General features: G+C 45.8%; 1 protein-coding gene across 3 annotated transcripts; it reads left to right on the top strand.

The window, feature by feature from the left end:
• The first annotated feature begins 11,952 nt into the window (after window positions 1-11,952).
• On the top strand, window positions 11,953-52,052 carry LOC132395747 (uncharacterized). 3 transcript variants are annotated; one of them, XM_059972722.1, is made up of 4 exons: window positions 11,953-12,215; window positions 30,217-31,416; window positions 41,810-42,535; window positions 51,310-52,052. In XM_059972722.1, exons 2-4 carry the CDS (start codon window positions 30,400-30,402, stop codon window positions 51,700-51,702), a joined length of 2,136 nt encoding a protein of 711 aa, XP_059828705.1. In that variant the 5' UTR covers window positions 11,953-12,215; window positions 30,217-30,399; the 3' UTR covers window positions 51,703-52,052. The 3 variants fall into 3 exon arrangements, with proteins under 3 accessions (XP_059828705.1, XP_059828706.1, XP_059828704.1); XM_059972723.1 differs by lacking the exon at window positions 11,953-12,215 and adding an exon at window positions 14,048-15,851; XM_059972721.1 differs by lacking the exon at window positions 11,953-12,215 and adding an exon at window positions 24,114-25,029.
• The last annotated feature ends 12,678 nt before the right edge of the window (window positions 52,053-64,730 follow it).

The following is a 64,730-nucleotide window of genomic DNA, read 5'->3' as shown; positions in this document are numbered from 1 at the left end:
TAACTCTTCATTCAACTTACACCCTACATCCAGACTGCTGTTTGGGGGCCTGTAGATAACTCCAATTAGGGTCTTTCTACCCTTAGAATTTCTCAGTTCTATCCATGCTGACTCTATATCCCCTGATTCTATGTCCCCCCTCGCAAGGGACTGAATATCATTCCTCACCAGCAGAGGCACCCCACCCGCTCTTCCAATCAGTCTGTCCTTTCGATAAGATGTATATCCTTGAATATTCATTTCCCAGGCCCTGTCCGCTTGAAGCCATGTCTCTGTTATTCCCACAACCTTGTACTTGCCAATTTCCAACTGAGCCTCAAGCTCATCTACTTTATTCCTTATACTTCGTGCATTCATATATAATACTTTTAATTCGTTACTCCCCTCTCCTTTCATATCAATTCCTATTTCACTTGGACATACTGTATGATCTCTTCTTGAGCTTTCTACTCCATTGATTCTGTTGTCCGTTTTAACTTTTCTTATTTTCACTTTTTCTTTAACTCCATCCTTATATTTCCACTTCATCCCCTCCCCCCACCCCCCACACTACTTAGTTTAAACACATCCGTGTTGCAGTGGCAAACCTGTCTGCCAGAATGCTGGTCCCCTGCCTATTAAGGTGCAACCCGTCCCTTTTGTACAATTCATCCCTACCCCAAAACAGATCCCAGTGGTCCAAGAATGTAAATCCTTGCTTCCTGAACCAGTTCCTCAGCCACACATTCAGATCCATTATCTCCCTGTTCCCGCCCTCTCCAGCACGAGGAACTGGAAGCAAACCAGAGATAACCACCCTGGAAGTCCTGCTTTTCAGCCTTCTTCCGAGTTCTCTGAAGTGCTGCCTTTAGAAGATGTCCTGGTTGCTGGGGAGGCTAGTGCCCGTCTTGGAGCTGACTGAGTTTCCAACTTTCCTCAGATTTTTCCGATCCTGAGCATTGGCCCCTCCGTTCCGCATGGAGTTTCAGCCAGTTTGAATGCTCTCCAAGCTACATCTCTGGATGTAAGAAGCTGAGAGGGGATCGGCGGAAGAACGGAAGAGCTGGAGAAGAAGGAATCTCATAGGAGGCCCTTCATCAGGATCGATAACCCCTGGCATTCTGTGTGTGTGTGTTGCTCAATCGTTCGGTGATCTGCAGAATCTGTTCTGTGCCTGATCAAGTGCCCCGTACTGCTCATTATTGCCCTGATACCTGGGATTGTCCATAAAGGTGCCTCCGCTCCTGAGTGCAGCTTCGGATAGAGGTTAAAATGGGTTCGGCGGTAGAGTTATTGGAAGGTGGGACTACCTGCAGACCTATATGTTTATGTATTGTTTGTTTGCTGAGATATAGCACGGAATAGGCCTTTCCGGCCCTTCGAGCCGCGCCGCCCTGCAACCCCCGAATTAACCCGAGCCCAATCACGGGACATTTTACAATCACTAATTATCCTACTTAACGCTAGGTCTTTTGGACTGGAAGAAACCGCAGCACCTGGAGAAAACCCGGGCATTATTCGGGGAAGGCATACTGAGGTTGTTAGGATTGAACTCCGAACGCCGACGCCCCAAGCTCTAAAAGTGCGCGTTAATCTCTACGCTACCGCGGCGGCCCAGTCTCATTCAAGGCGCCTTCAAAGACTCTATGAACTGAATAGGCACTTCCACTTTACCAACATAAGATGTAGTAGGTAGATGGTTTAATGCAAGGGACAGACAGCAGCGAAGGTTCATGTTTGAAAAGCTGTGTAATGGTCTACTTAAGAGTCCAGTGGATGCTCACGAGAATGATTCCGGACATGAAAGGATTAACCTCTGAGGATCGTTAGATGGCTGGTTCCCGACTCGCTGGAGTTTTAAAGAATAAGGTGGTGGCGGCGGGCCTAGAGAGAGGGTGGATGTTCAGATGATGTTTCCTATAGTGGAAGAGTCTAGGACCAGAGGGCACAGCCTCAGAACAGAATGGCGTCCCTTTAGAACAGAGATGAGGAGGAATTTCTTTAGACAGAGTGAAGGGAATCTGTAGAATTCGTTGCCTCAGTCGATTGTGGGGGCCAAATCATTCAGTATATTTAAAGCAGAGGTTGATTGGTTCTTGGTTAGTCAGGGCATTAAATGTTGCAGCGAAAAGGCAGAGGATGGGTGTGCGAGGGATAATGAATCAGCCATGACGGAATGGCGGTGGTCTAGATTGGCCGAATGGCCTAAATAACTCCTACGTCTTATGGTCTAAACGATTGACCGAGCAGCGATGTCCAGGAAGGTGATTAAATTAAACAAGTGGAGATATTGCGGAAAACGCGAGAGTCTGTCGATGCAAGAATTCTTGAGAAAACACACAAAATGCTGGAAGAATTCAGCAGGTCAGGCACCATCTATGGAGAGGAATAAACGTTCGGGCCGAGGCCCTTCATCACAACTGGAAAGGAAGAGGATTGAAGCCAGAATGATGGTGTGTGGGAGGGGTGGTGGAAATAGAACCAATAATGTCATGGATGATTGCATCCACCCTGCTGTTCGACTGTTCGTCCCACTCTCAGCAGGTTCGGGGCTACATATCATCTGCGCCAGGACTGAAAACAATTACTTCTTTCAAGCAGTAAGGCTGACCAACACCGCCACCCACTAACCACCCACACGCCCCACCAGAACTTTATCATTTCCTGTCAGATTCACCCTATGTACAGATACTCCTGTGCCTTCTGTCACTTTATGGGCATGCAGTTAATTTATGTATATAATCTATCACACATATTTATATTTATTGTTTTTAATACTATTGTTTCCTTTATTGTATTGTGTTTAATTTTTATGTTGCATCGGATCCGGAGAAACAAATGTCCCGTTCTCCTTTACACTTGTGCACAGGAAATGATATTAAATATTCTTGAATTTAAAAACGGGACTCGTCGGGCCCAATAGCTGGAATCAATTTCACAAAACACCCTTTCTGATGGAGAGCATAGCAGTTGGAATTTATTCCAGGCAATTTGTGTCGAGGACTTTTGTCGCAGTAAGTTGGCCCAACATTCTTTGAACAGATGGGAGAGCCAGTTCCTTAGGCCCGCCATTCGAATCCTCCTTGACTTTAGTGTCTACGCAGAGACTCGGGCTGGACCCAGCGCGGAGCCAAGCTGCTGTGTGCCGTTCATTCAGGATTGTTGAATGCCATTTCCTGTACACAAGCGTAAAGGAGAATGAAGTAATTGTTACTCCGGATCTGATGCAGAGCAAAAAAAAAACCGCCCAGAAAAGATAAAGATCACAATAAAGTATACGAATTGTATCGGAAGGTCAGGCTCTTTAAAAAAATGTAATCAAATCATTAGAAGGAGGTGACATAAGAAGTAACGTTGGAAATGAGGTGCAGAATCGTTGTGGGTAGAGCTAAGAAACAGTAAGGGTAAAATGACCCTGATGGGAGTTATATACAGACCTCCGAAGATTAACAGAGATGTGGTCTACAATTTTTATGGGGAAAAATGCGTGTTAAAAATACATTGTTACAGCAATGGTTGGAGGATTTCAATATGCAGACAGTTTGCAAAAATCACGTTGATGCTGGGTCCCAAAGGGGGAATTTGTAGAATGCCTATGAGATGGCTTTTAGAGCAGCCCTTGGTTGAGCCCACTAGGAGATCAGGTACTCTGGATTTGGTGTTGTGCAATGAACCGGAATTGATCAGAGAGCTTAAATTAAAGAAACCCTTAGTGAAGCCAGTGATCATAATATGATAGAATTCACCCTGCAATTTCAGAAGGAGAAGCTAAAATCAGATGTATCAGCATTACGGTAGAGTACAGAGGCATGAGAGAGGAGCTGGCCAGAACTGATTGGAAGGGAGCAGCAATGGCTAGAGTTTCTGGGGGTAATTTGGAAGGCGCAGGAAGAAGAAGTTTTCTAAAGCCCGCATGATACAGCTGTGGCTGACAAGAAAAGTCAAAGCCAAAATAAAAGCCGAAGAGCCAAATACAGTTCAGCGAAAATTAGTGGAAAGTTGGAGGATTGGGGTGTTTTTGAAAGCCAACAGAAGACAAGCTACAAAGGTCATAAGGAAAGAATCGGAGGATGTGTGCTTGAATTTTTATAAGACACGTGAAGTGAATTAGGCTATTCGGGCCATTGAATCTGTTCCACCATTCCATCATAGTTGATATGTTAACCCTCTCAACCCCATTCTCCTGCCTCCTTCCCGTAACCTTTGACGCCCTTTCTAATCAAGAACGTATCAACCTCTGTTTTAAATACACCCAACGATCTGACCTCCGAAGCCGTCTGCAGCAATTAATTCCATTGATTCACTTCACCACCCTCTTGCTGAAGATGTCCCCTCTCATCTCCATTCTAAATGGACTCTCTTCTACTCTGAGGCTGTGCCTTCTGATCCTAGACACCCCTACATCCTCTGCTCATCCACTCTATCGATGATAAGTTTCTATGAGATTCCCCTCCCCACCTCATTCTCTTATCTCCAATGAGTACAGATTCCAGATCCATCAAACGCTCCCCACGCGTTAACCCTTTCATTTTTGAGGAGCATTCACGTAACGTCCGTTGAACCCGCTCCAATGCCAGCAAATTCTTCCATGAATGAAGGGCCCAACGGTGGCGTAGCGGTTTTCCTGGCGCTGTTACTGCATCGCGGAGTAAGTGAATAACATTCACTCACAATATTCCAAGTGCGGTCTGACCAATGCCTTATAAAAGCTTCAGCGTTACATCTTTGTTCTTATATTGTAAATAACTGAATGTTAATATTGCACTTGCCTTCCTTACTACCGATTCTGAGTGGCGGGGCTGAGATATGTCTCTACCTTCCCTCCGCTAGCCTGCAGGTCACTCTTGGCCAAGGTGTAGCATCTATTTAGCCCCCTTCTACCCGATCAGGATTACGTGAAAACATGGAAGCTGGTCGTTTGAGCAGCGGCTGCATATCACAAGCCCTGGTTATGTGACTCCTGACGCCGGCAGACAGTCTCTGAAGAGAATTGTTAATAATAGCTAGGATCACGCTTCTTGTAAAGACGCTGGCCATAAGAAGGCAATGGCAAAAACAGTTCTGTCGAAAAATCTGCATGACCATGATGTTCAAAGAGCGCGATCGCCCACGCCGTACGACAGGGCACATAGTGACTCTTCGTGTTAGTGCGGCTTTCGGGGTCGCATGGGAGGCGCGGGATCGGATGTGCTCGACCCGGCTCATTTTATTATCGATGTTGATTATATCGATGTATAACAAATAATATTATCGATATTATTGTCACACGTAGCAAGATACGGACAATGGCATTTCATTTCAGTTTGCGTGCCATCTGGACCGGCCATAGACGGCGGTGGACCAGCAGGGCGCTCACAAGGATGCGCGGACTATAGGAACGCAGTCTAGTTACGACATACTGTATCCCCAAGTCGTACACCTTCTATACGGGATATACAATCAATGGGCCCTTTTGTAAGGCACACTTGTTTGTTGATGAGAATATCTAAACAGCCAGGCACGTGTCATCAATTCAATGCATTTCATCCAGCAACTTGTCAAACTGGCTGTGCTGATAAGTCAGGAGTTTAGTCTTACTTAGCATTTTTAAAAGCCAAACTGAGATTGAAAGATATATATCCAATGGCCACTTTATTAGGTAAATCTGTGCCCCTGCTTGTTAATACAAATATTTAATAAGCTAATCGTGTGGCAGCAACTCAATGCAGAAAAGCATGCAGACAAGTTCAAGAGGTTCAGTTGTTCAGACGAAACTTCAGAATTGAGAAGAAATTTGATTGAAGTGATTTTGACTGAGGAATGATTTTTTTTTAAATTCCAAACGGGGTGGTTTGAATATCTTATAAAGAGCTGGTTTCCTGGGATCTTCATATACTGCACTCTCTAGAAAAACAATAAAACGTCCGGTGAGCGGCAGCTCTGTGGGTGAAAACACCTTGTTAATGAGAGCGTTCAGAGGAGAATGGCCAGACTGGTTCAACCTGATGGGAAGGCGACAGTAACTCAAATAACTGTGTGTTACAATAGTGCTGTGCAGGAAAGCACCTCGGAACGCACAGCACGTCGAACCCTGATGTGGATAGGGTACAGCAGATGAAGACCACGAACATACCCTCAGTGGTCACTGTATTAGGTGTAGGGGGTACGGAGTAAAGTGGCCTCTGAGCGGAGTCTCAGCGAACACAAAAGAGAAACTTACCGAACGTACTCCTGGCTTCTGCAATGCACCAATCGATTCAAGATTCTTTATCGTCATTTGTCAGTACGCAAGTGATTGTTACTCCCGATCGGCAGTATAACAAAATACAATAACCAATAAGAAGATGATATCACAATAAAGCGGAAAAGCACGATCTCCAGGGTAGTCATTTCTGGATTCCTGCCCGTGACACGTGCCAGTGAGGGCAAGAATAAGATGATTTGGCAGATGAATGCGTGGCCGAAGAACTGGTGCCGGGCCAGGGGTTCATACTTCTGGATCACTAGGATCTCTTCTGGGGGAAGGTACGGCCTGTGCAACAGGGACAGATTACACCCAACTCCAATGGCTGCCAATATTGTTGCGGCCAAGTTTGCTTTTCGGGAGCTATTCGGGAGGGTTTAAATTAGTTTGCCAGCGAGCGATAGGAACTGGAGTGAGACTGCTGAGGATGAGACAGCAAGGACAGGATGGTGATGGGACAAATTCCAGATAACGGAATGAATGCTGCAATGCAAACGAGGGGACGAAATCGAAAGGGTAGATGATTACAGGACTGAAGGTGTCATATTTGAATGCGCGCAGTATACCGAACAGCGTAGATAAACTTGAAGCACAGTCACAGTTTGGCTTGTATGATGTGTGAATCTCACTGAATCGTAGCTGAAAGAAGATGGCAATGGGGCGGGGGGGGGGGGCTTAATATCCAAGGATACACAATCTATCGAGGGGGCTGGGTGGCTCTGTTGGTTAAAAAAAGAAATGAAATCATTAGAAAGAGATGGCAGAGCATCGGCAGGTGTGGAATTGTTTTGGGGTCGAGCTGAGAAACTGCAAGGGTGAAAAGACTTTGTTATATATAGGCCTACGACCAGCAGCAAAGATGTGGTCTACAAATTACAACGGGAGGTAGAACATCCATGTCAAAAGGGCAATGCTACGATAGTCATGGGGAGGGGGGGGGGGATTTCAATACGCAGGTAGACTGGGAAAAGGTTACCAATAAGGAGAATTTCTAGAATGCCTACGAGATGGCTTTTTAGAGCAGCTCGTGGTTGAACCAACGAGGGGAATAGCTATTCTGGATTGGGTGTTGCGCAATAAACAACGGTTGATTAGAAAACTTATGGTAAAGGAGTTCTTAAGGGCCAGTGATCAAAATATGATATAATTCACCTTGAAATTTGAGAAGATGAAGCTAAAGTCAAATGTATCAGTATTACAGTGGAGTAAAGGGAACTACAGAGGCATTAGAGTGGCCAAAATCGATTGGAAGGGCGAGACGAACAGGGATGACGGCAGAGATGCAATGGCTGGAGTTTCTGGGAGCAAGTCAGAAGGCACCGGGCAGATATATCCCGAAGAAGAAGAAGCAGTCTAAAGGCATGATGATGCAACTGTGGCTAACAAGAAAAGTCAAAGCCAACATAAAAACCAAAGAGAGGGCATATAATAGAGCAACATTAGTGGAAAGTTAGAGGACTGGGGACCTTTCCAAACAACAGACGGCAGCATTGAAGTTATAAAGGAAAGAAAGATAGAATGCGAAGATAAGATAGCCAATAATATTAAAGAGGATAACAAAAGTTACTTCAAATATATAAAGACTAGTAAGTATTAGACCACTGGAGAAGTATTGATGGGAGACAAGGAAATAGCGGACGAATTGAGGACATATTTTGCATCAGTCTTCACTGTGAAATATACTAGCAGTATGCTAGAATTTCGAGAGCGTCAGGGTGCAGAAATGCACGAAGTTGACAATACTGGGGAGAAGGTGCTCGGGAAACTGGAAGGACTGAAAGTAGGTAGTCACCTGACCAGATGGGCTACACTCCAGGGTTCTAAATGAGGTGGGTGAAAAGACTATGGAGGCATTAGCAATAAACTTTCAAGAATCAATAGACTCTGGCATGTTTCCAAAGGACTAGTAAAATGCAATTGTTACTGCAAGAAGGCAGAGAGGCAGAAGAAAGGTTATAATAGGCCAGTTAGTTTGACCTCAGTAGTTGGGAAGATGTTGGAGTTGATTGTTAAGAATGTCGTTTCGTGATTCTTGGAGGCACATGATAAAATAGCCCGTAGTCAGCATGGTTTCCTTAAGGGGAAATCTTCCCTATAGATTCTGTTGGAATTCTTTGAAGAAATAACAGATAAAAGAGAATCGGTGCATGTTGTCCACTTGGAATTTCAGAGGCCTTTGACAAGGTGCCACACATGAGGCTGTTAACAGTTTAAGAACCCATTGTATTACACGAAAGATACTAGTATGCATAAGGCATTGGCTACTTGGCAGGAGGCAAGGAATGGGAATAAAGGGAGCCCTTTCTGGTTGTCTGCCAGTGAGTAGTGGTATTCCACAGGGGTCTGTGCTGGAACCGATTCTTTTTACGTTTTATGTCAATGAGTTGAACGAAGGAATTGATAGCTTCGTAGCCAGATTTGCAGACAATATGAAGATAGGTGGAGGGGCAGGTAGGGTTGAGGAAGCAGAGAGGCTACTGAAGGACTTGGAGAGATCAGGATATTCAGCAAAGAACTGACAAGTGGAATCCAGTGTCTAAAAATGTGTGGTTATGCATTTTGGTAGAAGAAATAAAAGCATAGATTATTTTCTAAATGGAAAGGAATTGCTAAAATCTGAGATGCAAAGGGACTTGGGAGTCCTTGTGTACGACTCCTTAAAGGTTAATTTGGCAGGTTGGGTCAATGGCGAGGAAGGCAAATGCAATGTTGGCATTTATTTCGACAGGACTAGAATATAAAAACAAAGATATAGTGTTGAGGCTCTATAAGGCACGGGTGAGGCCTCATTTGGAGAATTGTGAAGAGTTTTTGGGCCCCTTATCAAAGAAATGATGCGCTGGTATCGGACGGGATTCAAAAGAGTTTCATGAAAATAATTCCAGGATTGACAGATTTTTCATAGGAAGAGCGTTTGATGGCTCGGGCCTGTATTCACTGGAATTAGGAAGAACAAGGTGGGGGTCACTTCACTGAAACCTATCGAATGTTGAAAGGCCTCGGTAGACTGGATGTGGAGAAGAAATTTCTTAAGGTGGAAAACTTAAGGTCAGAGAACACAGCCTCTATTGAGGAGGGCGATCATTTAGAACCGAGGTGAGGAGGAATTTCTTTAGCCAGACAGTGATGAATCTATGGATTTCGTTGCCACGGGCGGCTGTGGAGGCCAAGTAATCTGGCTTATTGAAGGCGGAGGTTGACAGTCTGTTGATTAGTCAGGGCATGAAGGGATGCAGGGAGGCGGCAGGAGACTGGGGCCGAGATGGGAAAGGATCAGTCATGGGGAAACTGCGGAGCAAACTCGATGGGCCAAGTGGCCTAATTCTGTTCCTATGGCCTTATGCTCTAAAGAAATATAAACACATATGATTGTAAATTGATTTAATGTTCATAAAGTGACGCTAGGCACTGGAGTGTCTGAACATAAGGTGTTTCTGATTGGAAATGATAAAGTAGTGGGGGTGTGGGGGTCTGATTGGAAATGATAAAGTAGGGGGGGCGATTTAGCGGGTGGAGGTAACGATCAGCTTTGCAGCTTTCGGAATGTAACTGTCTTTGAGCCTAGTGGTTCTAGCGTGGATGCGGTGTAACCTCATCCCTGTTGGGAGTGGGACGAACAAAGTGTGTGGAATCCTTTGTAACTTTAGTGGCCTTCTTCTGGCACCTTCTGTATACAGGTATATTGTATATCCTTAATGGATAAGAGAGGGTGCCCAATGAAAAAGGGTTGAGCGAGCTAAGTTTTTTTTTCTTTGGAGAGAAGGAATGTGAGAAATGACCTGATAGAAGTGTACAATATAATAAGAGACGTAGGTAGGCTGGTGACGTCGATGGGTTTGGCAGTTCTAACTACCCGTGTAGAGCCCTCCTTTCCGCCGCAGTAGAGTTTTCACATCAGTCCCTCTCCAGAATGACGCTGTACCTTAGGTCAATGCAATTTCACGCGACAAGTTATGAACAAGCGCGCATTGGCGTGCATCTTCTTGGATGTGTGTGTGTGTGTGTGTGTGTGTGTGTGTCTGTGTGTGTGTGTGAGTGTGTGTGTGTGTGTGTGTGTGTGTGTGTGTGTGTGTGTGTGTGTGTGTGTGTGTGTGTCTGTGTGTGTGTGTGAGTGTGTGTGTGTGTGTGTGTGTGTGTGTGTGTGTGTGTGTGTGTGTGTGTGTGTGTGGTATGTGTGTGTGTGTGTGTGGCTGTGTGTGTGTGTGTGTGTATGTGTGTGTGTGTGGTATGTGTGTGTGTGTGTGTGTGTGTGTGTGTGTGTGTGTGTGTGTGTGTGTGTGTGAGTGTGTGAGTGTGTGTGTGTGTGTGTGTGTGTGTGTATGTGTGTGTGTGTGTGTGTGTGTGTGTGTGTGTGTGTGTGTGTGTGTGTGTGTATGGGGGGGGGGGGTTGAACCAGTAACCATTTCTGGGTGAAATCACGCCCACTGGAAATTGGCCCTTTGATTTTAGTGCGGTGGACATTTAGAGTGATCTGCGGTTCGTTCGGTAATGCGGCAGGCCGTACGCAGCGTGTTTCTCTCATTGGCCACGTCAGTTAGTGTCGCTGACGTTGACCCACCATCTCCGTGTGTCGGCCACTGATCACCTAGGAATTACCGGCATTAACAGTGGGCCAGGTAAAAGGATAAGATGCCTTCTACATGGCCTCACTCGGGCTGGATTGCGCCTGCTGTTTCACTGGTTACAAACTTTCATATGACATAGAGAAGTACAGGCCGGTAGGCCCACAATGTTATGCTGACCTTTAACCTACTCTAAGATCAATCCAATTCTTCACTCCCCACAGCCCTCCATTTTTCTTTCACCCATATACCAGAAGAGCTTAACAGGTCAGTCAGCATCTGTGGAGGGGTATAAACAGTCGACATTTCCGGCCGACACCCTTCATCATGAGGACTTCTGTTGAAGGGTCTTGGCCTGAAACTTTGTCTGTTTATTCCTCTCCATAGGTGCTTCCTGACCTGCTGAGTTCCGCCAGCGTTTTCTCTGTGTTGCTCAGGATTTCCAGCAAATGTAGAAACTTCTGCGTCTTTAACTACCCCCTACTGTATCTGTCTCTACTACCACAATGCCTGGATAATATGGAAATTGGCAAAGAGGCTATAGAACTTAGGACATGGCATCTCAGTACAGGCTTGCCGAGGTCCTCCAGCATTTTGTGTCTGTTGTTTTGGATTTCCAGCATCTATAGATTTTCTCGTGTTTATGACAGTGCAAAGCACTGTATTTGTCAGTGGACCTTTAAGGTGGTTCCAGCCACCCCCCCCCCCCCCAACTCTCCACATAGTTTCCTATCGTCCATGTACCTCTAAGGGTCTCTGACTTAGAGAGACACACTGAATCTCTGCTAGGCACGGAAACTGCACTGTAGCGATCAGGAAGGCTCTAGAACAGGTAGTCAACAATGTCCAACGCATCATTGGCACCGGTCTGCCCACTATCAAGGACATATATACAGCGAGGTGCTGCAAAAGGATTCCGCCCACCCTGCTCATGGACTTCTTGTCCCACTGCCATCAGGACATAATGGACATACAATCAATGCAAGTGTGGAGTACAGTTGCTGACTGAACGAAGCAATGCGCCCCCAGTAGGGGGTCTATTCCTACTGCAAGTGTCAGCCGTTTGGGGCCTCGCTGGTTTTTTAAACCACAGTGAATTCACAATTGGCTTTCAAAGGCCGGCGACGGCGGAACGCAAATCTCCAGGCAGCTTCAGACCACGTGGCTCCGTGACCTCGAAGTGGGCTGTTGCGCAGAAAGCTCGAAGAGGCGGCAGGAACAATAGCGTCTCCGGCTGCCGGCTGATTGACAGCTGCGCCCGGAACCCGGCGCCGTTAGACGGCGGAGGTTGAGAGACTGCATTGCATATCCTTCTCGTTCCGAGTCAGTCCAACTCGCCCGGTTTATCCGCATTCTGGTGCCCCCGCCCCCGCGATCAAACTGTATGTTGTAGAGTGAGGGAAAGCCCGCACCCGTGTTCTCAAGCAGTTAATTGACGCTTGTTCCGCCTGGTAAGAATTTAAACCATTTTCTTCTTAAATGCATTGCAGTAATTGTCTGGACAACAGTGCCCTCTGGTAGCCCGCTGTCAGAATAACTAGGACGGTGAAAGAATAGATATTTGTAAACGGGTGTCCCGTCTCCTATTTCTCCCTGTGCAGGTGTTTACTCAGATGTTACTGAATCCCCGAAGTCGCTCGGCCGGTATAATCGCCCTCGGCGCTGTTCTGTTTTTTGTTTGGTGTACAGTGGGGGGGGAGAGGGAGTGAGATCCGAAGGACCTACGTTTACGGCCGGGTGCTGTCGGAGTGCAGGCCTCAGTAAACGGGTGTCGTCTGCCCCCTCTCCGCATTCCGAGCAACTGCACTTGTTCGCGTCACCCGATTCTCAGCGATGTGTGTTTGCAAGCTGGAGAAGGCGCACTTTCCCGCTGCGCTCGGCATTGGCTGCGCGGCTCCGCGGTCTCTGCAATCGCCTTTAATCGCCTGTTAAATACTTCCCCTTTTTAAACCGACACTCTGCAAACCCTGAAACCAATGTCGCTTCCGCCTGCCCATAGGACCGTAAGGCATAGGATTAGAATTAGGCCGTTCGGCCCATCGAATCTGTACGGCCATTCCATCATGGCTGATTTATTAACCCTCTCAACCCCATTCCCTTACCTTCTATCCGTACGTTTTGACACCCGTACTAATCGAAAACCTATCAACCTCCACTTTAAATATACCCAATAATTTGGTCTCCACGGCTGCCTGTGGCAACGATTTCCACAGATTCACCACACTCTGGCTGAAGATATCCCTCCCCATCGCTGTTTTGAATCGACATCCGTCTATTCTGAGGCTGTGTCCTCCGGCCTTATGCTCCCCCACTATAGGAAGCATCTTCTCCACATCCACGCTGCCCAGACCTTTCAATATTTGATGGGTTTCAATGACATGCCCAGTCTTCTAAACTCCCGCGAGACAAGGCCCAGCGCCATTAAACGTGACTCATATGTTAACCCCTTCATTCCTGGGATAATTCTCGAGAACCTCTTCGGCCCTCTGTCGCTCCGCGCTGAGAGTCTCTGCTGTGTAAGACCCAGCCAGCACCACTCCTGCGACTCTTGGGTTCCATGGAGTTTCTGAAACCAGTAGGAAGATTGCTCACTGCTTCTCAGCAATAACTCTAGTTTCGTCGCTGCCCCGATCTGCTTAATGTTCACACTGCATACTTGCTTACATTATCCCGACCGGGGTATAGGCCGCCGACAGTAGTTCGCAGGAGTCCTTGGGGCTGGGCCAGCCTTTCACGTTGTTCCCAGGTGTAGTCCATCTTCGAAGATACATACAATGTGCGAGAGGAGCTCAGCAGGCCAGGCAGCCCGAAACATCAACTGTTTATTCCCATCCTTAGCTCCTAGCTATCCCGCCGAGCTCCTGCAGCCCACTGTGTGTACCACTGTAAATTTCCAGCATTTGCAATACCTCTTGTGTCCATCTCTGGAGATCCTTCCCCTCTCAGAGATGGCGTCTTCGGAGCTTCTGGTTCACATTTCTGTAGAGATGGACTCGTATGGGATGGGGTTGCTATCTTTTCACAGCCAGGCTTGGGACTGCCCATGGGCAAGTTCCACATTACCTGGCCTTGCAATGAATTTGCTCGTCCCTATCCCGCAAATTTCACCACATCCTGAAATTATCTTCCTAAAAAGAGAATCAGCCATTCGGTGCTCCCATGCTCTCTTCCATGTTCCCGTGCTCTGCATTAATTCTCAGGGATTGCCTCACCTGAATTTTGTTGTGGAATTTCCGTCCGGGTTGCATTTTTTCCCCACACGAATGTCAGTCTGAGGTTATCTTCCATGTGTCTGTTTTGCACCTGTAAGTTGCAGATTTTCATGCTGCCCAGAGTTACAGTTGAATAGCCCGTGACAGATGAGGGTATTCAGAGGTAATGCAGTAGCTAAGAAAATGTTTATTTACTTATTTAGAGATACAAGGTTGAACGGGCACCTCCGGCCCAGTGAGGTTGTGCCACCGAGCCACCCTCCAATTTAACACCAGCCTAATGACTGGACCTGTTCTTCTTCAAAAGTCCCATCACCCCTACTGGGGCTTAGTCCACTGACAGCTACTCACCAGAATCCAGTGTTCTGGGCCAGTCTTTCAGGTTGTCCCCGGGTGTAGCCATCTTTGAAGGTCTTTACTCTCCCATCTTTTCAGCTTCTGTTGGTGTTTCTGTAGCTTTGGGGTTCTACGGGATGGGGTGGCCAGCTCATGTCCATCCCTCCTCCCTTCACGACCGGACTTGGGATCGTTCTTGGAGGAGTCACAGGACAGTTTACAGTAACCAATTAACCTACTAACTGGTGCATCTCAGGACTGTGGGAAGAATCCATCACCACCCAGAGCAAACCGACAGTCATGGAGAGAATGAACAGACTCCTTACAGAATCACTGGAACTGGGTTCCAAACTCTGATGCCCAGAGCTGTAATAGCATCGCACTACCATCGAGCCCCACATGAGGAAATACCCTCATTTAGCCAGCACAGAGCACCGAGTCAGGAGTAAGTGGCCCCTACCCACCCCATCCAGCAAGCTCTCAAAGTCAAGCAGATGCGGAGGCATTTCTTCAGCAAGAAGGGTGGTGAATTCATTGCCAAGGTTGATAGGTTCTTGATGAGTATGGGCATCCAAAGCTATAGGGAGAAAGCAAGAAAATCAGACGATGGAATGGCGGAGAAGACTCGACGGCCCGAGTGGCCTAATTTTTCTCTTACGTACGCCCTCTAGGGGACTTCCTAAGCAGAAGTAACTAATCCATTTATAGTTTAGTCCCGAATGGGGTCTCGGCCCGAAACATCGGCTCTTTATTCATTTCTATTAATGCTGAAACGGCTGCTGACTTCCCCAGCAAGTTGTGTGTGTTGCTTCGGATTTCCAGCAACTGCAGAATCTCGTGTTTATAATCTAGTTTATCTTGTCAACGTAACCACAAAAGGCTGAAGGCTCTGAGATCTCGAACACGGCCTCGACTGTCACGAGTATGTAATCCTTCTGACAAAATAAAACTGATAGAATGAAATAGGGATTTTATTTGCCCATTAACTCGGAAGAGTCAGTGACAAGTACGGACGAAATTGCAGCCGAATGCGAGAATCGAGTTCGAAGTATTCGCAGAGTGGGACGGGAGTATTTACTAGCTCAGGAAGCTATCAAAGGCAAACTAGGTTCTAATTAAGGGTTTCGGCCGGAAACTGTTATTATCTCTTTCCATATTTGCTGCCTGGCCCGCTGAGTTCCTTCAGCATTTTGTGCGTGGGGAGAGGGACGCTCACTCAGAATTAAGAGAGGCTCTAAATTTAAAATCAGTCTGTGAGCCATTAAAGGGCGCAGGCAGAGGACAACGAGCACTGCGTGCTGCGGACACATGCAGGGTTGCTTGCATTGCCGCCCCCGCTGCAAGCTCCAGGCCAGCGCGCTTGTCGCCCCGGCAGGGTGGCTCCGTAGCTCGCGCTAATTGGCAGCTGAGCGTGTCAATCATTGGGATGATTGACGGGCGGGCGTAGCCCGGCGGGACCGGTGACCTTTTGGCGGGCGAAGCGAGGCTGGGCTGGGCTGGGCCGGGCCGGGCCGGGCCGGGCCGGGCCTCCGCCCTCAGGTAATCGCTTCACTCGTTTGGCGGCGGCCGGACGTGCGCTTCCCCCATCTCCACCGCTTGTGGCCGGGCAGAGCTGAGGTGGAGGCCGGGACCCTGCCGCCGACGTCATCTGGAACTGGATATACACGGCAGGGCGGAGGGAGGACCATGTGTAACGACCGGGGAGAGAAAGCGGCAGCGAGGAGGAGGAGGGAGGGGAGAAAGGAGGGGGTCGATGCGAGGGCGAAGGAGGGAGAGGGGAGGGTAGAGAAGGAGGAGGAGGAGCAAGCAGGAACGGGTGGGAGGAGGGGGAGGGATAGGGTAAGGGGGCAGGGAGAGGAGGTAGAAGGGGGATGGGGAGAGAAGGGCGGGTTAGAGGAGGGGAAGGGAGTAGAGAGGGGGAGATGGAAGGTGAAGGGGATGGATGAGGAGGAGAGTAGGCAAGAAGAATGGGATGGGGCAGGAGGAGGCAGTTGTAGAGGGAGAGGAGTGGAGGGGAGTGACATGGGAGGGATGAGAGTAGGAGGAAAGGGATGAGAAGCAGAGTGGGTGAGGTGGGAGGTGAGAGCAGTGGAGAAGGGGCAACCAGTAAGGATGGCGTGAGCATCTGGGTGACTGATGAATGATGGGTGGAGGGGAAAATAGAGGGGGAGTGAAATGGGGCTGAAAAAGGTGGAACAGATTGGAAAGTGAACAGATTAGAAAAGGGGAGAGGAGGAATGGCAGGAGGGGGAGGGAGAGTGGAGGGGAAAGGGGAGTGAATGGAGAACAGAAGAGATGGAATTGGGAAGGGGATGGTAGGGAGAAAGAAGAGGTGGAAGGAAAGAATTCTTATAGCAGTTTGTGTGGTGTGTTGGGCAGAGGGAATGTAGGCAGGCTGAGTCCTGGTTTTATGAAGGGGAGTGTCAGGTGATGGAGGGAAGGTGTGAGGCAGGGGGGGGGGAATAGGAGGATGAGTGGAAGAGGCATGGAGGAAGGAGGAGTTGAGCAGTGGAGGCTTAAGAGGGTAGTACAGGGTGAGAGAAGGGACATGAAGTTGTAAAAGATAGTTGTGGGGCAGGGGCATTGAGGATGAAGAGTTCAAGAGATGGGAGGGGATGAGGCAAAGATGCTGTAGGAGGGATGAGGGTTGAAGGTATTCATAAGTGGATTAAGGAGACAAAGGTTAAGAGAGGTGATGACTGAACTAGGTGGTGTAGTTGGGGGTGGGTTGCATTAAGGAGAGCAGAATCAAGAGGGGAGAGATCTTGAGGCTGAAAACAGCTCATGACTGTGGTGATTGAGGGGGTTGAGAGGAGAAAGGAGAGTATGACAGAGTTGTGAAGGAGCAAAGTTGAGGGGCGCTGAGCACTGAAGTGGTTGTCAATGATTGGAGAACATGTCTTATGAGGAAAAGTTGAGTGAGCTGGGGCTTTCCCTTTGGAGTGAAGGAGGATGAGGGGTGACTTGACACAAGGTGTATCAGATGATAAGAAGCATAGATAGAGTTGACAGCCAGAGACATTTTCCCTAGGGCAGGAATCGCTTGTAAAAGGAGGGAATAATTTTAAGGTGATTGGAGGAAGGGGTAGGGACGGTATCAGAGACAGTGATGGGCGCCATTGCTGGTGGTAGGGGCAGACACTTTCAGGCCATTTAAGAAAAAGATGATGGTAGGATGGAGGGTATGTAGGAGGGAAGTGTTCGATTGATCTTGGAGTAGGTTACAAGGTCAGCATAGCATGGTGGGCCGATGGACCTGTTCCCAGTTTGAAGAAAGGGATGGTATTGAGGGATTGTGAGGGCATAAAATGGGGTGTCTTAGTGAAGTATCAAGTAAGGGGATAAAACGGGGTGTCTTGGTGAAGTATATTGAGTGAGGGGATAGAATGGGGTGTCTTGGTGAAGTGTATCAAGTGAGGGGATAGAATAGGGTGTCTTGGTGAAGGGTATGAAATGAGAAAAGTGTTGAAATGAGTTAAGGATTGAAGGTGGAGGAAGTGGTTTCATGAAACAAGTTTGGAACTGGATATTGTGCAGTGGGAGTAGCGTGAATCATGGTGAGGTGGTAGGTGAATAAAGAATGAGGTGAAATGATGGGGTACCAAGAGGTGGGGATAGGCTGGTTGAGGGAGGGGGCAGTGGTTGAGGATGGAGGGGAGGGGTCATTGAGGATGGAGGGGGGGAGTAGTTGAGAATGGAAGGAAGCAGTGGTTGAGGACGGAAGGGTCGGGTCGTTGAGGATGGAGGGGAGTATTGCTGAAGTTGGTGGGAAGCTGGCGATGCAGAGCAGAATAGGCCTTGCCAACCCTTCAAGCTGTGACTTACCAGCAATCCTGACTTAATCATGGGACAATTTGCAATGACCAGTTATTCCACCTGGTACGCCTTTGGACTTTGGGAGGAAACTGGAGGACCTGGGGAAAACCCACACATAGCACGGGGAGGATGTACAGAGACTCCTTACAGAAGATGCTGGAACTGAACTCTGACGTCCCGAGATGCAGTCGCGTCACAGTAACCACTACGCTGCTGTGGTGGTCTAATTGGATGTTAAGCACTTGGAGGGGGGGGGGGGGGTGGAGGTGGAGGAGCAGGAGAAGAGGAGGGCATTAACATAGAAGGACCGGAAAGTATGGGAGGCTGGGGGTACAGACTAGAGGGGACTGCAGAAGCTGCAAGGAATGTGGGCTGGGAATGAGGAAGAGGGAAGAGAATGGAGGAGTGGGAGGATGGGTCAGAGTGTAGCTGGAGGGTGAAATTAAGAACTATGAGACTGAGAGGGGTTTCCAAAGAAGAGAGGGATTGAGGGGGTTGGGTGTGGCTGTGGTTCTGAAATGAGGTGTTGAGGGTGGAGGTGAGGCACTTTGGGATTTGATGGGAAGGCAGTGTGTTGGATGTTAAAATGGCAGGTGAAATGGGGAACTAAAAGATGAGAGCAGGAAGCTGCAGACGAGGGCAAGGCTATGGAATGAGGAAGAGCGGCTGTAATGGAGGGTGAAATGTAGGAGATGAAGAGTGAGAAAGGTGGGTGCGACGTTGGGCTTTGGTGGTGGAGCACAGGTCCAGAGGGTGGCTCGGAGGTTTGTGGTGGAAATCTGCTTGGTGCAGAGCAGCAAGTGTATAGTGTGGATTTGTAAGAGGAGCGGAAAGTGGTATGGGGTTAGTGAAGGAAAGTGGTGTTTGCGGGCATAGAGAGCGGAGTGGGGAATGCGGGAAACATCAAGGGCAAAGAAGAGGAGCAGATGTTAAGACAGTAGAATTAGGTCATTTCAGAAGGGAAGATAGGGAGAAGGAGTGGGGAGTGGGGCAAGGAGGATGAGGCATGGTGTGAGGTAGAGGGAATGAAAGGTAAGGGTGGGAATTGGGAGAATGGGGAGAATTCAATGATGGGACCAGGATAGGGAAAGGTGGGAAGAGAGAAGGTGAAGGGAAGAGGAGGGAGGGAGAGGGTGGGGTAGGTGGGATGAGACGGGATAAGGCAGGGTGATGGTGCAAAGAGATTGGGGTGAGAGTAGAGAGGAAGAGGAGGGATGGCTGAGAATTGTAGATAGGGTGAGGGTGGTAGGTGGGATGGAAGTAATAGTGGATGTAGATGGGATGAGGGTGCAGATAGTTATGTGGAAGCAAATTGAAATGAAGATGGGCATAGTGGTAGGTGGGAAGGGGGAAGAGTTGCGGGAAGGTGGAGGCGACGTTAGAGTTAGAGGCAGGGGAAGGGAGGTCGAGACACATGAGAGGGACGGATAGGTGTGAGGGATTGGACGAGTTGATGAAGGGGGAGGGAGACCTGGTGCTAGAGGAGAAAGTAGGGGAGGCTCGGAGAAAGGGAATGAAGGAAAGATGGATCTGGTGAGATAGACTAGGGGGGAGAGAAGAGTGGAGACGGGGGGTGGAGTGGAGGGTTAAAGGGAAAGAAAAGTCTAGATAAGGGGATGTGGAGAGGAGGTTTTCTATTGTGGGGGAGTCGAGGTCCAGAAGGCACAACTCAGAATAGAAGGATATATATTTAGAACAGAGGTTAGGAATTCCTTTAACCAGAGAATGGTGACTGTGGAATTCATTAGAACAGGCGGCTGTGCAGGCAGGACGAGTCTTGTGTATTGTATATTTAAAGCGGAGGTTGACAGGTTCTTGATTAGTCAGGGCGTCAAAGGTCATGGGGAGAAGGCGGGAGAATGGGGTTTAGAGAACAATTTATCAGCCTTGATGACTCGATGGGCTAAATCGCCTAATTCTGCTCGTATGTCTTAAGGAGACTGTAGAGAGAAAGAGGTGGGGTGGAGACGAGACGAGAGAGGGGCGGGAAGAGGCGGAGCGAAAGAGCAGCAGAAGAGATTGAGTGGACAAACGCGTGAAGCGTTCGGAGGGAGAGAAGGGAAAAAGAGGGGACGAATGGCGGTGGGGTGGGGATAATTAATGAGAGGAACAAATGTTTTTTTTCCGTTGACAAAAGATAATTAACTGGGGGTTGTAAGGGAACCAATGAAGTCATCTCCGCCGTGCACTGACTTAGGCTCAGCGTGAGGCCAGCGAAACCGCCGCTGCGACCGCATTGGAGTCTCGTCCGTCCCGGTTTTAAAAATCCCGTGGGGTAGGTTAGGGTCACATATGAGAAGGGTGCAATCGGTGAGTGCATTGTTAATCTTTCGGAAAAGGCAGGCAAGTAAATTATCGGAACCCTCGACTGATTCTGTGCAGGACAGAAATAGCTGGAGGTGCTCTTTACGCCAGGCTGCACCGGCGGAAGGGAGAGGGAGAAGTGAGAGATACATAGAAAAAGAGAGAAATAAAGAGAGGGCGAAAGATAGAGGGAAAAAAGAAAGGGAGAAGGAGAAAAGCGAGAGAAGATGAGATAGAAAGAGTAGAGAGAGGAAAGATAGAGAAGAGACAGGGAGAAAGCGAGAAACAGGAGCGACGGTAAAAGAATCAGCATCGAGGGGAGAAAGAAAAAAGAGGGAAAGATAGAGACAGAAATAAAGAGGGCAAAATAGAGCGAGGAAGAAAGTGAGAAATTACTTTCACAGGAACGTGGAAAAGTTAGCACGGAAAAGCAGAGTTGTAGAGAAGGTGAGGATTGGGAAAACAAAACGCAGGTCCACTATTTCCCTCTTCATTGATGCTACTCGGCATCAAAGCCGGGCAATGACAGCACTCTGAGACGATATATGTTTTTGTTGAATATGTAAATACCGGGTTATCGTCAAGAACGGGAAATATAAGCGGATTGGGCCAGTGCGTCAAAAATCAATTTCGAAGTAATTATGGTAAAGATGCATCAGAGAATGAACGTAACTTATACGCGAAATAATCTTGGATCAGAAAGCCATTTATGTGCACACTTACTAGAGGCATATCTTTCTTGTTAAAGATGGAACGTGGGACAGCCAACAGCAAAGCCCTTCACTGGGAGGTGAAAACTGAGTCAAGCCAAGCACAAGTTGACTGGTTCTTACGTGTTTATTCAGCTGTGACAGCTGTGCGGCGTGTGGGCGTGCTTTTGTAGCCCTGTAGAACACAACAAATTCTGCAGATGGCGCCTCTCCTCCCTTTTTTTTTAACCACATCCACTCTCCTTTCCTATCAGGTTCCCCCTCTTTCAGCTCTTTACCCTTTCCACTTATCAGCTCCTTTCTTCTTAGTTACTCCCCTCCCCCCACGTGTTTTTTATATTCTGGTATCTTCCCTCTTCCTGTCCAGTTCAGGGTCTCGGCTCGAAACAGCGACTGTTGATTCAGTTTCACAATGGCTGCCTGACCTGCTCAGTTCATCCAGCATTTTGTCTTTGGAGCCCCATTTCGGAGCCCTTGTGTCTACCTGCACCATTCTCTCGCCCACTTGATCCCTTCAGATACAGGGACTGGACCACCCCCCTAACCGCACACACACACACACTCACCCCCCCCCCCGCTCAACTGACTGAGAACTTTTTTTCTGTCGACATTTTTTTTGCCTCCGAATTGTATCAATACTGGTTTCTAACTTCAAAACACAAGCGCAGAGTTGGTCGCCGTGGTTATTGTAACTTAGGAACGAAATTATACATTTATAGTCATGTTGATCATCAAGTTTTGGCAAGAGTTCAGGAACATTAGTACAAAATACATTGACGCAGACTGGAAGTAGTCGCTAGCGTTTCCCACTCCCTGTTCGTTGATCTATGGTATCCAGCCGCGCACTTGGTGTTTACTGATACCAACCTCCGGTTTTTCCAGTGCGTCAGTCATAGGTAACATTGAAAATGGATAAATTAAAAAAGTTGGCGTAATGTTGTTTGAAGTACTCTGAGAAGCTTAACTTTGTTAACGTAAGCAGTCAGTGGCCACTTCATTGTGTACACCTGTACACTCCGTTAATGCGAATATCTATGGAATGGTTGTTGTGCCAGGCGGGGTGGTTTGGGTGTCTCAGAAACTGCTGATCTCCTGTGGTTTTCACGTACAATATAGTCCCTAGATTTTTCAGAGAGTCGCGTGAAAAAACCAAAACAAAAAATCCAGTGAGCGATAGTTATGGGAACCAAAATGCCTAGCGACATTTGAGAGAGGCCGAACTGACTGTAACTCAAATAGCCACGTGGTACAACTGCATTTCTTAACACACAACACGTCGAACTTTGAAGTGGATGGGCTACAGCAGTAGAGGACTACAGTCAATGGCCACCGACAGTTGATCGATTTCCCCATCTATTACGAGGCTCTGAGATAAGAACGGAAAACGTATCGTACACTGGTCTACGGTGTAGCCACGTAGTATGTGGAATGGAAGCTTTTACTGGCGCGGCTACTTGTAGATTGGCCGCACGCACTGCGGTTTCGGACTTCCCTTCTGTCAGATGTCGGTGCCCAGTCACCAGGGAAGGCCGCCGCCAGGGCTAGCAACATGTCAGTACAGTGGAAGCCCTCCTTTGGTTGGGGTCGACCATGTATGTTGCATCCTAATTGTCTATGGAAGCCAGAGCAGTACAATATGGAGAGCAAGCTGCTGCCCCATATGACAGTCCTCCCCCTCCTCCACACAGTGTATAAATCCACAGGAACAGCAGAACCCTTTCCAGTTTAGTACGGGCGGCATCGCAAGAATTGCCAGGCAGCGTTGAACCCGACGTGGGATTGCCAGCTCCGGAGCTTTCCTCGGGATTTACTCACGAAGCCTTCCCCGTGAGTGGGTATAGGCAGCGGAGGTTTGACATCAGATTTCTCTTTCTCCTACCTAGATGAACCGCCAACCACGGCTGACGAGCTCCCTCTGCCCGAAGTGACTGGTTTTAAGATCCCAGAAACCCGCCTTTGCCCGTTCTCGCTGTCAGTGGAAACGGTTCTGCCGGGTTTAGTAGCTAAACCACATGTGGGGGCCAGGAGCTGTTCTTGGTTGTCAAAGGGTTACTTTAGATCAGAGATGGGGAAGAACTTCTTTGGTCAAATAAATTCATTACCACAGGCGGCTGTAGAGGCCAAGTCGTTGAGTATATTAAAGCGCAGGTTGTTAGGTTCTTGATTAATCAGGGCGTCATAGGTTATGGGGAGAATACAGGTAAATGGGGTTGAGAGGGATATTAAATCAGCCATGATGGAATCGGCGGGGTTGGCTCGATCGGCAACTGGTCTAATTCTGCTCCAATGTCTTTTCCAGTCTGATAGACTGAAGCCAGTTCAGAATGGACTGGCTTAATGGTTTAGACCATGAAACACCCGTTGTCCTGGGGACAGCGGATCGGCCCAGGTTGGAATGCCGATGGAATTCCACCAGTCCAGGGAACACCAGAGGAAATGCCAGCGCAAATTGAACAGGCTAGCCGGGGCGGGATTTGAACTCACATCTTAGCTTGGACAGCCGCAAATATTAACAGCAGGTTGCAATTTTAATGAATGGTTTGTGGCACAGTAGAGCACAGAGAGGGTTGAAGCGATTACGGGTTTTGAAATCCCGTCCCTTCACCTTATGAATTAGTTCTTTAATGCAGCCAAATCCTAATGAAGGGTCTCGGCCTGGAAATTCGACTGTTTACTCTTCTCCTTAGAGGTGACCTGACCAGCCTGAGTTCCTCCAGCATTTTGTGTGTTAGGCTTTAATGCAGCTGAAGCCCGTTATATGATTGAGCATTGGTGGAGGACTGGGCCGAGGCAAATGGCCAGCTTTGATCAGAGAACTTGAAGAACACTGCGCCCTGAGAGATTAGATTAGTAGGCTCTCTCCACTCAAACTTGATAGCCTTAGGAACTTGCTTCTCCCCCCCCCCCCCCCACACACACACACACCCCTTGTAAAATCAGAAATCAGAAGTAACAAGTCTGGGTGTCAACCCTGAATCAGATTTGAATTTTAAATTCCACATAAAGAAAGTGACCAGACCAGCATTTCTACACTTGAAGAATTATTGCAAAGGCACACCCGCTTCTGTCATATAATGATGCTGGAAAAACTAATTCACACCTTTATATCGAGTGGACTAGGTACTGCAATTCACTTTTACTGAACCTTCCAAAACAATCTAATGGCAAACTTCAGCTCATTCAGAACGTCGCTGCCGGACCTACCCAAAACCAGGATGAAGGAACACATCACACGTCTTAGCTAATTTGCGTTGGCTTCCTGCATCGTCTAGAATTGATTTTGAAGTTCTCACTCGTTTCTAAAGCTCTTAATGGTCTGGGTCCAGAGTACATCACAGAATTGCTTTCGTTTTATAATCCAGCTCTAGCTCTCAGGTCTTATTCCGTCCGTATCTTAAATTTAAACAATCTTTCTCAAAAGATAATTGGCAGGTCAGCTTGCTTTTTTTTGAAGTACGCTCCTAAATTGTGGAATTCAATACCTAAAGCTGGAAGGGGTGAAGACCCAGTTAACACGTTTAAACGTACTTATTTAACCTTGCTTTTAACTAACTTCCGTTTCTCTTTTATATTCGTATTTATTTTATGTTCATGTTTGTACGTTACCCCATTGTAAATCACTTTGAACTACATCGTTTTGTATAAAAAGTGCTGTATAAACAGTTATTAATATTACTCGTTCACGGTTTCTGCTTCGAGAAGCGTTCAGCGCTGTCCGCTCTGTGCAGAGAATGCTGGGGCCCTCTAGTCCCGTGAGCGGCTGGAGGTCGTGCCATATTAAGTGTCGCTTCCACGTTAACCCCGCCGCATTTGGCGACCTGTTAGCGACGAAGTGAGTGAAACCGACAAGTTCCGCAAAGATCACGGAGTTCTTCGGTCACCCATGGGTAAGGGGGTCTACCGTTGGCGAGATTAGTGCTCGCGATCTGAGCTTGGCGTTTGCGTGGCTTTGAGAGACGGTCTGCGAGTGGCAAAGTACGGGCCGGACCTGAACCGGAACACAGTGCGTGAAGGAGACGAAGCGAAGCAAAGTATCTCCCTAATGGAATCGTGGCGGGTTGCTTTTCGTTAAACCTGGCGCGCTACTCAGCCGGTTGTACCCAGCCAGCTTGTCCGCATTTGCTGAGTTCGCTGTGCAGTCTCGGCGTTCTTGCTGCCCGACCCTCTATGTCCTGCCGGGAATTTTAATCATTCGCTGCTGAAGAGGCGCTGTGTTGCCTTGTTTCGCTGCGGGAACAGCGGAGGTGGGGGAAGGGAGGTTTCACCGGTCTTCAATCTTGAGTTTAACGTCCAACTAGTAACAGGAAACCCATAGCGATGGCGCAATCACTTGAGCAATACTCCTGTAGGGAAGAGTTGGGTTGAGTGTACGCAAGTTTATATATATATATATGTATATCACACTGACACGCTATAAATCTTATCTTCTGGCCTGTAAGTTAAAACTTCCTCCGTGCCATCTGGTTGGGCCGACCTCATTGTGTGCAACCTCAAACACTTCCCCCGAAGTGCATTTTGTCAGTATTTTAAAGTTCCTCGGCAGAAAATTAGGAAGAAGGCACACGAGCCTCAGGACCCACACCACCAAGCTGGGGAACTGTTATTACCCCTCAATCATCAGGCCCTTGAACCAGAGAGGATACGTTCACTCAGGTTCACTCGCTCCAATATTGGAATGTTCCCACAACCTATGGACTCACTTTCAAGGACTCATGTTCTCAATATTTATTGCTTATTTATTTTTAATATTTCTTTTTACTTTCTACTTGTATTTACACAGTTGTCGTCTTTTGCACTTGGGTTGTTTGTCCTTTATGTTGGGTGTGGCCTTTCACTGATTCTATTGTGTTTCTGGTATTTACTGTGAATGCCTGTAAGGCAATGAATCTTAGGGTTGTATATGGTAATATACAAGTACTTTGATAATAAATTTACTTGGAACTTTGAGTTAGTTAGGCATTTAGCCATCTTAAAGCCAAGAGACATTTGGAAGTTGAATGGGGTGAGATGTGTTGATCCGTGAACAGGCTTCTCAAGTGCAGAAAGATATGCCCTCATTTATTCATATTCAGAATTAGGGTGACACGAGATTATTGACTTTGTTAATTGCTTTCTTTTAAAAAAAAGTTCAAAGGTGAGGGGGAGAGTCATAGCATAGTCATGAAAATTAGAATCTGGATGAGTTGGACTGGATGCCAGCCAAGAGAACTAAGGAGATGTAAGGGGAAAGTTTTTGACGCAGAGGTGCCTGGAATGGATAGGATGGTTAAGAAGGCTTACCTTTACTAGTTACAGGCACTGAGTTCAAAAGTCATGCTGCAGTTTCATGCAACTCCAGTTAGGCTGCATCTGTAGTATTGCACTGCATGTACTGTAGCTCTGGTTGCTGTTATATAGGAAGGATGTTGAGGCTCTGGAGAGGATGCAGAAAAAGGTTACCAGGGTGCTTGCTGCCTGGATTAGATTAGAGGACATGTGCTATCACGGAAGTTTGAACGAACTTGGGTTGTTTTCACCTTTTTTCTGGTGTCTTCCCCCTTTCTTTTCAGTCCTGGTGAAGGTGCTCATCCTGAAACTTCCACTATTTATTAATTTTCATTAATTCTGCCTGACCTACTGAGTTCACACACATGGCACGTGTCCCACACACACGGCACACATCCACCTCCCCCCCCCAATCGGGTTCCTGCCCCTATAATAATCCGTTTGTAATTCACGGGATGAAAGTCAGTTTGTTGTAGCAATAGAAGGAAGCCTGGTCTGACATGGCAGCCCTGATCATCACTGGTGGGCTTCCAGGGCTGGGGGTGTTGCATAACCTGTGACCAGGTCCATTGAGTAGGTGAGGGGAGAGAGGCCATGCCCTGGGCTGCCGTGGGATAAGGGGGTGAGGAAAGGGGTGGGGGTATCCAGAACTAGAGGACAGCCTCAAAATTGAGTGGTGACCTTTTAGAATGGAGGTAAGGAGGAATTTTTTTAGCCAGAGACTGGTGAATCTGTGGAATGCTCTGCTACAGATCGCAATGGAGGCCAAATCTGTGCGTATATTTAAAGCAGAATTTGATGGTTTCCTGATCGGTCAGGGCATCAGGAGATATGGCGAGAAGGCAGGTGTATGGGGTTGACTGGGATCTGGGATCAGCCATGATGGAATGGCAGAGCAGACTCGATGGGCTGAATGGCCTAATTCTGCTCCTATGTCTTATGGGTCACTGCTGGCTGTGGCCATTCCTCACATTCAGCTGTGATATTCCGCTGTCCAATCAGCATTAGTCTATTTTCATCCAGATCAGCTGATTTGAATGAGGGAGAGTGGTACGAGTGTAGAACTACAGATTACTGTTATGGAGCATGATCTTAACTCTTGGAAGTCTTTAAAGATTTCAGAAGGAGCCAGTGTTTAATTAAACCCATGTAATCTGAGTCTAAAACTAGAATCTAATTCCTGGATTTGTTTCTGTACAATCCATTTGATAAAGTGCAGTGAATTGTGGAGCTTGCTCGCAGCCCTCTAACTGTCTTCACTGCAGCTGAACTCTAAACTTAGAAGGCGACCACATTCAGTTTTAGTTATTTTCTCTCGGGACGTGAATGCTGGCAGGAAGGCCTTTAGTTGTTAAAGTTCATAGCTGGCAGCAAGATGTTCTGTTGAAACCGCTCGTTTGTGGTGAGGCTGCCTTATCATGCAGTTAGAGCAGGGGCGCAGTGTCATTATTTTGCTTAACAACCTATTCCCTTATTTTCGCCTCTTAATTATACAGTTATGATCACGGATTTTCAATTGGCGTAGAATGGAGGTAGTGTTTATATGTAAGTAGTTTTCAGGACAGGCTTCTGGTTGATAGATTTGTAGATTAGGTATGCATGCTTGTACATACATGCTTTTGTGTCTGCATGTGTGACTGATTATGAATATATCAGTAAATGACCAAGCATGTTCATTTGTGGTAAAGCAAAATTATTTTGTCCAGACAAATATTTTGACCATAAGATCCAGAAACAGGATTAGGCCATTTGAACCTTCGAGTCTGCTCCGCCATTCTGATTATTATCCCTGTCAACCCTAATCTGAGATTTATCCCTTTAATGTTTGATGCCCTGCTGAATCAAGGAGCTACCAACCTGTACTTTAAGTATACCCACAGCCGTCTGTGTCAAAGAATTCCACAGATTCACCACTGTCTGGCTGAAGAAATTCCTCCTCATCTCTGTTTTAAAGGATCGTTCTTCTATTCTGAGGCTGTGGCTTCTGATCCTAGACCCCCCACTATTGGAAACACTCCACTCTATCTAGGCCTTTAGGTTTCAATGAGATACCCCACCCCCTTTTTTTCTAAACTGCAAGTGCAGGCTCAGAGCCATCAAAGGCTCTTCATACATTAACACTTTCATTCCTGGGGTCATATGAAGGATTATGTAAATGACTATTACCGATGAAGTTAGTTGATGTATTATGAAAATAATAATTCTGTGAACTTGCTTCATAGTTTAACTCAGAGCGTCAGCTGCTTGGCATTCTGAACTGATGCTGACTTCCCGATGTGTGAACAGGAAATAACCCCATTTTGAAAAATGATTGGCTTTCTAATTTGGGGGTGCCCTGGTAGCTTAGCGGTTAGTGTGACACTATTACAACTTGGGGCATCAGAATTCGGAGTTCAATTCCGGTGCCGTCAGTAAGGAGTTTTCCATTTACCCTGTGGCTCTGTGGGTTTCTTCCAGGTGCTCCGGTTTCCTCCCACAGACCAAAGACTTTCTGTTTAGTAGGTTATTTGGTCATTATAAATTGTCCTGTGATTAGGCTAGTCTTAAATAGGTGGGTCACTGGATAGCACAGTTCACTGGGCCAGAAGGGCCTGTTCCATGCTGTATCAATAAATAAATGCAGCATTAAACAAACAATGTGACACTTAGATAGGTAAATAGCTTATTCCAATTGGTGTGGTGGAGGTGCTGTTTACTCTGTGATTTGCTTTACATGGGTGAAGCCAAACACTGTAGATCGCTGTACATATCACCTCTGTTCCCTTTGTCAAGATTGTGGAGTATGTTACAGGAGTCTGAGATTAAACCGGAAGCTGTGTTGTTATTTGAGAAAATGATATAAATGAGAGAAGCTCATTGTAGAGGGGATGAGGAAACTCTTCTGAGGCTGGACTACATTTGACCGCAGACATTCTTTATTAAGACCATAAGCCTGGAGCAGTATTGGGCCACTCACCCCATTCGAGTTTGCTCCACCATTCCATCATGGCTGATTTATTATCTCTCTCAACTCTATATTAACTCTATATTATAATTCTAGTTTTTTTTTAAGATGGAGGAAATATCAACAGGTTAACTCTCCAAACCTGCTCCTGTATTTGTAGAGGATCCAGTCTTAGCCTCAATGTTATTACTGTGCTCTCTTCCCATAACCCATGTTCACAGATTAACTGTCAATCTCTAGTTTACATATGTTCAATGTCCACTTCATTAGGTACACCTGTACACATACCCGTTAATGCAAATATCTAATCAGCCAATCATGTGGCAGCAGCAATGTATAAAAGCATGCAAACATGGCCAAGAGGTTCAGTTCTTGTTCAGACCAAACATCAGAATGGGGGAGGAAAGTGTTACAAGTGACTGTCTGTGGAATGATTGTTGGTGCCAGACAGGGTGGTTTGAGTATCTCAGAAACTGCTGATCTCCTGGGATTTTCTCACTCAGTAGTCTCTAGAGTTCACAGAGAAACGTCTAGTGAGCAGCAGGTCTGTGGGTGAAAACACCTTGTTAATGAGAGAGATCAGAGGAGAATGGCCAGACTGGTTTGAGCTGACAGGAGAGCGACTGTACTAAGAAGTTGTTTTAAATGTTTCACTGGACTTGGGCCCTACTGGCCTGAGTTAAATAGATCTGCGTTCCTCGTAGACCATATATATGAACCAGGGTTTTTTGTGGAGTTAATTGCAGTAAGATTTTATTATGATATTTGCTCTAATCTGGATTATTTTTGGTGTGAACTCAACAAATTGCACTCATTTAGAACTTAATCCAGGTAATAACATTACACCCTTTTCTTGTGCTTTCAGGACGTGGAGCTACTGGCTGTCCTCGGTTTGGTAACTGCCTCTCCTTTGGCTTTCAAATATCAGGAGGCATCCATCAGACTTCTGAGATTGTGTTGAACCCATCCCTTGCTTTGCCTTCTGCCACAAGCCAGCAATTAGTGTTCACTGGAGAGTCTCCTCCGAGAAATTTGACCCACAGGAGCTATGAACCCAAACCAGCTGAGTCCTGAGCCCCAGACGGCACTGAGCCCAAAGCCTTGCAGCAACCTCCCTAGCAGCTGTGGGCAGGTCCACTCCTCCATTGCCTCTCCAGCAAGCGGCTTGGCAGCCAGCCCCTTTCCCGCAGCAGGCTTAGGCATCATGCAGAACGTGACCAGCCCAGGAACCTATATTCAGATCCCCATCAACGCCGAGGTCCGCTGCATCTCCACGCTCTCCTTGCCCCCAGCGGTCCAGAGGAAGATCTACGGCGGAGCCTGCAACCCGCCAAAATGCAGTGACAGTAGCAAGCCCTCCATTGCCATCTACATCTACCCTGTCAACCCAATCAAGCTGTCCGAGGCCAAGCGCCTTCTTCCTCTGACACACAAGCCATCGTCGCCAGACTGTGGAGCTAAGGGTGTGACTGATTCAGAGGAGAAGCCCATTTCTCCACCAGCCCAAATGCCGAGTAAGAAAACATCATCAAGGAGACAAGACATCAAAATAAATCAGCCTGTAAAGGACGCTATTGTTACCCCAACACCTGTTTCTGTTAAATTTTGTAATAACCTGGCCTCTCAGGTTCTGAAAACATATGTAAAGCTGCAGGGGAAAGGGGGAAACATGGACGACTTGATGCAGACTTACTTCAACAATCCACTGGAGGTCAAGTCTGCCAATTCGTTCAAAGACAATGCCCTGCTCCTCTTCAATGGGCAGTTGTTTTTCCTTGCCCAGAAAGGTGCCGAAATACCTGCTGCGGCAATGAAAGGGAAGCGGTTGGCAAGGGAATCGGACACGCAGGAGCCAAACATGCTTCAAGGGGAGCCAGGTCGCTTCGAGCATAGGATTGATACTGGTCAGAACTCCACCAGCTCTTCAGCTGCAAGGCACGAGATTGATCCACAGGCGTTGAAGCGGGAACACGAGACCAATAGGAAAGAATGCGCTGCAAAGGGAGGTGATGGCTCAAATTGCCCTTCCAAAACTCGACAAAATGGATTGGAGATGGCACAGCAGGTGAAATGCTTTCATGACTACTGTCTAATGTTGATGGACCATGTAGTTAGCTTCTGTACAACTGGTTAGCTGATACTAATACTTCTCACAACCTGATCTCATTGTCTTATTCGGCAGTGATTTCTTGAGCAATGTCTATTTCATACTATAGGCAATCTGCAGGTTATGGCGGGGTTCTGTTCCTGAGAACTGTTCATTGCCCAAACTGTCTGTATTTGGAAATAAGCACCAGCTCTGTCTGCCACAAGCTGGATCTCCTGGTGGCCACCCATTTTAATTCCATTCCCCATTCCCATTCCTGTATGTCGGTCCATTGCCTCTTCTGCTGCCACGATGAGGCTAACCTCATGTTGGAGGAGGAACAGCTCATAATGTTGTTATAAGGGCTACCGGTAACCCTAGATAATTTCTAACGTAAGTACACGTTCGGCACAGCATTATGGGCTGAAGGGCCTGTATTGTGCTGTAGGTCTTTTATGTTTCTATGTTCCTTCTAGTTTCCAACTTGACAATGGCATGAACAGTTTCTCTAACTTCCACTAATTTCTTCCCCCCTTTTCTCTTTTTCCATTTCCCCACCTGGCTCTTCCCTTATCCTATCTCCTCTGCTCACCTGCCCAGCACCCACTTCTCTATCTTCCCTTTCTCAAATGATCCACTGTCCATTCCTATCAGATTCCTTCTTCAGCCCTTTACCTTGTCCACCTATGCCCTCCCAGCTTCTCAATTCATCTCCTCTCCTTCCTCACATGGCCTCACCAACACCTGCCAGCCTGTATTCCTTCCTCTTCCTCCACCTTCTCATTCTGGCAGCTTCCCCTCCCTTTCCAGTCCTGATGAAGGATTTGTCCAAAATGTCATCTGCTTATCCCTCTCCATAGATGCTACCTGATCTGCTGAGTTTCTCCAGCACTTTGTGTGTGAACTGTAGCAATGTTTGGCAGAGGAACACAGAAGGTGCTATGACAGTGAACGAGCAGGTTCAGATTCAGAAGTGGCTGGCGGGTGGCTCAGCTCCACTCCACTCAACCCAGCCTCTGATTTGTACAAAGAAAGGACTCTGCAGAAGCTGGAAATTCAGAGCAACACACGCATAATGCTGGAGAGACTCAGCAGGTCAGGCAGCATCTAGGGTGGATTATAAAGAGTTGACATTTTGGGCCAGGACTGGAAAGGAAGGAGGAAGAAACCAGAATAAGAACGTAGGGAGAGGGGAAGGAATGAAAGCTAATAGGTGATAGGTGAGGGGGATGGGGATGGGTGAAGGAAGGGGAGAATGAAGTGAGAAGCTGGGAGGGGATCGGTGAAAGGGGTGAAGGGCTAAAGAAGGAGGAGTCTGATTGAAGGAGAGAATGGACCATGGGGAGAAAGAGAATCAGAAACCGGTGATGGGTGGGTGAGGAGAAGAGGTAAGGGGGAGAAATTACTAGAAGTTCAATCAATTGATGTTCTTGCTGCCAGCTTGGAGGCTACCCAGATGGAATATGAGAGGTTGCTCCTCCAACCTGAGAGTGGACTCATTTTGGCTGTACAGGATCCCATGTCCTAACATATTGGAATGCCAATTGGAACTGGAATTAAAATGGTGGGACACTGGGAAAATGGGAAAACATCCCTGTTGTGGATGGAGCGGAAGTGTTCAACTGTGTGCCCCCCCGGCACCCTGGAATTTTAAGCTTTGTCGGGTTGTGGGGTGAGGAGAGAAGGCAAGCAGAAATGGCCACTCTCCACCCAGCAGAAGATGCCTGAAGCCTCACGCTATCTGACTCATCCATCCCCCTTCCCCTCCCCTTTTTTTTGAATGTAGAGGATGTCCATAAGTCTGATGTTTATAACCCAGCGAGGAGCTGTACGTGTAGCCATCCATAATAATTCAAAAGAACGGTAGCCTCCTGTGTCCTGATTGAAGGGTATTGGCCCGAAATGTCAACTGTTTATTTCCCCTTCATAGATGCTGCCTGACGTGCTGAGTTCCTCCAGCATTTAGTGTGTGTTCCTCTGGGTTCGCAGCTTCTGCAGAATCACTTGTGTTTTCAACTTTATAATACATTGTTTATGGCTAGGCTGGAATATGGTGTGTGGTTCTGGTTGCCACACTACTGGAGGGAGGTGATTGCAGTGCAGTAGGTCAGAGTAGATTCACCAGGATGTTGTCAGGAATGGACAGTTGCAACATGGAGGAGAAAATGAGTTGGCTTGGAGGAGGGATCTGATAGAAGTATTCAAAATCATGTGAGACACAGGGTAGAAAGGAAGAAGTTTCTCTTCTCCCCTACCCATCCAGCAGAGATGCCTAAGACCCAAGGGGATAGAATTCCAGAGGGTGTAGTTTGAAGGTGAGAAGTAAGGTGTGGGGCAAAACTTCCTTTTGCCTTGAGGGTGGTTGAAGTCTGGAATGTAGTGTCTCAGAAGGGTGATGGAGACAGGTACTCTCAAGACATTTAAGAAGCATGTGAATCACCAAGGTATGGTAGGCTGTGGCTCAATGGGATTAATTTCAAGTTCATTCAACTATTCATGAAAACCCATGAATATCGCCAAATGAAACAGTGTTACTGTGGAGCCGAAGTATAAAACACAACACCAACACTCATACAAAACACAAGGCACACACGTAGCAAATATAAACCAGCGGTAAAATACAGTCACGCAAAAGATGTAGTCCAAATCCGAGTGCGTGAATGTTGCGGCTATCTGCTGTGGAGCATAATGGAGCTTGTCTTTTGCTGAATGAACACTGGAGGGCAGAGCTGACTCCAGTATGGATGCTGCACCACACCGTCTCCAGCACCCTTGTGGAAAATACCAACTCCACCTCTCTCCTGGGCAGCTGCAAACAGGCAACAGCGCAGTTCAGGGTCTGGTCCTCACTCCAACTGAAGCCACGCAGCTCCCCTGCTGTCTGCACTGACGCTCGCCAATAAAACAGTGAATTGAACTTGTGGTATTCCTCATTGCTGATGTCCCATAAGGTCTTGCGATCACAAGAGAAGCACTAAGACAGTTACTCGTTGCTGGACTGCCAGTCAAGAAGCTTAGTATCCAGTTGCAGAGGGAGGTGTTCAGGCCCAGTAGGCTCAGCTTTCCAATCAGTTTCTGAGGGATGATTGTGTTGAATGCTGAACTAAAGTCTATGAACAACATCCGAACATACTTGTCTTTTTTGTCCAGGTGGAGTGTGATGGCAATGGCGTCGTCTGTTGAGGGGTTGGGATGGTACGTGAACTGCAGGGGGTCCAGTGAGGGGGGCAGCAGGGTCTTGATGTGCCTCATGACGAGCCTCTCGAAACACTTCATGATGATGGATGTGAATAGTCATTTAGGCAGGACACTGAAGACCTCTTCGGCACGGGGACGATGGTGGCGGCCTTGAAGCACTTTGGAATGATGGTGCTGCTCAGGGAGATGTTGAAGATGTCAGTGAGAACATCTGCTAGCTGGTCTGCACATCCTCTAAGCACTCGATCAGGAATATTGTCTGGTCCAGCAGCCTTTCGTGGGTTGACCCTGTACAGTCAGTCACGGTGAGACACAGCCCCTGTGTCATTTGTAGGAGGGGTGGACTTCCTTGCCGCTACGTCATTTTCCGCCTCAAAACAAGCGCATCTTATGCGTTATTCAGCGCATCTGGGAGGGAGGCATCACCTGCACAGTCAGGTGATGTTGTCCTGTAATTGGTGATGTCCTGGATGCCCTTCCACATGCGCCTCGTGTCGCCACTGTCCTGGAAGTAACTGTGGATTTGCTGGACGTGTGCACGCTTTGCCCCTCTGATGGCTCGGGACAGTTTGGTCCTTGCTGTTGTTAGGGCTGCCTTGTCGCTGGCTCTGAAGGCGGAGTCAGGGGTCCTCAACAGTGCACGCACCTCCGAGATCATCCATAGCTTCTGGTTAGCGCCTGTAGTGATACAGTGAGGACACAGTGATGTCATCAATGCACTTGCTGATGTAGCTGGTCAGTGATGCTGTGTACTCCTAAGTTGGTGGAGTTGCTATCGGTTGCAGCCTCCCTGAACATGTTCCAGTCAGTGTGCTCAAAGCAGTCATGAAGAGCAGAGATGGCTCCTACTGGCCAGGTTTTCTCCTGCTTCTGAATTGGTCTGGAGCGCTTGATTATGCTGTATGCTGGGATTAGCATAACAGAGATGTGGTCTGAGTAACTGAGGTGGGGGCGGAGCTCTGCCCGGTACACGTCAGGAATGTTTGTGTAAACAAAGTGTAAACAATGTTACCTTTAGTCCCCACCAGACATTCAGCTCACACCAGTGGCTCAAAGTAGCTGTTTCCATGTGACAGTGGCTGTACACTGCTTCAACAGGCAGGCTAAGCCAGGTGGAGGTAGCCAGTGAGCCTCGTACCCCGGTGAGATAGTGACATGCCTGTCCTAGCTTGCGAAGTCAGCTCTAGTGGACTGGGCAGATGTGATATAACGGCTAGGAAGGCAGTTTTGCAATGCTATGTGGAGATTATGACAAGGCACAGAAGAAGTCGTGGTCATCCACTTCTACCCAGGAGGACTCCAGTCTACTTGTACCATGAGACCCTAACTTCCAAGGTCGAGAAAGTTGAACTGACGCAGTGCATCAGATCTTCCACTTTAAAAAACTCTTTCGTACAGGTTTCACTGTCACTGTCAGACACGATGGACAACCACCAGTAATATGGTAGTGCTCTAATTTGACATACATAACTTGTTACTCAGTTAAATGATAGTTTGTCTTTTTTATACCTTTTAACTATTTCCATGAAACTTCAGCTAATTGGAGCAGCCACTTAATTGGGCCAATACATACTGGTCCTGATGTTTCAAATTAACCGGAATCCAGTGTATTTCTTATTGTAAGTTATAGTTTTTTTATATATATAAAAGATTACTACAAGTTACAGCATGAAATATACGGAAATACAGAGTAAAGTAGTGAGGTAGTGTTCATGGGTTTACTGCCCGTTCAGAAATCTGATGGCGGAGGGAAAGAAGCTGTTCCTGAAACATTGAGTGTGTGTTTTCAGATGACTGTAACTCCTCTGTAATAGTAATAATGAGAAGAGGGCATGTCCTAGATAGTAGGAGTCCTTAATGACAGATGCTGTCTTTTTGAGGCATCACCTTTTGAAGATGTCCTGGATACTGGGGAGGTTAGTGCCCATGGAGGTGGCTGAGTTTACAAATTTCCTGCAGTTCTTACTGACTCTGAGCAGTGACCTCTCCATACCAGACTGTGACACAATGTGCTCCACCATGCACCTGTGGACATTTGCAAGATTCTTTTTCAGAGTCAAATTTAGAGTACCTGCATGTCACCACATACAACCCTGAGATTCTTTTTGCTGCAGGCATACTTGACAAACCTATAGAACAGTAACTGTAAACAGGATCAATGAACAACAAACTGTGCAAATGCAGATATAAATAAATAACAATAATTAACAAGAGAATGAAATAATGAGATAGAGTGTTAAAGTGAGATGATCACTTGTGGGAGTGCCAGAAATAAAATGACTGTAGTTATGCTCTGTTGTTCAAGAGCCTGATGCTTAAGAGATTGTAACTGTTCTTGAACCTGGTTGTATGAAACCTAAGGCACTTGTATCTTCTACCTGATGGTAACAGTAAGAAAAGAACATGGCCTGAGTGGTGAGGGTCTTTGATGATGGATGTTGCTTATCTACGGCAACGTTTCATGTGCTTAGTGAATGGGAGGGCTAGACACATGGTGCGTTTGTCCGAATCCACTACCTTTTGCAGGAATTAAAGGCTTTGGTGCTCCCATACCAGGCCATAATGCAGCCAGTCACCACACTTTCCACCACACATCTGTAGGAGTTTAATAAGGTTTTTGATGTCATGCCAATTCTGTGCAGACTCCTGAGGAAGTTCAGGGGCTGTCTTGCTTTGCAATAATATTTATATGATGTGTCCAGGACAGGTCATCTGAGGGAGTGACACCCAGGAATTTAATGATGCTCTCCATCTCTGATCCTCCGATGATTACTGGCTCATGGACCTCTCGTTTCCTCCTCCTGAAGTCTGCAATCAGTTGCTGACATTGAGTGAGAGGTTGTTGTTATTACTGCCAAGTTTTCAATCTCCCTTCTGTATGCTGATTCATCATAGACTTTGATACAGCCCACAACAGTGGTGTCATCAGCAAATTTGTATCTGGAGTTGGGGCTGTCTTTGGTGATAAACCCAATCTGCTCACACTCCTAATGAAATATAACCGTTGGCATGCTGTGGTCATGATCACATCAGTAGGATGGATAGATCTTCAGAGATGTTGGCACCCAGCTACTTAAAACTGCTCACATTTTCCAGCGCTGACCCCTGAATCAGGACCCTTAGATGACCAGTTGAATCATCCAGGTACACAGGGCTATGGACCAAGTGCTGGAAGATGGGATTGTTGTGGATGGGCATCAGATGTGGGTTTAATGGGCTGAACCATGTTTCTGTGAGTATGACATTCTCCCTTTTTGAAGGTCTCCTCAATTCTGGGGAGGCTAGTGCCCATCGTTACGTATGCATGGAGTAGTACGATTAAACTTTTTTTTTAACTGAGTCATGTTAGTAATGGTACATGCTGGGTGACTTGCAGTCTGTGAATGATGAACAGGGCCTGCTGAGATGAAAATGTATGTTTTTGACAAGTCTACACCCAAAAGACAGTGCTTGCTGTGTGTAGGAGGCCACTGTGCTATCAAACAGCCAGATGTGTGCCCGCCACATTCTCACAATTGGTCTGATACGGTACACCCTTGATGGAGCTGGCTGAGTTTACAATTATCTGTAGCTTTTCCCCTTCTGTCAGGGATGTGTGGGGTGTCTGGGAGGGGTAGCGCCTCTGGTGGGGGAACATGTCGCTTCCTTTTCAGGCGGTTTGTCCACCTTTGGACTCACCTGGCATTCAGATCTCACCTGTGGCTTCCCGTAGGTGTTTGCATGTGACAGCGACCACACCCCAGGCAACGGCTTCGACAAGCCGGCTAAACCAGGTGAGGGTAGCCGACGGGTCTCAAACCCTCGATGAGGTACGGAGTTGTTTATCCCAGCATGTGAAGACAGACTCTGGTGGATTGAGCGGATGAGACCAATGGAAGGTCCAATGGTCAAGAAGGCGGTCTCTGCAAGCGTCGTGGAACGCGTAGAGCACGACAGGACACAGAAGATGTCCTGGTCATCCACTGCGCCTACTCCCATCTCCAGCCGTCTTGTCTCTTGTCTTGCCACTGGATCCAGATGGGAATTGGGAAGAGAGAGTGAGGCTGATGCTGCACAACTCTCCCTCACTTAAATCCAAATCAAGAACTAGTCTCGACACCAACAGCCGGCTGGTGGTGTATTGGCATCAGCGCTGGACTTCGGGGCAAGCGGTCCCGACTTCGAATCCGGCCGGCTCCCGTGCGCGCTCTCCACCTGTGCTAGGTTGAGTGTCGAGCTAGCAACTCAACTTCGTAAAAAGTACTAATGGTGTCGAGGTCTTCATCGATGACGATGGACGAACCCATGGTCCCCAAATAATAATTATTGCTCCCAGTAATTGGTTAGATTTTCCTTCTCTTGCCTCACTTTGGAAAATCCATGTAGCTAGTGGTCTGCATATTCTGAGTTCCCACACAGACCTTCTGAAAGCGGCTGAGGCTCTGTCTCCCAGGCACTTTGGAAAAATTATATCTCCCTTCCAGCCTTTTCAGCTGCACCACCAGCATCCACTGATCAAACCCTAGCCCTAACCACTTGGCAACTTACAATGGTCAATTAACCTACTAACTGTTATGTCTTTGGACTGTGGGAGGAAGCTGAGCACCCAAAGGGAACCCATGCATTCTGCAGGGAGGGTGTATAGACTCCTTATAGGGGATGCAAGAACTGAGCTCCGGCCTCTGGAGCATCCCAAGCTGTAATAGTGTCGTGCCATCCCTGGCGCACAGTTCTGTGGATTTGATCATTGAATGATGAGTGCCAGAGTGGGTGCAATTATTGGCCCTGCTTCATCGTCATGCAGTGTTGTGAGGAACTGACTGCAGGGTTTTAGCTTTTGTTTGTGTGCATTAGTCTCTGATCAGGATGAATATTGTTTGGAGCTTTAAAGTCTGTCTGTTGATATGTGTTTCCACAATTTATACTCAATGAAACACGATGTGGTCTTCTGCTGAGGTAGCCCATCCACTTCAATGCTCAGCGATGCTCTTCTGCACACCACTGTTGTATTGTGTGATTATTTGAGATGCAGTCACCTTCCTGTTGGTTTGAACCAGCCTGGACATGCTCCTCTGACCTCTCTCATTAACAGGCGTTTTTGTCTGGGGAACTGCTGCTCACTGGATGTTGTATGTTTCTTTCACCATTCTCTGTGAACTCCAGAGACTGTTGTGTGTGAAAATCTCAGGAGATCAGCAGTTTCTGAGATCCTCAAACCACCCTGTCTGGCATCACTGTCAAAGTCACTTAGATCACATTTCTTCCCTATTCTGATGTTTGGTCCATACAGCAACTGAACCTCTTGACCGTGTCTGCTTGCTTTTGGGCATTGCGTTGCTGCCACATGATAGGCTGATTAGATATTTGCATTAACGAGTAGGTGTACCTAATAAAGTGGACACTGTGTGTATTACAAGGAAACTCCTGTTTAGACAGTTAAAACCTTTCTTATCTTGCATTGAGTGAAAATGCCTTTGAAGTTGGTATCCTCACGAATGAAACTTTATTGGCTAAAAATGCAGGCCCGACAGGTGGTTTAAACCAGTCCCTGATGAAGGGTCTCTGCCCACAACGTTGACTGTTTACTCCATAGATGCTGCTTGACCTGCTGAGTTCCTCCAGTATTTAGTGTGTGTTGCTCTGCATTTCCAGCATCTTGTAGAATCTCTTGTGTTTATAGTTTAAATGAGCATTCTTTCTGTCTTGGAAGTTGTTTTTAAGACACGTGAAGGTCTTAAACTGAAAATGGACTCAACTGAATATTTTTATCTTCAAAATAGAATATCTTTTTAAGTACAAGTCTGATTTAAGGCTGTGCAATTTTTAAGGAAAATATATGATTATTGTTGATATTGTGTGGGTGCCACGGGAGCATAATGGTTAGCACGACGGTGTTACAGCTTGGGGTTTCGGAGTTCAATTCTGATGCCATCTGTAAGGAGTCTGTTCGTCCCTCCCCTCCCATAACTGTGTAGGTTTTCTCCCAAAGCCAAAAATGTACCGTTTGGTAGGTTAATTCATTATTGTAAATTGTCCCATGACTAGACTAGGGTTAAATCAGGGGTTGCCGAATGGCACGGCTTGAAGGGCCAGTTCTGTGCTGTATCTTCTAAAATAATGATATTCAGTATTTTGAGGAATACTTCTACCTGCATTATTTGCCTATCATGATGACATGTCTTCATTAAGCAAGGGTTCATAGAATGAGGTTATGTCTTTTGAAGCCTTGGGAATTGTGCTGCTTTGGTAACAACCCTGTGAGCAGCTGTGAAACAGAACCTCTGACTTGTGAGTTGTGCCTGTTTTTAGTCTAGCGATACTGGGCACACAGGAATTGAGCAATTACTGCAGTACCGGCTCTCAGAGTTGCTCTGCTCCCGATACCTTCATTCACTCTGGAGTAGTCTATCGTGAATTCTTTCTGTATCCCCTTCTCCCTGCTCATCGACGCAGGGAGTGATACAACACACACAAAATGCTGGAGAAACTCAGCAGGTCAGGCAGCATATATGGAAATGAATACAGTCGACATTTTGAGCTGAGATCCTTCATCGGGACTGGAAAGAATACAAATGAGGGGGAGGAGAAGGAAGATAGCTAGAAGTAGGTGATAGGTGAAGCCAGGTGGGTAAGAAAGGTATAGGACCAGAGAGAAAGGAATCTGATAGGACATGAGTGCACTATAGGAGAAAGGGAAGGAGGGGACTTGGGTGAGGAGAAGAGTTACGAGGACAGAGTGGGGAATAGAGGGAAGGGGGAGGGGCAAAGAAAAAGAGGGAAAATATACCAGTAGGAGAAATCGATGTTCATCAGGTTGTTGGCATGAATTAATAGCCATGTATAGCACTTCCCCTTTAACATTCCACACGCTATTTGTTCACTAACATAACTGAATGGAAATATAGTGCACATGGTAGTATGTTTTTTCTGAATGGTGTGTCATATCATGTTGTGTTGCCACTCTCTGTTAGAAGTGTGTACATCCTCCCTGTGACTGTGTGGTTCCCTCCCACAGTCCAAAGACTAACAGGTTAATGGGACATCTGTATTTGGGTGGTGCCTGCCTGTTGGGCTAGAGAGGCCTGATACCATGCTGGTACCTCTAAATTTAAAAAAAATATAATTTGAGTGAAACACTGTTATCTACTGTAAGTTCAATACTCCTATGCATTTTGTGTACTCTTTTTTCCTGCAGATTGTGAAGTGGCTGCCGAACTCTCTTCCAGGAGGCTGTGTGAGAAGGCCTATGTTCTCGGAAAACAGGGACTTGCTCCTCAAAGCAGGCATCCATTACGATGTCAGTGTTTGTCTTCACAGAATCTCCTTGAGTGGCAACGCTGACACTTCGGGTCATCGGGTGGAACGTCCCACAAGAAGTATTCCGCAGCTTTGCAAAGAACCTGAAGGGGTGAACTTGGAAGAATGCCCTAAGCTCTCTCGAGAGCCTGAGCTGTCAGAGCTCGAGGAGTGTCTTGAGCTCACGGGGGAACGTGAGTTGAAGGCGTGCCCACAGCTTTCCAAAGAAGTTGATTTTGGAGATTTGGAAGAAAATTCTGATACCTCAAAGATTATCACGTCAGTCCCATCCAAAGAATGTCCAGAGCTCTCCAAAGAATCTGGGCCTGTCGTAATGGAGGAATGTGGATCCATCTTAAAAGTGCTTAAACCAGGAGAACTGGAGGGGTGCTCTGGTACCTCGAGGGAGGCCAGCCCAGTATTGCTGGAAGAAAGCCAGGGAAATTTCAAAAACAATGTCTCAGTCACATTGCGAGAAGATAGAGGTGTCTGTAGCACACCAAGCTCGGCAGACCTCAGAGAACAATTGGAACCTACTCTGAACTTGAGCTGTGCGGGTTTGAAAGGCTGTCGTGCAGAGTTGGACGAGGATTTTCACAGCAAAGACAGAAGGAAGTGTGAAGAGGTATTTAATTTTATTAAGAGAGCGGTGGTGGTCTGTGTAACACAGAAAAACAAAACAAAGCTTCGAAATGAATGAATTTGAAAAACTCGGTAGGCGAACAACTGTTGAAAAACTCAGCTTTGTATATTGTAGAATTTTAATTCAGGAATTCCTTTCATGAATGAGGAATAGGTATAGTGCTCCTTGGGCATAAAGTTGTTATGATTTTGGTTTTAAAGAACCACTGTGAGGTGAGTGCAGAGCATCGCCAGCACGAACTGATTTATTTCTGCAGCGTACGGGTTTCAGATTGACAGCTTGTTTTGGTGCTTTGGTTCTAATTTTGGAAACCAGGAAAACAAGCAGAAGTTTCCACAGGAGACTTCCCAGCTGCAGTTGATAATTAACCTGTGGTTAACCAGTCTGTATCGGCCTGCTCACCTGCAGCAAAACTGTCACCTGCAAGTCCACGGCCACTTTAGTTCATGGAATATACACAGAAACAGGCCCTTCAACCTATCCAATCCATGCTGAACTATTAATTTACCTAGTCCCATCACCCTGCATCTGGACCATAGCCCTCCATACCTCTCTCATCCATGTACCTATCTAAACTTCTCTTAAACGTTGAAATCAAACCCGAGTCCACCATTTCCGCTATCTTGTTCCACATTCTAACCACCCTCTGAGTGAAGAAATTCCTCTTCCTGTTCTCCTTAAACATTTCACCTTTTACCCTTAACCTATGACCTCTAGACAGCTGCAGAAAGAGTGGGTAATGTAGCAGGATCCTCTTTTGAGTCAGTATGGGTGGAAGTCAGGAACAGGAAGGGAGCAGTTACTCTACTGGGGGTATTCTATAGCCCCCTGGTAGCAGCAGAGATACTGAGGAGCAGATTGGGAGGCAGATTTTGGAAAGGTGCAAAAATAACAGGGTTATCATCATGGGTGACTTTAACTTCCCTAATATTGATTGGCACTTGATTAGTTCCAAGGGTTTAGGTGGGGCAGAGTTTGTTAAGTGTGTCCAGGATGGATTCCTGTCACAGTATGTTGACAGGCCAACTAGGGGGAATGCCATACTAGATCTAGTATTAGGTAACAAACTGGGTTAGGTCACAGATCTGTCAGTGGGTGAGCATCTGGGGGACAGTGATCACCGCTCCCTGGCCTTTAGCATTATCATGGAAAAGGATAGAATCAGAGAGGACAGGAAAATTTTTAATTGGGGAAGGGCAAATTATGAGGCTATAAGGCTAGAACTTGCGGGTGTGAATTGGGATGATGTTTTTGCAGGGAATGTACTATGGACATGTGGTCAATGTTTAGGGATATCTTGCAGGATGTTAGGGGTGAATTTGTCCCGGTGAGGAAGATAAAGAATGGTAGGATGAAGGAACCATGGGTGACAAGTGAAGTGGAAAATCTAGTCAGGTGGAAGAAGGCAGCATACACGAGGTTTAGGAAGCAAGGATCAGATGGGTCTATTGAGGAACATAAGATAGCAAGAAAGGAGCTTAAGACGGGGCTGAGAAGAGCAGGAAGGGGACATGAGAAGGCCTTGGCGAGTAGGGTAAAGGAAAACCCCAAGGCATTCTTCAATTATGAGAAGAACAAAAGGATGACAGGAGTAAAGGTAGGACTGATTAGAGATAAAAGTGGGAAGATGTGCCTGGAGGCTGTGGAAGTGAGCGAGGTTCTCAATGAATACTTCTCTTCAGTATTCACCAGTGAGAGGGAACTTGATGATGGTGAGGACAATATGAGTGAGGTTGATGTTCTGGAGCATGTTGATATTAAGGGAGAGGAGGCGTTGGAGTTGTTAAAATACATTAGGATGGATAAGTCCCTGGGGCCTGACGGAATATTCCCCAGGCTGCTCCATGAGGCGAGGGAAGAGATTGCTGAGCCTCTGGCTAGGATCTTTATGTCCTTGTTGTCCACAGGAATGGTACTGGAGGATTGGAGGGAGGCAAATGTTGTTCCCTTGGACAAAAAAGGTAGTAGGGACAGTCCGGGTAATTATAGACCAGTGAGCCTTGTGTCTGTGGTGGGAAAGCTGGTGGAAAAGATTCTTAGAGATAGGATCTGTGGGCATTTAGAGAATCATGGTCTGATCAGGGACAGTCAGCATGGCTTTGTGAAGGGCAGATCATGCCTAACAAGCCTGATAGAGTTCTTTGAGGAGGTGACCAGGCATATAGATGAGGGTAGTGCAGTGGATGTGATCTACATGGATTTTGGTAAGGCATTTGACAAGGTTCCACATGGTAGGCTTATTCAGAAAGTCAGAAGGCATGGGATCCAGGGAAGTTTGGCCAGGTGGATTCAGAATTGACTTGCCTGTTGAAGGCAGAGGGTTGTGGTGGAGGGAGTACATTCAGATTGGAGGGTTGTGACTAGTGGAGTCCCACAAGGATCTGTTCTGGGACCTCTACTTTTCGTGATTTTTATTAACGACCTGGATGTGAGGTAGAAGGGTGGGTTGGCAAGTTTGCAGACGACACAAAGGTTGGTGGTGTTGTAGATAGTGTAGAGGATTGTCGAAAATTGCAGAGAGACATTGATAGGATGCAGAAGTGGGCTGAGAAGTGGCAGATGGAGTTCAACCCGGAGAAGTGTGAGGTGGTACACTTTGGAAGGACAAACTCCAAGGCAGAGTACAAAGTAAATGGCAGGATAGTGTGGAGGAGCAGAGGGATCTGGGGGTACATGTCCACGGATCCCTGAAAGTTGCCTCACACGTAGATAGGGTAGTTAAGAAAGTTTATGGGGTGTTAGCTTTCATAAGTCGAGGGATAGAGTTTAAGAGACGTGATGTAATGATGCAGCTCTATAAAACTCTAATTAGGCCACACTTGGAGTACTGTGTCCAGTTCTGGTTGCCTCACTATAGGAAGAATGTGGAAGCATTGGAAAGGGTACAGAGGAGATTTACCAGGATGCTGCCTGGTTTAGAGAGTATGGATTATGATAAGAGATTAAGGGAGCTAGGGCTTTACTCTTTGGAGAGAAGGAGGATGAGAGGAGACATGATAAAGGTGTACAAGATATTAAGAGGAATAGACAGAGTGGACAGCCTGTGCCTCTTCCCCAGGGCACCACTGTTAAATACAAGAGGACATGGCTTTAAGGTAAGGGGAGGGAAGTTCAAGGGGGATATTAGAGGAAGGTTTTTCACTCAGAGAGTGGTTGGTGTGTGGAATGCACTGCCTGAGTCAGTGGTGGAGGCAGACACACTAGTGAAGTTTAAGAGACTACTAGACAAGTATATGGAGGAATTTAAGGTGGGGGCTTATATGGGAGGCAGGGTTTGAGGTACGGCACAACATTGTGGGCCGAAGGGCCTGTAATGTGCTATACTATTCTATGTTCTACATTCTTACCCAACTTCAGTGGGAAAAGCCTGTTTGCATTTACCCTATCTATACCCCTCATAATTTTGTATACCTCATATCAAATCTCCCCTCATTCTCCTGTGCCCCAAGGAATAAAGTCCTAATCTATTAAAACTTTTCCTTGAGACCTGGTGACATCCTTGTAAATTTTCACTGTAGTCCTAAACAAGTTACAATGCTACTACCAACGGGGATGACAAAAACATAGAAAACCTACAGCACAATAAGGCCCTACGGCCCACAAAGCTGTGCCGAACATGTCCTTAGCTTAGAACTACCTAGGCTTACCCATAGCCCTCTATTTATCTGAGTTTCATTTATCCATCCAGGAATCTCTTAAAAGACCCTATTGTTTCTGCTTCCTCCACCAAAGCCTGAGATAATTCTGACTGAAAGGCTCTTTTAGTCTGCTTTCCGTTTGAATGAACTGAACTCTGTAGCTGGAGTTCAGCTTTGTGGTCTTCTGAGCACACGCTCTTCCTGAATTTGTGAGCTAGGGGTGCACAGTTTGGACCAGAGGGCAGTGGACGGTTGCACTGTGAATCTGTATAGGAGTTCACTCTCGCTCTCAAGATCGTCTAATATCATTTCCAGCCCACAGGTGTAAAGGAGGTTGAAATAATTGTTAGTCCAGATCCGATGCAGCACAAAAACAAACACAAAAAGATAAAGAACGCAATAATAAAACACGAGAATCAGGTTTAATATCACTGAAAATTGTTGTTATGAAGCAGTAGTACAGTGCAATACATAATAAAGAACTATAAATTACAATAAGAAATATAAAAACAATTCAATAAGTAGTGCAAAGAGAGAGCCAAAAAATAGCGATGGGTTCATTGTCCATTCAGAAATCTGATGGCGGAGGCGAAGAAGCTGTCCCTGAACCTCCCCCCGTACCTCAGGCTGCTGAGCCTCCCCCCGATGGTAGCAGTGAGAAAAGGGCATATCCTGGGTGATGGATGCTGCCTTTTTGAGGCATTACTTTTTGAAGATGTCCTTGATGCTGGGAGGCTTGTGCTCATTATGTAGATGGCTGAGTTTACAACTTTCAGCAGCTTTGTACACAATAAATACATCACAAAAACAGTAAATGTAAATACATAAGATAGTTTATATACATAGATTAATAGCATGTCTATAAAGTGATGCTAGGCACAGGAACTTCTGTACATTATGTGATTCTGACAGGAAATGAAAAAAGTTGTGGTGAGTGGGGGTGTGGAGGAGTGGATTTCCACTCCCACTGACTCGTTAGACATCTGCTCCATGATGTCCTTTCTTTCTGCAGCTGTGGTACTCTCCCTGATCAGCAATGTCACTCCCCCTCTTATTTTACCTCCCTCTCTGTCCCTTTTGAAACATCTAAACCCCAGAATATTGAACAGCCATTCCTGTCCTTGTGACAATCAAGTCTCATTGATTTCTCCTTCCAATGTTTTCCCTTCCCTCTTCCCTTTTCTATTCCCCACTCTGGCCTCTAATCTCTTTTCCTCGCCCAATGCCCCTTCTTCTTCCCTTTCTCCCATGGTCCACTCATCTCTCCTATCAGATTTCTTCAGTCCTTTACCACTCACCTACCTGGCTTCACCTATCACCTTCTGGCTATCCTCCTTCCCTTCCATCCACCTTTTTATTTTGGTGTCTTCCCCCTTCCTCTCTAGTCCTGATGAAGGGTCTCAGCCTGAAACGTGGACTGTATATTATTTTCCATAGGTGCTACTTGACCTGCTGAATTCCTCCAGCATTTTGTGTGTATTACTCTGCAATAATTTATTTTTATTAGTGTTTCCAGGAGTGATTGAATATTTAGTATTCACAGTTTAAGGTAGTTGATGCATTAAAGAGGGAGAATTGTTGAAGCAAAATACAATGAAGTACTTAGAAAGGAGGTGGTTTTAAACATCACACTAGCTGTAAGATTAGAATTAACCCTCTCGGCCCAGTGAGTCTGCTCTGCAATTTCAGCATGGCTGATTGATTATCTCTTTCAACCCCATTCTCTTGCCTTCTCCCCATAACCTGACTAACTGCTTTAAATATATCCAATGACCTGGCCTCCACAGCAGTTTGTGGCAAGCATTTCCTGAGGTTCATGGTGCTCTGGCTAAGAAATTCTTCCTCATCTCTGTTCCAAATGGAAGTCCCTGTATACTGAGTTTGTGCCTTCTGTCCTGCTATAGGAAACATCGTCTCCATGTCCACTCTATCTCTGCCTTTCAATATTTTATCGATTTCAATGAGATATCCCCTCATTCTTCTGAACTCCAAAGAGAACAGGCCCAGCCCATTATATAAATAATGATAATCAACTTCATAAAATTGGAGATCAGTTCAGATAGATGAGAAAGATAATGAGTGGTCTGCAGAATTTAAACCTGCAGCGTTTGACATGACTTACCCCATCACCCGGGTTCAACTCCTGCTCATCTGGAAGGAACTTCCATCTGCCTCATATGACCGTGTGAGCTTCCTCCCACGTTCCAAAGACGTACTAGGAGATTGGTGGGTAAAATCAAAGCTCAGGGCATCGGGGGGAAGACATTGACATGGCTAGAAAACTGGTTGGCAGATAGAAAGCAAAGGGTAGCGGTGAATGGGTGTTTCTCGGAATGGCAGGTGGTGACTAGTGGGGTGCCACAGGGCTCGGTATTGGGACCACAGCTATTTACAATTTACATCAACGATTTAGATGAAGGCATTGAGAATAACATCGGCAAATTTGCTGATGATACTAAGCTGGGTGGCAGTGTGACATGTGATGAGGATGTTAGGAGAATTCAGGGTGACTTGGATAGGCTGGGTGAGTGGGCAGATACTTTGCAGATGATGTTTAATGTGAATAAGTGTGAGGTTATCCACTTTGGGAATAAGAACAGGAAGGCAGATTATTATCTGAACGGTGTAGAGTTAGGTAAGGGAGAAATACAAAGAGATCTAGGAGTCCTTGTTCATCAGTCACTGAAGGTGAATGAGCAAGTGCAGCAGGCAGTGGAGAAGGCTAATGGAATGTTGGCCTTTATTACAAAGGGAATTGAGTCCAAGAGCAAGGAAATCCTTTTGCATTTGTACAGATCCCTGGTGAGACCACACCTGGAGTATTGTGTACAGTTTTGGTCTCCAGGGTTAAGGAAGGACATCCTGGCTGTAGAGGAAGTGCAGCGTAGATTCATGAGGTTAATTCCTGGGATGCTTGGACTGTCTTACGCAGAGAGGTTAGAGAGACTGGGCTTGTACACGCTGGAATTAAGGAGATTGAGAGGGGATCTGATTGAAACATATAAGATTATTAAGGGATTGGACAAGATAGAGGCAGGAAATATGTTCCAGATGCTGGGAGAGTCCAGTACCAGAGGGCATGGTTTGAGAATAAGGGGTAGGTCATTTAGGACAGAGTTAAGGAAAAACTTCTTCTCCCAGAGAGTTGTGGGGGTCTGGAATGCACTGTCTTGGAAGGCAGTGGAGGCCAATTCTCTGGATGCTTTCAAGAAGGAGCTAGATAGGTATCATATGGATAGGGGAATCAAGGGATATGGGGACAAGGCAGGAACCGGGTATTGATAGTAAATGATCAGCCATGATCTCAGAATGGCAGTGCAGGCTCAAAGGGCCGAATGGTCTACTTCTGCACCTATTGTCTATTGTCTATATGGATTAGTGTGCTCATTGGTCACGTGGATGTGACCTATTGGCCCATGCTGGGTGGGCTGGAAGAGCCTGTTAGGTGCTGTATCTCTAAAGAAAATAAGTAAATAAATTCAACCCAGATAAGATTTGGACTCCAGCTCCACCCAGTGCTTTTGGGACACAGGCAAGGTAAACATTCCATTCCATTGAGCGAGTTTGTTTTGGTGAATGAAATTTCATCATGAATGGAAACACCGTGGAGTTTTGCAGGGTGTGTTCCACTGACATTTGATGATTTAATAAGCAGATTAACCTGATCCTGTTGCCATTTTCCTCCTTGCCAGTTGGACAGACTTGAAAGTTTAAAGTAAATTTATTAACAAAGCTACATGCTTGTGTTATTAACGTTAACTTCACTTGCTCTAGACTGGTGGCCCTCCACTGGTTCTGGATGTGGATTTCTCTGTCCACTTCTGCGATGATGGACACTGAGCATTCAGTTAATTTTTCTGTCATTTCCTTATTCCCAAATATAATTTCCTCCCTTTCATTCTATAAAGGGACCCACATTAATTTTAGCCATTTGTTTCAGTTTTACCATTTCTTACATTTCAAAGTTCAAAGTAAACTTATTATCGAAGTACATATATATCACCCTGAGATTCAGTTTCTTCCTGGCATTCACAGTAGAACAGAAAGTCAATAGAATTAATGAAAAACTAACAGCAAAGATGGACAAACAACCAATGTACAAAAGAAGATAAACTGTTCAAATACATAACAAAAATAATACTGAGAACATGAGTTGTTGAGTTCTTGAAGTTGAGTCAGTAGGTTGCGTCATCAGTTCAGTGTTGAGGTGGGTGATGCTATCAACTGGTTCAGGGCTCTGATGGTTAAAGGCTATTAACTGTTCATGTACCTGGTGGTGTGGGACAAAAGCTTCTGGACCTCTTTCCTAATGGCAGCAGAAAGAAGAGAGCATGGCTCCACTTGCACAGTCACAGTTTTTAAATTCTGATAAATGATCATGCAATTTTGGAGTAATACTAGGTTGATTGTGCTAGGAAATGGAAGGCATAACTGCTGACTACATCTACTTCGGCTATTCATGCTTGCGAGGATAGAATCCACACATCTAGGAAGACTGGACTATAAAAGCAAGGTTGGAATGCTGAGGCTGCACTTGGAGTACTGTGAGCAGTTTTGGGCGCCTTATCTAAGAAAAGATGTGTTGGCACTGGTGTGTTGGCACTGGAGAGGGTCCAGAGGAGTTCATAAGAATGATTCTGGGAAAGAAAGGGTTAACATACAAGAGCATTTTTGGCTCTGGGCCTGTACTCACTGCAGTTCAGAAGAATGAAGGGGAATCTCATCGAAACCTATCAAATATTGAAAGGCTTAGATAGAGTGGATGTGGAGTGGCTATTTCCTATAGTGGGTGAGTCTAGGACTAGAGGACACGGCCTTCAAATAAAAGGACATCCCTTTAGAACAAAGATAAGGAGGAACTTCTTTGGCTAGAGGGTGGTGAATCTGTGAAATTCATTACCGTAGAGAACTGTGGAGATGAAGCCTTGGATCTATTTAAGATGGAGGTTGATTAGTCAGGGTGCCAAAGGTTATGGGGAGAAGGCAGAAGAACGCAGTTGAGAGATAATAAATCGGCCATGATGCAATAGTGGAGTAGACTTGATGGGCCAAATGGCCTAATTCTGCTCCTGTGTCTTAAGTTCTTATATTCTAACCTTGTTTCCATATGTGGTGTAGGTTGAAATTGAGATTCAGAGCTCCGGCTGGCAAAACTCTAATGGGGACGATGATAAATGTGGACCGAACAAGAGGAGAAAGCTTCACCAAGAGATCACTTCTGTGAATTCCGAAAGGGAAGTGTGCGGGCTCCTTAATGCCAAAAGGCCGACCAATGATGAGTCTGGAAACTCTGCCGAGACACCACCACATTGTCTGCTCTTCTTGCACCACCAGCCACAAATTTGCTTCTACCCTCCTGAGCAGGAAAACCCTCTGGAAGTGGATGACACTGTGCGAGACGAGAAAATTAATCGCTTGAAGGAAATTCTCAAGGAGAAACAGGCAGCACTGGATCTTGTGAGGAAGCGAGTATCACTTTCCAGTTCTGCGTCGGGCTCTACAGTGGAGTAAGAGGTGCAAACTGCAGATATGAAGTAGGTAGTGATTAGAGACGCTCTGAACCATGTGATGAAGGGTAGTATTTCTGAGGGTTATGGACAACCTCATAGTTCGGCGATTGTCAATTATTCCTTCTAAAGTGCGGTCACCCATTCTTATGCATTTAAATCCAACAGTTGTGAATATTCACTTTATTTTAAAATTTCTACTTGTTTTCGTAAATTACAATATTAATTTGTATTTTGCTATTCACGTGTATAGAATATTAGGGTATTTACTAGAGCACTGTTTTCCTGTTGCCTCTAAACAAAAAAATAATTGTCCTACTTTATTGTGCGATATTAAAAGGCTCTTGAAACTGATCACATTCAAGTTTATTGTCATAAAGCCGTACACAACTAAATGAAACAATATTCCTCTGGGAACAAGGTGCAAAACACAGTACATGTATCACATACAACACAATAATATTAACACAATCATGTCAATGGATAATTAAATATATTCTGTAGATAGATAAGTTACAGTTAAGCAGTCAGCGCGATGCTAACACAGCTCAGGACATTCCAGAAATCGGAGTTCAATTCCGGCGCTGTTCCTGTGCGCAGTCTCTGTACGTCCTCCCCGTGGAATGTATGAGTTTCCTCAGGGTGTTCTGATTTCCTTCCACAGGTAGGTTAATTGGTTATCGTAAATTGTCCTGTGATTAGGTTAGGGTTAATCGGAGTACCATAGCTTTAAGGACTGAAGGTGCCTACTCTGCGCTGTATTCCTAACTGAACAAATAAAAATACAGTTGACATAAAGTTAACACACAGTTAAATATACAAAAGTTCAAAGTAAATTTTATTATCATATGTCACCATATACACTCTGAGATTTGTTATCTTGTGGGCATACTCAAGAAATCTATAGATAAATAACCATAACAGAATCAATGAAAGACCGCCCGGTAGGGTGTTCAACCAGAGTGCAGGAAACAATAAATTATACTAATACAAAAAGAAGTAATAAATAAGCATAAAATATTGATAACATGAGATGAAGTGGGTCCATTTGGTATGGGAACATTTCAGTGATGGGGCAAGTGAAGTCTTGAGTGAAGTTATCCCCTTTGGCTCAAGAGCCTGATAGACAAGGGGTGGTAACTGTTCCAGAACCTTACAGTGTGTGTCCTGAGGTTCTTTTACCTTCTTCCTGATGGCAGCAGTGACGAGAGAGCATGGCCTGAGTGGTGGGGGGTGCCTGTTGATGAACACTGCTTTCCTGCAACAGTTTTTCGTGCAGATGTACTCAGTGATTGGGAGGGCTTTACCCATGATGGGCTGGGCTGTATCCACTACTTTCTGTTGGTTTTTCCATTCCGCTGGTGTTTCCATCTCAGGCTGTGATACAGTCAGTCAATATACCCTCCGCTACTCATTTATGGAAGTTTGTAAAAGTTCTAGATGTCATGCTGAATCTCTGAAAACTCATAAGGAAGTAGTGGCAGCGCCGTGCTTTCATCTTAAATGCATTTATGTGCTGGGCCCAGGAAAAGTTCTCCGAAATAACAACACTTATGAATTTAAAGTTGCTAACCCTCTCCACCTTTAATTAGCCAATTACATTGGCAGGAACTCAATGCGTTAAAGTATGCAGACATGATCTAGAGGTTCAGTTGCTGTTCAGACCAAACATCAGAATGGGGGAGGAATGTGATCACGTGAGTTTGACTGTGGAATGTTTGTTGGTGCCAGACAGGGTGGTTTGAGTATTTCAGAAACTGCTGATATCCTGGGATTTTCACACACAACAGTCCCTAGAGTTTACAGTGAATGGTGTGAAAAACGAAAATAAACACCCAGTGAGTGACAGTTCTGTGGGCAAATAAGAGCTGTCAGAGGAGAATGGCCAGGCTGACAGGAAAGTGACAGTACTTCAAATAACCACATGTTACAACAGTGGTGTGCAGAAGAACATCTCTGAATGACAGAGGGATCTTGGGCTCCACATCCAAATATTACCAAAACAGTGCCAGTTGACAGGTTTGTAAAGACAGTGTATGGTGTGTTGGCCTTTGCTAGTCAGGGGATTGAACTCAAAAGCTATGCAGCACCACAGAACCCCAGTTAGACTGCACTTGGAATATTGTGTTCAGCTCTGGTCATTAAAGGAAGGATTTGGAAGATTTTGAGAAGGTGGGGAGGATATGTACTAGGATGCTGTCTGGACCAGAGAGCATGTCGTATGAAGATTGGCTAAGCGACCTCGGACTTTTCACTTTTAAGTGTAGGAGGCTGAGAGGTGACTTGATAGAAGTGCATGAGATGATAAGAGGCATAGTTCAGCTGGACAGCCAGAGGCTTTTTCCCAGAGTGGAAACGGCTAAATCGAGGGGTCACAACTTTAAGGTGATTGAAGGAAAATATAGAGGGATGTCAGAAGTAGTTTTTTTTTCTTTTACAGAGAATGGTGGGTGCATGGTACACATTGCCAGAGGTGGTGGTGGAGGCAGATACAGTAGGGACATTTAAGAAACTTAGATAGGCACGTGTATCTTAAATTGTATCACTATTCAAGAAGGGAACAAGAGAAAATTGTGGGAACTATAGACCAGTGTGTCTCATGTTAGTTGTAGGGAAATTGCTGGAGAAAATTCTTAGGGAGAGGATATATAAACATTAGGAAACCCATGGCCTAATTAAGGAGAGCCAGCATGGCTTTGTTCGGGGCAGGTCGTGTCTTACCAACTTAAGCATAGAAAACCTACAATACAGGCCCTTCGGCCCACAAAGCTGCGCCGAGCATGTCCTTACCTTAGAAATTACCTAGGGTTACCCATAGCCCTCTATTTTTCTAAGCATCATCTCTCTTAAAAGACCCTATTGTATCCACCTCCACCACTGTCGCCGGCAGCTCATTCCACACACTCACCACTCTGAGTAAAAAACTTACCCCTGATGACATCTCCTCTGTACCTACTTCCAAGCACCTTAAAACTGTGTCCTCACGTGCTAGCCATTTCAGCCCTGGGAAAAAGCCTCTGACTAACCACACAATCAATGCATCACACATCACCTTATTCTCCTCTATCAGGTCACATATCATCCTCTGTTGCTCCAAGGAGAAAAGGCTGAGTTCACTCAACCTATTCTCATAAGGCATGCTCCCCAATCTAGGCAACATCCTTGTAGGTCTCCTCTGCACCCTTTCTATGGTTTCCACATCCTTCCTGTAGTGAGGCGACCAGAACTGAACACAGTACTCCCCGACCTATATAGCTGTAACATTACCTCTCGGCTCCTAAACTCAATCCCAAAACTGATGAAGGCCAATGCAGTGTATGCCTTCTTAACCCTTACATACTGTTCATATTCTATACCTGCTCAGTGTGGTACGGGTCAGTTTTCACAGGGCCCAAGAATCCCTTCATAACAAGTGTCTATACCAAATTTTGAACCACAGATCTATTTAGAATGTATAAATAGCCTATCTGACATTAATAAATCGGTGATTAATCCTTAATTAATGTTTCAGAGATCTAAGATCCATTTCAATAGATACGGGTCAAATTTGGCAAATTTGACCCAAACAGTATGTACAGGTTAACCACAGTGTCAACCTGCGCAGCAGCTTTGAGTGTCCTATGGACTCGGACGCCAAGATCCCTCTGATCCTCCACACTGCCAAGAGTCTTACCAGTAATTCTGCCATTATATTTGACCTACCAAAATGAAGCACCTCACACTTACCTGGGTTGATCTCCATCTGCTACTTCTCAGCCCAGTTTTGCATCCTATCAATGTCTCACTGTAACCTCTGACAACCCTCCACGCTATCCACGACATCCCCAACCTTTGTGTCATCAGCAAATTTACTAACCCATCCCTCCACTTCCTCATCCAGATCATTTATAAAAATCACAAAGAGTAGGGGGTCCCAGAACAGATCCCTGAGGCACACCATTGGTCACTGACTTCCATGCAGAATATGACCCGTCTACAAATCACTCTTTGCCTTCTGTGGGCAAGTCAGTTCTGGATCCACGAAGCAATGTCCCTTTGGATCCCATGCCTCCTTACTTTCTCAATAAGGCTAATCAAATGCTTTGCTGAAATCCATATACACTACATCTACTGCTCTTCCTTCATCAATGTGTTTAGTCACATCCTCAAAAAATTCACTCAGGCTCATAAGGCACGACCAGCCTTTCACAAAGCCATGCTGACAATCCCTAATATTATGCCTCTTCAAATGTTCATTAATGCTGCCTCTCAGGATCTTCTCCAACTTACCAACCACTGAAGTAAGACTCATTTGTCTATAATTTCCTGGGCTATCTCTATCGCCTTTCTTGAATAATGGAACAACATCCACAAGTAAGGTAACCTTTCATTCCTCCAGAACCTCTCCCATCCCCATTGCTGATGCAAAGATCATTGCCAGAGGCTCAGCAATTTCCTCCCTCGCCTCCCACAGTAGCCTGGGGTACATCTCGTCTGGTCCTGGTGACTTAACCAACTTGATGCTTTCCAAAAGCTCCAGCACATCCTTTTTCTTAATATCTACATGCTCAAGCTTTTTGGTCTGCTGTAAGTCATCCCTACAATTGCCAAGATCCTTTTCCGTAGTGAATACTGAAGCAATTTTTCATTAAGTACCTCTGCCGTCTCCTCCAGTTCGATACACACTTTTCTACTGTCACACTTGATTGGTCCAATTCTCGCATGTTTTATCCTCTTGCTCGTCACATATTTGTAGAATTCCTTGCGGTTTTCCTTAATCCTGTCTGCCAAGGCCTTCTCATGGCCCCTTCCGGCTCTCCTAATTTCATTCTTAAGCTCCTTCCTGTTAGCCTTATAATCTTCTAGATCTCTATCATTACCTAGCTCTCTGAACCTTTCGTAAGCTCTTCTTCTTGACTAGATTTACAACAGCCTTTGTACACTACAGTTTCTGACCCTACCATCCTTTCCCTGTCTCACTGGAGCATACCTATGCAGAATTCCACACAAATATTCCCTGAGCATTTGTTGTGTTTCTTTCATGTTTCCCTGAGAACATCTGTTTCCAATTTATGCTTCCAAGTTTCTGCCTGATAGCCTCACATTTCCCCTTACTCCAATTAAACGCTTTCCTAACTTGTCTGTTCCTATCCCTCTCCAATGCTATGGTAAAGGAGATAGAATTGTGATCACCATCTCCAAAATGCTCTCCCACTGAGAGATCTGTCACCTGACCAGGTTCATTATCTAATACCAGCTCAAGTACAGCCTCTCCTCTTGTAGGCTCATCTACATACTATGTCAAGAAACCTTCCTGAACACACCTAACAAACTCCACCCCATCTAAATCCCTCACTCTCGGGAGATGCCAATCAATATTTGGGAAATTAAAACTTCCCACCACAACCACCCTGTTACTAGTATACCTTTCCAGAATCTGTCTTCCTATTTGCTCCTTGATGTCCCTGTTACTATTGGGTGGTCTATAAACACCCAGTAGAGTTATTAACCCCCGTTCCTATTCCTAACTTCCACCCACAGAGACTCCGTAGACAATGACCTCCTCCTTTTTGCAAAACTTGAATGAGTTTTTGACAAGGTGATGAAAGTAGAGCAGTATATGTTGTCTGCATGGATTTTAGTAAGGTGTTTGACAAAATCTCTCACAGAAGGCTAATGCAGAAGATGAAGATGCATGGGATCCATGGTGAATTAGCTATTTGGGTAGTGGTTGAAGGGACTTACTTGAGCTGGAGGTCTGTAATTAGTGGTGTTCTGTAGCGATCTGTGCTGGAACCTCTGCTGTTTGTGATGTATATGAATGACCCGGATAAAAATGTAGATTATTAAAAAATTGACATACAGCAGAGTCAGTCTTTCTGGTCCTTTGAGCTGTGTCGCCCAGCAATCACCCAGTTTAATCCCAGCCTAATCATGGGACATTTACCATGGAAAATTCACCTACCAGTCTTTGAAGTCTGGGAGGAAATCGGAGCACCCAGGGAAAACTGACACGGTCACAGGGAGAAAGTACAAACTCTATACAGGCAGTGGTGGAAGTTGAATCAGGTCGCTGTTACTGTAAACCATTGTGCTAACCACTACGCCAACAAGCTGGTGGGCTAGTAAGTTTGCAGATGATATCAAGATTGGTGGAGTTGTGGATAGTGTAGAAGACTGGCATAGGATACAGCACAAAATAGATCAGTTGCAGATATGGGTTGAAAAATGGCAGATGGAGTTTAACCCAGATAAATGTGAGATGTTGCACCTTGGGAGGGCAACTGCAAGGATACAGTGCACTGTTAAGGGCAAGATCCTTAGCAGTGTTGCTGAGCAGAGAGATCTTGGGTTCCAAGTTCATAGCTCCATGGAAGTGGCTACACAGGTCGACAAAGAAGACTTATGCAATGCTTGCTTCTATTAGTCGAGGCACTGAATTCAAAAGTCAAAAGGTTATGATGAAAATTTATAAAACTCTGGTTAGGCCACATCTGGAGTATTGTGTACAGTTTTGGTTGTCCCATTATAGGAAGGATTTGAGGCTTTGGAGAGGGTGCAGAAGAGGTTTACTAAGAGGAATTCAGGAGAAGGAAACCAAAGATTCATGAGCCAATTCTGATCAGAGAATCGGGGTGGGCAGGGTTAGCATTTTTAAATTTCCAGCTGTTATTACATCCTGGGCTCAGCACTTAAGTGCAATAATCAAGCTAGCACAGCAGTGCCTCTACTCCCTTAGGGGTCTGTGGAGATTCAGCATGACACCTAAAACTTTGACAGACTTCTATAGAAGAGTGGTGGAGAGTATACTGACATGCTGCATCATGGCCTGGTGTGGAAACACCAATGCCTTTCAACAGTAGGATACAAGGTTTCACAAGTCCAAATTCCAGACAGCATAGCAGGGCATCTGGTCAATTTGCTACCTCACAGCGCCAGAGACTCAGGTTTGGTCCTAATCTTGCGTACCATCTGTGTGGATTTTGCACGCCTCTGACCTGTCACATCTGAGTGCTCTGGTTTCCTGCCTACATCCCAAAAATATATGAGTCAGTGGGCTTAGCAATTGTGAGCAGTTTTGGTGGCCCCGCATTTCAGAGTTAGAATCAGGTTTAATCTCACTGGTGTATGTTGTGAAATTTGTTGTTTTGTGGAGTAAATTGCAATCCATAATATTTTTTGAACATTATGAGTTCAATAAAACAATTAAGTATTACAAACAGAGAGCAAAAACAGAAACAATCATTGAAGTAGTGTACGTGGATTCATTGTCCATTCAGAAATCTGGTGGCAGAGGGGAAGAAGTTCTTCCTAAAGAATTGAGTGTGTGTCTTCCTGTACTTCCTCCCTGAAGGTAGTAATGAGAAGGTAGCATGTCGTGGGTGATGGTGGTCCTTAATGATAGATACCACCTTTTTGAGGCACTGCCTTTTGAAGGTGTCCTGGATGCTGGGCAGGCTATTGCCTATGATGAAGCTGACTGAATTTAGAGGTTTCTAAGAAAACACACTGAAGTATGGATGTGCTGATATTGGAGGGTATCCACCAGACATTAAAAAGAGTGATTCTTGGAATGAAAAGGTTGACATATGAGGAGAATTTGATGGCTGTACTAGTGAGTCTGTACTCACTAGAATTTAGAAGAATGATGTAATTCAAATGTTTAAATGCCTAGGGAGAGTTGATGTGAAGAGGATATGGTGGGGGAGTCTTGGACCTGAGGGCACAACCTCTTATAGGACTTCACTTTCAAGCTGAGATGAGGAGAATTTCTTTAGCCATAGGGTGGTGAATCTGTGGAATTCATTGCCACAGGCAGAAGCAGAGGCCAGGTTTTTGAGTGTATTTAAACAGAGATTGGTCAGTTCTTGATTAGTAAGGGCTTCAAAGTTTAAGGGCAGAAGGCTGGCGAATGGGGTTGACAGGGATAGTAAATCAGCCACGAGGGTTAATAAACTATCACATTGGAGTTCAGGATTCATTTGTAAGGTCAGATAAAAATAAAGCAGAGACAAGCAGAGTGGCCATTGTATGAGTGAGCCAGTGTTGGAGTGGGGAGACTTTTGGCTTTGGCCCAATAGGCATGGGTGACCTAAGTATCTGGTAAGCTTTATCTTGCTCATCCTTAATCTGTAGGACAGTAAGAATGGCTCCAAAGGCTGGATTTTTTCTTCTGTGTGAGATGTGGGAGACATGCAGCCTCCCAAATAAACACATCTGTACCAGGTGCACCTAGCTGTATCTCCTTGGAGAATGTGTTAAAGAACTGGAGCTGCAACTCGATGACCTTTGACATTAGGGAAATTGAGGAGGTAATAGGAGCTACAGAGAGGCAGAGACCCTGCGGTTAACAGAGGCAGGTGAATGGTTGACTGTCAGGAGAGGAATAGGGAAATAGGCAGTCGGTACAGAATACCCCTGCAGCCATTCCCCTCAATAACAAGAATGCTGTTTTGGTTGCTGTTGGGGGGGGGGGGGTGGGGAGAGAACCTATGAGGATCAGCATCAGAGACCAGGAGTGTTGTGATCAGAGGGAAAGGAGCAGAGTAGGAATGCATTGGTGATAGGAGATTCCATAGTTAGAGGAGTGCAGACTGAACAGACTTTGGATGTGATAGAGGGATCAAGAGGGTGTGTTGCCTTGCAGGTGCCAGGGTCAGAGACATCTCAGATCATGTCCACAACACTCTAAATGGGGAGGGTTAGCAGCCAGATGTCTAGGTACATAATCATATCAATGACATAGGAAGGAAAAGAAATGTTCTAAAGATAGAATTTTGAGAGCCAGGTAGAAAGCTGAAGAGTTGGTCCTCCAGGGTAACAAGTTCTGGATTGCTGCTTGTGCCAGGTGCCAGTGAAAGGAAGAACAAGGAGATTTGGCAGATAAATGTGTGGCTGAGGAACTGGTACAGGGGGCAGGGTTTCAGATTTATAGATCATTGGGATTGCTTTTAGGGGAAGCTATGATCTGTACAAAAGGAATGGGCTACACCTGAACTCAAGCGGGACAAACATTGTTGCAGCCAGATTTGCTAGAACTGTTGAAGAGGGTTTAAACTAATATGGCAAGGGTATGGGAACTGGAGTGATAGGTCTGAGGATAAAAATGTTTTACAAGCAGAGGTATTGTATAGTGAATCTGTTAGGAAAGATGGCATAATTGCAGTCTGTGGAAGGGTTGCAGTGTAACAGGAAGACAAAACTGAAAAGGGTGATGAATACAGGACAGAAGGTTTTCTATTTGAATGCATGCAGTATACAAAACAAGGTAGATGATCTTGTATCGCAGTTAGAGACTGGCAGGTATGATGTGGGTATCACAGAGTCATTGCTGATGGACGATTGTAGTTGAGAGCTTGATATCCAAGTATACACAATCTATCAAAAGGACAGGCAAGTAGGCAGAGCAGGAGGAATGACTCTGCTGGTAAAGAATGAAATAAAATCATTATAAGGGGGTGACACAGGATCAGAAGATGTAGAATCATCGTTGGTTGAGTTATGAAAATGTAAGGGTTAGAAGACTCTGATGGGATTTAACTACAGCTTCTGGAAAGTAGCCAGGATTTGTTCTACAAATTACAGTGGGAGATAGAAAAAACATGTCAACAAGACAATCAACACACACAAAATGCTGGTGGAACGCAGCAGGCCAGGCAGCATCTATAGGGAGAAGCACTGTCAACGTTTCGGGCTGAGACCCTTCGTCAGGACTAACTGAAAGGGAAGATAGTAAGAGATTTGAAAGTGGGGGGGGGGGGGGAGAGGGGGAAATGCAGAATGATGGGAGAAGACCGGAGCGGGTGGGATGAAGCTGGAAAGGTGATTGGCAAACGGGATACAGAGCTGGAGAACGGAAAGGATCATGGGACGGGAGGCCTAGGAAGAAAGAAAGGGGGAGGGGAGCACCAGAGGGAGATGGAGAACAGGCAGAGTGATGGGCAGAAAGACAGGAAAAAAAAAACAAGACAATGTTACATTAGTAATGTGGAATTTCAATATGCAGCTTGGTTGGGAAAATCAAGTCAAATGCTGGATCCCAAGAAAGCGAATTTGAGAAATGCCTCCGAGATGGCTTTTTGGAGCAGCTTGTGGTTGAGGCCAGTAGGGTTAACAATTCTGGATTGGGAGTTGTTTAATGAACCGGGTATGACTAGAGTTTAAGGTAAAGGAACTCTTAGGAAACAATGATCGTTATATGATAAAATTCACCCATTAGACCATGAGACATAGGAGCAGAATTTGGCCATTTTTCCCCGTTGTCTGCTCCGCCACTCAATCATGGTTGATCCTTTTTCCGTTTCTCAGACTCGCTGTAACCTTCTCCCTGTAACCTTTGATGCATGTCCAATCAGGAACCTATCAAGCTCTGCTTTAAACACACCCACCGACCTGGCCTCCAAGCTACCTATGGTAATAAATTCCACAAATTTAAGTCTCGCTAAAGAAATCTCTCCATATCTCTGTTTTAAATGGACAACCCTTTCTCCTGAGGCTGTGCCCTCTTGTCCTAGAGTCCCCCACCATGGGAAACATCCTTTCCACTAATACCCTGTCTAGGTTGTTCAAGATTTGAAAGTTTTCAATGAGATCCCCCCCCATCCTTCTAAATTCCAGTGAGTACAGACCCAGAGCTATCAAACGTTCCTTGTATGACCTTTCATTCCCAGAATCATCCTTGTAAACCTCCTCTGAACTTATCCAATGCCAGCACATCTTTTCTTAGGTGAGCCCAAAACTGTTCACAATACTCAAGGTGAGGCATTACCAATGCCTTATGAATCCTCAGCATCACATTCCTGCTCTTGTATTCTAGACCTTTTGAAATGAATGCCAACATTGCATTGCCTTCATCTCCATTTGCAAGTTAACCTTTAGGTTGTTTTGCACAAGGATTCGCAAGTCTTTATCTCAGATTTTTGGATTTTCTCCCTGTTTAGAAAATAGTCTTCAAATTTATTTCTTCTACCAAAGTGCATGACCATACATTTTCCAACATTGCATTTCATTTGCCACTCTCTTGCCCATTCTCCTAATCTGTCTAAGTCGGGGGTCGGCAACCTGCGGCTCCCGAGCCATTTGTGGCTCTTTCACCTCTGTGCTGCGGCTCCCTGTGGCTTTGGGAAATAATTGGTCAGTATTTAATTAAAATGTATTTTATGTTAGTTTGTTAGCTTTTGAAATGTAATTCTAAATTTGAAGATTATGGTGATCTTGTACAATCTAAGTGTGGCACACATTTCCTGCCACATCCGAAACGGCTCACAATTAGCCAGCATTCCGGCTAAGGGAGATAGCCTACGGGGGTTTGTGAGTACGCGTCTTTTGCAGCATCTGCGTCCATGGGGGCTGGGTTGAGGGAGGCTTAAAAGCAAGGCTGTTTAGTTCGAATAAAGCTATCTTTGACTGCAGTTTACTGACACCGCTACAACGTGTTTTTATCGCTGGCTGTCCAGACGGAAGGTGCTGAAACGCTTTGTCGCGTGTCTGGAAGAAGTGAAAACTTTCCTGGGCAGCAAAGGGCTCACCTTTCCTGAGCTGGAACAGCCAGAGTGGCTGGAAAAGCTACACTTCATGGTAGACATGACAGCGCACCTGAACACGCTGAACACAGCTCTTCAGGGGTAAGGACGTACAGCCCTGCACATGTTGGAGGATGTTTTGGCATTCGAGCGCAAGTTGACAGTGCTTGCCAGAGATTTACAGAAAGGCACTTTGTCTCACTTCCCCAATTTGAGAGAGTTCAAACAAGGTCATGACATGATAATTTCGGAGTATTTACATTCTGCAATCATCGCAATGCAAACATCGTTTGGGAAACGCTTCTGTGAGTTCAGAGAGGAAAAAAACACATTATCCTTCCCGGTCACTCCCTTAAGCATCGATCCTTCCCTACTGAATACGACTGCATTGGCAGGTGTGAGTCAACCTGATCTTGAGATGGAACTGGCCGACATAGCCGACAAAGACATATGGGTGTCCAAGTTTAGACGCTTGACAGCAGACCTTGAAGATGTTGCCCGTCAGAAGGCCGTTCTTGCTCAGAAACACAAATGGAGTGATATTGAAAACCTTCCAAAACCGGACAAACTTGTGTTCGAAACATGGAATGCTATGCCCGACATTTATGTAAACATTAAAAAGTATGCGCTTTGAGTCCTGTCGATCTTTGGATCCACATATGTAAGTGAGCAGGTTTTCTCCAACATGAACTTTATTAAAAACAAACATCGCGCACACCTCACAGATGACAGCTTGCGATCCTGTGTAAAGATGAAGGTGACATCATACAGCCCTGATGTGCAGACGCTGTGCGCTGAGGTCCAGGAGCAGAAATCCCATTAACCAAGTATGATAAATATTTTAATTGCCTATTATTTTACTTATATTCATATTTTTTCATTGTTCAGTGAAATAGTCCTTTCATTTTTCAGGATGACAGCTGGCTGACGTTATTTTTGGTTTGCTGCTGGCGGAAAATTTAAGTTCGGCGTTTTTCATAAATACAAGAAGGACTCAAATAGACATTGAGTATTTTACTTAAAAGTAACTTTCAACCCAACGTCTTTTTTTCAGAGTTCAAAATGTTTTTGTTGCATGCAGAAATGTAATTTCGTTTTCTCTGCAGGAGTTCATCAATTTCATAAATGCAACACATTATAGTTTGTTTATACATAGCATAAAGGCAAAAAAAACGTTGTATGCAGTGTTATTTCATTTTAAATGTCAAACGGGTTTTGCGGCTCCCAGTGTTTTCTTTTCTGTGGGAAACGGGTCCAAGTGGCTCTTTCAGTGGTAAAGGTTGCTGACCCCTGGTCTAAGTCCTTCTGCAGCCTAACTGTTTCCTCAACACTACCTGCCCCTCCACCAATCTTCAACTCAGCTGCAAACTTGGCAACAAAGCCATCTATTCTATCATCTAAATCATTGATACACAGCATAAAATGAAGCGGTCCTAACATCAACCCCTGCAGAACACCACTAGTCACTGGCAGCCAACCAGACAAGGATTCTTTTATTCCCACTTGCTGCCCCCAAACAATCAGCAAATGC

Source organism: Hypanus sabinus, chromosome 6 (assembly GCF_030144855.1).
Source record: "Hypanus sabinus isolate sHypSab1 chromosome 6, sHypSab1.hap1, whole genome shotgun sequence".
NCBI classification, from domain to species: Eukaryota; Metazoa; Chordata; class Chondrichthyes; order Myliobatiformes; family Dasyatidae; genus Hypanus; species Hypanus sabinus.
The sequence above is the reverse complement of the archived record's forward strand: the minus strand, read 5'-3'. Positions and strand labels throughout refer to the sequence as shown.

Bases quoted from the DNA above. Each gene is read 5' to 3' on its own strand.
- LOC132395747 (XM_059972722.1), top strand. From the start codon at position 30,400: ATGAACCCAAACCAGCTGAGTCCTGAGCCCCAGACGGCACTGAGCCCA. The intron at 31,417-41,809 runs GTGAAATGCTTT...TTTTTCCTGCAG, and splicing joins GATTGGAGATGGCACAGCAG to ATTGTGAAGTGGCTGCCGAA. The intron at 42,536-51,309 runs GTATTTAATTTT...TATGTGGTGTAG, and splicing joins ACAGAAGGAAGTGTGAAGAG to GTTGAAATTGAGATTCAGAG.